This window comes from Pristiophorus japonicus, chromosome 26, assembly GCF_044704955.1.
Source record: "Pristiophorus japonicus isolate sPriJap1 chromosome 26, sPriJap1.hap1, whole genome shotgun sequence".
Classification (NCBI taxonomy): Eukaryota; Metazoa; Chordata; class Chondrichthyes; family Pristiophoridae; genus Pristiophorus; species Pristiophorus japonicus.
This window is the reverse complement of record NC_092002.1, coordinates 6,616,647-6,677,594: the sequence shown is the minus strand read 5'-3', so window position 1 is coordinate 6,677,594 and position 60,948 is coordinate 6,616,647. Positions and strand designations below refer to the sequence as shown.

Below are 60,948 nucleotides of genomic sequence, written 5' to 3'. Positions count from 1 at the left end.
AGCGCTGTTTAATTTGCATTACACGGGATATTGAATGAAGGAATGTTAGTTTTGCATTGCACGGTGCAATGAGGGAATGTTAATTTTGCACTGCACAGGACAGTGAGAGAAGGTTAGTTTTGCATTACACGGGACATTGAGGGAATGTTTAAGTTGCATTGCACGGTGCAATGAGACGGTGTTTAAGTTGCATTGCACGGGACAGTGCCCAACATTGCGGTGCCTGGGGATCCCGCGCGCGTCCCTGGGTCTCTGGCGCGTGACGTCAGCGCCTGATGACGTCCCCCCCCCCCCACACCAGCCCCAGGCCCCACCCCCTCCCGCTTGACGGCGCCTATTTTTTTTTTAATTCTTTTGCGACAGCCGGCGGCGCTGTTTGTTTTGCGACCGGTTGCTAGGGTCCGAGGCGGAGGGGCGGGGATCAGATGCGCGCCCGGTTGACGGCAGGAGGGAAACAAGATGGCGGAGGGCGCGGACGGGGCGAGCGGCGAGAAGGTGGAGGGCGAGCGGGCCGAGGGGCTGAAGGCCGAGGCCAACCAGTACTTCAAAGGTGAGGGGGGGAAGAGAGAGGGGGCGCTGGGGGGGAGAGAGAGCAAGGTGGGGGGGGAGAGGGGGAACACACTATCCCCGGCCCTCGTGTGTGAGGGGACAGTGGCCGCTGCCGGGTAATCTCCAGCGGGGCCTCTCCCCGCCACAGAGTGGGCCATTGGGGGGTCATGTGCAAAATAGTGGGGCGTTGGTAAATATTGGGGGGTTTATCTGTCACAAAGTGGGGCGTTAGTAAATATTGGGGGGTTTATCTGTCACAAAGAGGGGTATTGGTAAATATTGGGGGGTTTATCTGTCACAAAGTGGGGTATTAGTAAATATTGGGGGGTTTATCTGTCACAAAGTGGGGTGTTAGTAAATATTGGGGGGTTTATCTGTCACAAAAGGGGGTATTGGTAAATATTGGGGGGTTTATCTGTCACAAAGTGGGGTATTGGTAAATATTGGGGGGTTTATCTGTCACAAAGTGGGGCGTTGGTAAATATTGGGGGGTTTATCTGTCACAAAGTGGGCCGTTAGTAAATATTGGGGGGTTTATCTGTCACAAAGTGGGGTGTTGGTAAATATTGGGGGGTTTATCTGTCACAAAGTGGGGTGTTAGTAAATATTGGGGGGTTTATCTGTCACAAAGTGGGGCGTTAGTAAATATTGGGGGGTTTATCTGTCACAAAGTGGGGTATTGGTAAATATTGGGGGGTTTATCTGTCACAAAGTGGGGTATTGGTAAATATTGGGGGGTTTATCTGTCACAAAGTGGGGCGTTAGTAAATATTGGGGGGTTTATCTGTCACAAAGTGGGGTGTTGGTAAATATTGGGGGGTTTATCTGTCACAAAGTGGGGTGTTGGTAAATATTGGGGGGTTTATCTGTCACAAAGTGGGGTATTGGTAAATATTGGGGGGTTTATCTGTCACAAAGTGGGGTGTTGGTAAATATTGGGGGGTTTATCTGTCACAAAGTGGGGCGTTAGTAAATATTGGGGGGTTTATCTGTCACAAAGTGGGGTATTGGTAAATATTGGGGGGTTTATCTGTCACAAAGTGGGGCGTTAGTAAATATTGGGGGTTTATCTGTCACAAAGTGGGGCGTTAGTAAATATTGGGGGGTTTATCTGTCACAAAGTGGGGTATTAGTAAATATTGGGGGGTTTATCTGTCACAAAGAGGGGTATTGGTAAATATTGGGGGGTTTATCTGCCAGATAGTAGGGTATTAGTAACTATTGTGAGTTTTATTTGCCACAAAGTGGGGTATTAGTAAATATTGGCGGGTTTATCTGTCACAAAGTGGAGTATTGGTAAATATTGGGGGGTTTATTAGTCACAAAGTGGGGCGTTAGTAAATATTTGGGGGTTTATTTGTCACAAAGTGGGGTGCTAGTAAATATTGGGGGGTTTATCTGTCACAAAGTGGGGTATTAGTAAATATTGGGGGGTTTATCTGTCACAAAGTGGGGTGTTAGTAAATATTGGGGGGTTTATCTGTCACAAAGAGGGGTATTGGTAAATATTGGGGGGTTTATCTGCCAGATAGGGTATTAGTAACTATTGGGAGTTTTATTTGCCACAAAGTGGGGTATTAGTAAATATTGGCGGGTTTATCTGTCACAAAGTGGAGTATTGGTAAATATTGGGGGGTTTATTAGTCACAAAGTGGGGCATTAGTAAATATTTGGGGGTTTATTTGTCACAAAGTGGGGTGCTAGTAAATATTGGGGGGTTTATCTGTCACAAAGTGGGGTATTAGTAAATATTGGGGGGTTTATCTGTCACAAAGTGGGGTGTTAGTAAATATTGGGGGGTTTATCTGTCACAAAGAGGGGTATTGGTAAATATTGGGGGGTTTATCTGCCAGATAGGGTATTAGTAACTATTGGGAGTTTTATTTGCCACAAAGTGGGGTATTAGTAAATATTGGCGGGTTTATCTGTCACAAAGTGGAGTATTGGTAAATATTGGGGGGTTTATTAGTCACAAAGTGGGGCGTTAGTAAATATTTGGGGGTTTATTTGTCACAAAGTGGGGTGCTAGTAAATATTGGGGGGTTTATCTGTCACAAAGAGGGGTATTGGTAAATATTGGGGGGTTTATCTGCCAGATAGTAGGGTATTAGTAACTATTGGGAGTTTTATTTGCCACAAAGTGGGGTATTAGTAAATATTGGCAGGTTTATCTGTCACAAAGTGGAGTATTGGTAAATATTGGGGGGTTTATTAGTCACAAAGTGGGGCGTTAGTAAATATTTGGGGGTTTATTTGTCACAAAGTGGGGTGTTAGTAAATATTTGGGGGTTTATCTGTCTCAAAGTGGGATATTAGTAAATATTGACGGTTTATCTGCCACAAAGTGGGGTATTGGTAAATATTGGGGGTTTTATTTGCCACAAAGTGTGGTGCTGGTAACTATTGGGGACTTTATCTGCCAGATAGTGGGGTATTAATAAATATTGGGGGTTTATCTGTCACAAAGTGGGGTGTTAGTAAATATTGCGGGGGGGGTGGGGTGGTATCTGCATATTAGTGGAGTATTAGTAACTATTGGTGGCTTTATCTGCCAGATAGTGAGGCATTAGTAACTATTGGGGATCTTCTCTGCCAGATAGTGTGGTATTAGTAACTACTGGGGACTTTATCTGCCAGATAGTGGGGTATTACAATTGGGGAGGTTGGATGCCAGATAGTGAGCCAGTGGGGATGCCAGTGAGATTGATACTATATGGCAGATGGGGAAGTACCTTAAGGCACTTCAGTGATGCCATTGGTGAGAATCGGACGCACACGATCTTGTGTATCTGTAAATGCTGAGTGTACGTTCATAGCACGGTAACTTGGTTTTTCTTTAGAGGCCTGAAAGTAACAGGCAGTTACTATTTCTGTACTGATGTCAAGCATCTCCGATTTCCCGCATTTACCTGTTGCAGCCACTGTCTCTCAGGCTGTGCTTCAGCAATGATCTTAAAGGATTAGCCCAGGTGAGTTGAGACGTTAAACCGAGGCCCTGTCTGCTCTCTCTTGGACTTAAAAATCCCACGGCGCTATTTCGCAGAACAGTTTATCCCCAGTGTCCTGGCCAATATTTAAATCTGTGTCCACTGATTACTGACCCTTCTGCTACTGGAAACAGTTCCTCCTTATTTACTCCAGCAAAAATTGTTCATGATTTTGAACACTTCTATTAAATCTCCCCTTAACCTTCTCCCGTCTCTCTGCATAACCGAAGTCCCTCATCCCTGGAACCATTCTAGTAAAATCTTTTCTGGCATAAAGAATTGTCTATTCAAGATTCAAGATTAGATTCAAGCCACTGGACCAAGACCTAGCTCTGTCAAGCCTGGATGGGGGCTGGTGTGCAACGGCCACCCCATGTTTAAAAAAAAAATAATCCATGCACTGGCGCAGACCCCAAAGGCCGAATGTTCGGCCTAAAATCGTTAACGTGGCGAAGACGGTTATTTTCACGTTTCGCTTGCGTTTTGGCCCAAAATCCAGCCTAAAGAGAGATGGTGGGAAGCTTAAAAAACAGTTATATTCGTCCTAATACCAACACTCAAATCAGGAGACAAATTGGGGGGGAAAAAAACATGCGATTTGGTAAGAAATCGTGAGTTGCTATTTTCCTCCAAACATGTTTCCGTTGGCAGAGAGGTTAATAACCAGGAGGCATAGATTTAAAATAATTGGTAGAAGGATGAGAGGGGGAAGTTGAGAACTTTTCTCACCCAGAGGGGGTCTGGATCTCACTGCCTGAAAGGGTGGTAGAGGCAGAAACCCTCATCACATTCAAAAAGATAGCTGGATGTGCACTTGAAACGTTACGGACCAGGAAAGTGGGATTAGGCTGGATGGCTCTCTTTCGACCGGCGTGGGCACGATGGGCCGAATGGCCTCCTGTGCCGCAAGTATGATGTAGATTGACAGTTTGTTTATAAACCTCATTATTTAATCTTTTAACAGCTCACAGCCCTATGCAAAAAAGCTATATTACTGCAGCTGAAAATGCTTCACAGGAATCTTTAAAAATCAAATTAGCCCCACCCCTCACCCGGTGCTCGACGCGACCACCACGCAGTGGAATCCCTGCAGCTCCCAACCAGCGGGATTCCGCCTGTAAAAGCTCGTCCCTGTAGAACACTAGCCTGTCACTCCAGCTTCAATTCGAACGATGAAAACAATGAAATGATAGCAGTGATGGAGGCTATTTGCTCCACTGTGCCATATTATGGTACTAACCTTGCAAGTGAAGCTATCTTAATCCTGTCCTTTACCCATCTGATTTTGTATCCGTTCCTTTTCAAATACCTACCCAATTTCCTTCCAAGTAAAATTGCAGTGCTGACCTCGATGGCCACTTGTGGTAAAGCACTCTCTGTTCCAACAACCCTGTGTGAAAACGTTTCTAACTTTGTCTCTGATAACTAGTAATGATATTTGTTACCAATTCACTCATCATTTATTCACCGTTTACCCTCTCAAAACCGCTCTTAATTTTGAAAATACTTTATTAAATTGCTCTTTAGCCCGGAGTGAGAAAACTCTCTAAACTTATTTGAAGCTAGTCATCATCATAGGCGGTCCCTCGAACGAGGATGAATTGCTTCCAAAGAGTTCGCAGATATTTCAACAAAGGACCCGATGTTCCAGTCCTGAACTCCAATTGAGGGGATGGAAGATGCCTGTGCGTGGATTTTTTTAACGTGTGGTGACCGTTGCACATCAGCCACGGGGGTGTGGGGGGGGGTGAGGTGAGGGGGGGCTGGAGGAGATTACAGAGATAGGGAGGGGTGAGGGCCATGGAGGGATTTGAAAACAAGGATGATAATTTTGAAATCGAGGTGTTGCTTAACCGGGTCAGTGAGCACAGGGGGTGATGGGTGAGCGGGACTTGATGCGAGTCAGGACACAGGCAGCCGAGTTTTCGATCACCTCTAGTTTACTTAGGGTAACTGAGCCAATCAACACAACAGGCACCACGGCGCTGGGGGTGGGGTGCAGCTCGCTCGGTCGATTGTTCACCCTGGTTAGTCCTGGCCCTTGCCTGTGCGTGTTTATATACAATGGCGGCAGAGTGAAGGAGAACTCAATGGATGTTATGGAAAGCCCTCTGAACCTGCCAGAATCGCGGGAGTTGGAAATACTGTATTCAGAAGACTGCACTGCCGTAACAAATTGCTTACATTTGCATGCCTGCTTTCATGATCTTAGGACGGCTAATGAAGTTAGAAGTGTAGTCAGTGTTGTTATGTAAGTAAAAGTACAGCCCATTTGTGCACAGCAAGCTCCCACTAACTGCAATGCGCTGAGCGATCAGTTAATCTGTGGACAGTGGCGGTTGAGGGACAAATGTTGACCAGGACACTGAAGGAACTCCCTACAAGTAGTGCCACGGGATCTTTTGCGTCCGCCTGAACAGGCAGACAGGTCCTTGTTTTAATGTCTCGTCCAGAAACTGACCTCTTTGGCAATGCAGCACACTGAAATATTGGCCTCTATTTGGATGCTGGGTCACTTGGAATTTTCAAGATTTGAGGTCCGGAGGATTTTTGATGGATCAGGGTGTCGAGCATCGTGGAGTGAATGAAGGCGGCTAATTGGAGCAGTGGTCCGGGGGCCCAGTCGTGATCTGATTGAACAGCAGAATCGGCTCGAGGGGCTGAAATAGCCCGCTCCTGTTTGTATGATCACGTCCTCAAATCCAGGAGAGCGGCTTGCATCCACAACCTTCTGACTTCGAGCTGAGGATACTGCCACTAAGCTTAACCATGACGGTGTCCCTCTCTCGAAAGAGCTGGTGCTGAAAGAACAATACACATTTTATTTCATAAAATCACTTAAATCTCCACTCGGGAGTGCTCTTTGAACAGTCTGTGCTACATTTGTAAACCTAAATCGAGAGCAATGGGTACCCTGTCACAGTAATGGGGCGATTTCGCCCCCGTCTGCCAGCACAGCAGTGGGTACTTGGTTCCTGATTAGTGGTCTGTGATTTGAGCTTGGAAAGGGCACCGTGAATGCAGTGTTGAGCTTGGATGGTGATGCTGTCCATACAGGACCATGGACCCATGCTCAGGACCATGTACAGTAGACACCAACGATGTTTCCGCAAGATCCTACAAATCCCCTGGGAGGACAGACGCACCAACGTTGGCGTCCTTGACCAGGCCAACATCCCCAGCATTGAAACACTGACCACACTTGACCAGCTCTGTTGACCGGGCCAGGTAGTTTGCATGCCTGACACGAGACTCCCAAAGCAAGCGCTCTACTCGGATCTCCTTCACGGCAAATGAGCCAAAGGTGGGCAGAGGAAGCGTTGCAAGAACACCCTCAAAGCCTCCCTGATAAAGTGCAACATCCCCATCGACACCTGGGAGTTCCTGGCCAAAGACCGCCCTAAGTGGAGGAAGTGTGTCCGGGAGGGCGCTGAGCACTTCGAGTCTCGTCACTGAGAGCATGCAGAAACCAAGCACAGGCAGTGGAAAGAGCGTGCAGCAAACCAGACTCCCTACCCACCCTTTCCCACCTGTGATGGAGACTGTGGTTCTCGTATTGGACTGTTCAGCCACCTAAGAACTCATTTTTAGAGTGAAAGCAAGTCTTCCTCAATTCCGAGGGACTGCCTATGATGATGTCCATGGCGGAACAGCCAGTGAGTGCTCCGAAAGTCGGTGCTCGTGCAGGAAAGATGGGCAGCTGGCTGTGCGATCTAACCCAGTAAGAATGAACATCTTTAGAAAAGGATAGAAGAGCATTGAGGGGGGGGGGGGGGGCTTGTGTTTTGAAGCTTCGGGTTAGGCCGTTCTGTGTTCACCCCTGATTTCTATCTCGTTCCACTTCATGCAAAATCTGGTAGAAGTGACGGCTTTGAACTGAAAATATTTGAACAGTGACTTTAAAAAAAAAATATATTATTTGTTCACGGGATGTGGGCAGCGCTGGCAAGGCCAGCATTTATTGCCCATCCCTAACTGCCCTTGAGAAGATAGTGGTAAGCCGCTGTCTTCACTGCTGCAGTCCATGATGCCTCTTTGTAGTGGTTTGGTACAACTGCGGGGCCATTTCAGAGGGGCAGTTAAGAGTCAATCACATTGCTGTGGGTCTGGAGTCACGCATCGGCCAGACCGGGTAAGGGCGGCAGATTTCCTTCCCCCTAAAGGACACTGGTGAAGCAGTTGGGGTTATCCAACAATCCGGTACATTCACGGGGCACCATTAGCTTTTTATTCCACATTTATTTAACCGGATTTAAATTCCTCCAGTTGCCGTGTAATGCACATTTAGTCCAGTTTGTGTGTAATTTCTGTTTAACGCTGCAAACTCTTTGCCTGTGTTGCCTGTTGTCATTTTCTAACAATAGCCGCTTGCCCCCGCAGACAAGGATTACGACAATGCCATTAAGTATTACACGCTGGCCATTGAGCTGAACTCTCAGAATGCTATTTATTACGGGAATCGTAGCCTGGCTTACTTACGGACTGAGTGTTATGGCTACGCCTTGTCGGATGCTACCAAGGCGGTGGACCTGGACAAGAAATACATTAAAGGGTACTACAGGCGAGCGACTGCCAACATGGCACTGGGCAAGTTTAAGGCTGCACTCAAAGACTACGATACGGTGAGTGGAATCTCTCCTGATTTTGTTTCAGGAACCGGAGCAAGAAGAGAAGGACTTGCATTGCTGCAATGCCTTTCACGACCACCGGACACCCCAAAGTACTTTTTGAAGTGTGGTCACTGTTATAATGTGAGGAATGTGGCAGCTGATTTACGCACAGCAAGCTCCCGCAAACAGCAAGGTGATAATGACCAGTTGATCTATTTTGTTTTTTAGTGATGTTGATTGAGGGATAAATATTTTCCCCAGGACACCGGGGATACCTCCCCTGCTCTTCTTCGAAATAGCGCCATGGGATCTTTTACATCCACGACTTGTGTGGTGCAGCTAATGACCAACTTGCATTTATATAACGCCTTTAAACATAGAAAATAGGTGAAGGAGTAGGCCATTTGGCACTTCGAGCCTACACCACCATTCAATAAGATCATGGCTGATCATTCACCTCGCTACCCCTTTCCTGCTTTCTCTCCATACCCCTTGATCCCTTTAGCTGTAAGGGCCACATCTAACGAACTGGCCTCAACAACTTTCTGCGGTAGAGAATTCCACAGATTAACAACTCTCTGAGTGAAGAAGTTTCTCCTCATCTCGGTCCTAAATGGCTTACCCCGTATCCTTAGACTGTGACCCCTGGTTCTGGACTTCCCCAACATCGGGAACATTCTTTCTGCATCTAACCTGTCCAGTCCCATCAGAATTTTATGTTTTTATGAGATCCCCTCATCCGTAGTAAAGCACCCCAAGGCGGCATATCAAAAAAAAATGACACCAAGCCACTTGACATATTAGAAAGAAATAAAGACTTGCATTTATATAGCAACAGCTGGATGTCTCCAAGCGCTTTACATTCGATGCAGTACTTTTTGAAGTGTAGTCACTCTTATGATGTGGCTAGCTGAACAAAATCCAGGTCAAAGCAGTAGGTTTTAAGGAGCTTCTTAAAGGAGGAAAGCAAGATAGAGAGGCTTAGGGTGTGAATTCCAGAGCTCGGGGCCCACGCTGCCAATGGCAAAGCGATTAAAATCAGGGTGGTGCAAGAGGCCAGAATTGGAGGAGTGCAGCGATCTCCTGGGGTTGTGAGGCTGGAGGAGATTAGAGAAAAGGAGGGATTTGAAAACAAAGAAAAGAACTTTAAAATTGAGGCGTTGCCAGACCGTGAACCAATAAGCCACAGGGGACGGATGCTCTGCGGTCTAATTACTCGCACCGCAATCACTATCAGTGACATGCTTGTAATCACCGGCACTTTACACCGATCAAAGTGCTTGGGCACAGCCCTTGGTATGAAAACTTTGCACACGGTTTACTGTAATCTCCTGCAGCAAAACTGTAAAGTGAAATGCAGCATTGCACACCTGTCGGGTGACTATATTTGCAGCATATGCTAACAGAATTAGAGAGTTTCTCTCTGCCCCACATGCAGCCCCTCCGGCTAACGCAGCCTGAGAGAGTGGCAGAGTCGAATAACACCAGGACAACTCCAAGTGACCTCCACTCTGAACAGGCTAAAAATGGGTGCTCATTAGGTCGGATTGTAAATCCACAGGGACAGGAATTTATAACTTCGCAGGAGTTTTGTGGGGGTTGTTTCAACTCTTTATTTTCTAAAAGAGGAAGTTTGCTTTGTTCGTGTCAGTTTGGCTCGGTGGGCGCCTCTGAATCAGAACGTGGTGGGCTCAAACTCCACTGCAGGACTTGTTCTCCGTGTTTTGACTGCCCTTCCAGCGCAGTGCTGAGGTGCCGTCTTTCAGGCTAAATCAGATCCGTAGGCATAAAAGATCCAGTGGCATTTTGTAAAAGAAAAGGCCCAGTGCACATTAATTGGTTATTTATCTCGTTCCTGTTTGTGGGAGCTTGCTGTGTGCACAGTGACTGCTGCAGTTTCCTGTGTAAGTAATTCATTGGCTGTGAAGCGCTTTGGGGCATCCGGAGAATGCGATGGGGATCATATATGAATGCACGTTCCTTCTTCTGTTGTGTATCTCTGTTGTAACAGTGAGCCTCGGCAGCCCGTGTCCCAACTCGCACCAAGTCCTGCTCACCCATCACCCCCTGTGCTCGCTTACCGACACTGGCTTCCGGTTAAGCAACACCTTGACTATTTCAAAATTCTCATCCTTGTTTTCAAATCCCTCCTCGCCCCTCCCTAATCTTCTCCAGTCCCACAACCCCTCGAGATACCTACGCTCCTCTAATTCTGACCTCTTGAGCATCCCTGATTATAATCGCTCAACAATTGGTGGTCGTGCCTTCAGCTGCCTGGGCCCCAAGCTCTGGAACTCCCTCCCTAAACCGCTCCATCTCTCTTCCTTTTAACACGCTCCTTAAAACCTACCTGTTCGACCACGTTTTTGGTCACCTGCCCTAATGTCGCCTTGTGTGGCTCTGTGTCAAATTTTGTTTTTTTAACACTCCTGTGAAGCACCTTGAGATGTTTTGCTACGTTAAAGGCGCTCTATAAATGCAAATTGTTTTATTCTTGTGTTCTCGCTTTCACGTCTCCTGAATATGCCAAAGTGTTGGCGTGTAATTCCACAGAACCGTTCAATCATAGGCTATTCGACTGGGGGAGGCGGGGGGGCTGTGGGGATCATCACAGCTGACTTGACTCGAGGCCACCCGCACCCCCTACAAGTCCCAAAAGGAATGGCAGGACCCTCGGCTAACAATTCCCTGGCAAGTCGCGCGCCGCCGTTTAACAACTGAACGGTCACAGGAGCTGGACTGGTTAAAGAGGAGAGAAAAATGTGTGGAACTCGTAAGCACTGAACACCGAGGGCGGGGGAGCCGATTTGTAGGATGATCTGCGGTCGGTATTTAAAAGTGCCGTGACTTCACAGTATCCAGACAAGATGTCCTCCTGCATGTCCGCACACACCTCTCTGCTCTGAGGCAACGGAGGTCTAGCAGTAAGACAGTCCTGTTACCGCACTGTGAGTTCATTTAAAAAAAGGATAACTATTGGCAAACTTGGACATTTTCATTTTGACCGATCCCTGACGTCGGTCCTTTCTGTGCTGATTTGTTCAGTGTAATGCCCGCCAACAAATTGTACAAAACGCTGGCAGAGGTTTTTAACAGTTGCTGCAGCGTGTGATCAGGTGCGTGCACAGAAATGTCAGGGTATTAATAGCGGGGCTGTGAAGCTGATGAATCGCATGTAAAAGATTCATACAAAATCATTCCTCATACAGTCAGTTGTTATAAATACAAGTTGGGTGTATTCACGACTTATTTTTGCGTCCCATTTAAACTCTGAGCCAGCCGCAAAAATTGCTGCAGACACCTCAGCATCCCGACCGCTTTAGGTTTAAGGTGAGATTCTTCGATGTGTAATACTTGTTGTCTTGTACGTGTTTGTATACATATTGGCCTCAAGCGATTCGCCGAGTAGTTCAGGTGTTGAAAGCTCCTAAACGCTGCGTGCCGGCCTAGCTGGTTCATAGGCTGCTGGGCTAAGTGAGCGGGCAAAAATGTAGGCAGGTGGGAGTATAATGTGGGCAAATGTGAAGTTATCTACTTTGGCAGAAAAACAAATAGAAAAGCAAGTTGTTATTTAAATGGAGAAAAAGTGTTGCGGTACAGCGGGACCTGGGGGTCCTTGTGCATGAAACACAAAGTTAGTATGCAGGTACAGCAAGTGATCAGGAAGGCCAATGGAATGTTGGCTTTTATTGCAAGGGGAATAGAGTATAAAAGCAGAGAAGTCCTGCTACAACTGCACAGGGTATTGGTGAGGCCACCCACAGCTAGATTACTGCATACAGTTTTGGTCTCTGTATTTGAGGTAATATATACTTGCATTAAAGGCTGTTCAGAGAAGGTGCACGAGGTTGGTTCCGGAGATGAGGGGGTGGACTTGGGAAGATAGGTTAAATAGCTTGAGCCTATACTCATTGGAGTTCAGAAGAATGAGGTGATCTTTTCCAAACTTTTGATAATGAGGAGGCTCGACAAGGTGGATGCAGGGAGGATATTTCCACTCATGGGGGAAACTAAAACTAGGGGACATAGTTTAGAATAAGGGGCTGCCCATTTAAAACTGAGATGAGGAGGAATTTCTTAGAGTTGTAAATTTGTGGAATTCTCTGCCCCAGAGAACTGTGGAGGCTGGGTCATTGAATATATTTAAGAACATAAGAAATAGGAGCAGGAGTCGGCCATACGGCCCCTCGAGCCTGCTCCGCCCTTTAATACGATCATGGTTGATCTGATCATGGACTCGGCTCCACTTCCCTGCCCGCTACCCATAACCCTTTATTCCCTTATTGCTCAAAAATCTCTATCTCCGCCTTAAATATATTCAGTAAGAAGGAGGAACTGAAGGATATCCTTATTAGGTGGGAAATTGTGTTCGGGAAATTGATGAGATTGAAGGCCGATAAATCCCCGGGGCCTGATAGTCTGCATCACAGAGTACTTAAGGAAGCGGCCCTAGAAATAGTAGATGCATTGGTGATCATTTTCCAACCGTCTATGGATCAGTTTCTATGGACTGGAGGGTAGCTAATGTAACACTTTTTTTAAAAAGGAGGGAGAGAGAAAACAGGTAATTATAGACCAGTTAGCCTGACATCAGTAGTGGGGAAAATGTTGGAATCAATCATTAAGGATGTAATAGCAGCGCATTTGGAAAGCAGTGACAGGATCGGTCCAAGTCAGGATGGATTTATGAAAGGGAAATCATGCTTGACGTATCTTCTGGAATTTTTTGAGGATGTAACTAGCAGAGTGGACAAGGGAGAACCAGTGGATGTGGTGTATTTGGACTTTCAAAAGACTTTTGACAAGGTCCCGCACAAGAGATTGGTGTGCAAAATCAAAGCACATGGTATTGAGGGTAATGTACTGATGTGGATAGAGAACTGGTTGGCAGACAGGAAGCAGAGAGTTGGGATAAACGGGTCCTTTTCAGACTGGCAGGCAGTGACAAGTGGAGTGCTGCAGGGCTCAGTGCTGGGACCCCAGCTCTTTACAATAAACAGTAACGATTTAGATGAAGGAATTGAGTGTAATCTCTCCAAGTTTGCAGACCACACTAAACTAGGTGGCGGTGTGAGCTGTGAGTGGGACGCTAAGAGGCTGCAGGGTGATTTGGACAGGTTAGGTGAGTGGGCAAATGCATGGCAGATGCAGTATAATGTAGATAAATGTGAGCTTATCCCTTTTGGGGGCAAAAACACGAGGGCAGAATATTATCTGAATGGCGGCAGATTAGGAAAAGGGGAGGTGCAGTGAGTCCTGGGTGTCATGGTACATCAGTCATTGAAAGTTGGCATGCAGGTACAGCAGACGGTGAAGAAGGCAAATGGTATGTTGGCCTTCATAGCTAGGCGATTTGAGTATAGGAGCAGGGAGGTTTTACTGTAGTTGTACAGGGCCTTAGTGAGGCCTCACCTGGAATATTGTGTACAGTTTTGGTCTCTTAATCTGAGGAAGGACATTCTTGCTATTGAGGGAGTGCAGCGAAGGTTCACTCGACTGATTCCAGGGATGGCTGGACTGTCATATGAGGAGAAACTGGATCAACTGTGCCTTTATTCACTGGAGTTTAGAAGGATGAGAGGGGATCTCAGAAACGTATAAGATTCTGACGGGACTGGACAGGTTAGATGCGGGAAAAATGTTCCCGATGTTTGGGAAGTCCAGAACCAGGGGACATAGTCTTAGGATAAGGGGTAGGCCATTTAGGACTGGGATGAGGAGAAACTTCTTCACTCAGAGTTGTTGATACCAGTTCATTGGATATATTCAAGAGGGAGTTAGATATGGCCCTTAAGGCTAAGGGGATCAAGGGGTATGGAGAGAAAGCAGGAAAGGGGTACTGAGGGAATGATCAGCCATGATCTTATTGAATGGCGGTGCAGGCTCGAAGGGCCAAATGGCCTACTCCTGCACCTATTTTCTATGTTTCTATAAGTCAGCCCCCTCATCTCCGGAATCAATCGAGTGAACCTTCTCTGAACAGCCTCCAATGCAAGTATATCCTTCCTTAAATACGGAGACCAAAACTGTACGCAGTATTCCAGGTGGCCTCACCAATACCCTGTACAGTTGTAGGAGGACTTCTCTGCTTTTATACTCTATCCCCCTTGCAATAAAGGCCAACATTCCATTTGCCTTCCTGATCACTTGCTGTACCTGCATACTAACTTTTTGTGTTTCATGCACAAGGATCCCATGTTCCCTTTGTACTGCAGCACTTTGGAATTTTTCTCCATTTAAATTATAATTTGCGCTTCTATTTTTTTCTGCCAAAGTGGATAACATTGTCCCACATTATACTCCCATCTGCAAAATTTTTGCCCTCTCACTCAGCCTGGGTCTATATCCCTTTGCAGATTTTGTGTGTCCTCCTCGCAATTTGCTTTCCCACCCATCTTTGTACTATCAGCAAACCTGGCTACATTGCACTCGGTCCCTTCATCCAAGTCATTAATATAGATTGTAAATAGTTGAGGCCCCAGCACCGATCCCTGCGGCACCCCACTCGTTACTGTTTGCCAACCGGAAAATGACCCATTTACCCCGACTCTCTGTTTTCTGTTAGTTAGCCAATCCTCTATCCATGCTAATCAATTACCCCCAACCCAGTGAACTTTTATCTTGTGCAGTAACCTCTTATGTCAAATGCCTTCTGGAAATCCAAGTACACCACATCTACTGGTTCCCCCTTATCCACCCTGCTCATTACATCCTCAAAGAACTCCAGTAAATTTGTCAAACATGATTTTCCTTTCATAAAAACATGTTGACTCTGCTTGATTGAATTATGCTTTTCCAAATGTACCACTACTGCTTTCGTAATAACGGACTCCAACATTTTCCCAACGACAGATGTTAGGCTAACTGGTCAATAGTTTCCTGCATTTTGTTTGCCTCCTCTTTTAAATAGGGGCGGTACATTTGCCATTTTCCAATCTGCTGGAACCGCCCCAGAATCCAGGGAATTTTTCATTAGTTATAGTGATTGTATTAAGTTTCTCCCTCCCTATAGCCCCTTGATTATCCATTATTGGGATGTTTTTAGTATCTTCTATTGTGAAATATTTGTTCAACGACTCTGCCATTTCCCTGTTCTCCGTTATTAATTCCCCAGTCTCATCCTCTGGGGGACCAACATTTACTTTAGCCACTCTTTTCCTTTTTGTGTACCTGTAGAAACTCTTACTATCTATTTTTATATTGCGTGCTAGTTTACTTTCAAAATCTGTCTTCCCCCCCCTCTCACTTTTTTAGTCGTTTGCTGGCTTTTAAAAGTTTCTCGATCCTCTGGCCTACCACTGGTCTAAGGCGGAGATAGACAAATGTTTGAGCGATAAGGGAATAAAGGGTTATGGGGAGCGGGCAGAGAAGTGGAGCTAAGTCCATGATTAGATCAGCCGTGATCTTATTAAATGGAGCAGACTTGAGGGGCAAAATGGCCTACTCCTGCTCCTATTTCTTATGGCGGTTTCTCTAGGAGTCTTGAGTTTTCAGTCCGCCATTTAGTTGTGCTTCTGGACAGTCCCATACGCTGTCCATTTGAACCGTGTGGAAAGCTCCTACAATTAAATTCTGGATTGCCTCCTCCCAAACAGAGGTTGAGTCACGACCAATTTGAGCTCAGTAACCAGAGTAAAGTGCTGGCGCTTATAGGTTTGTTGCTGGTGGTAACGCACAAAGCAGATGACGCACCATTCACGCACACTGGGTTAAGCATGATCTCTCAGTAGTATATTACATCGGATATACGGCACAGAAACAGGCCATTCGACCCAACCAGTCCATGCCGGCATTTATGCTCCACTCGAGCCTCCTCCCATCTTTCCTCATCTAAATCTATCGGCATAACCCTCTATTCCCTTCTCCCTCATATGCTTGTCTAGCCTCCCCTTAAATGCATCGATACTATTCGCCTCAACCCCTCCCTGTGGTAGCAAGTTCCACATTCTCACCGCTCTCTGGGTAAAGAGGTTTCTCCTGAATTCCCCATTGGATTTCTTGGTGACTATCTTATATTGATAGCCTCCAGTTATGATCTTCCCCACAAGTGGAAACACTCTCTCCGTATCCACTCTGTCAAAACCTTTTTATCATTTTAAAGAACTCTATTAGGTCACCCCTCAGCCTTTTCTTTTCAAGAGAAAGAGACCCAGCCTGTTGATCCTTTCCTGATATGTATACCCTCGCATTTGTGGTATCATCCTTGACAGTCTGTTTTGTATATTGGCGCCAATGCATGGAATAAATCCATCGACAACACTTGGATGTGAGAGAGTCGGGCAGTCTCCAATCTGCAGGTCTTGTAATTGAGACCTAGTATTCATCTTCAGCTAGGTGATATACAGGGGTGTTTTTTAAACCAGCTGGTAAGTTTGTCACATCTCCCTGACCCCTGGACTTCACCTGTCTTGCCTGTAGTCAGGGAATAGTTGTTGGGATTTGGTGGGGAGGGTGACCATGACTTTGGGAAGAGCAGGCTTGATGGGCAGAATGGCCTTTTCTCCCTTCAGACTTACCTTCTTGTGAACGAGCATCTGGGTGGGTTGGAGTGAAACATAGAAAATAGGAGCAGTAGTAGGCCGTTCGGCCCCTCGAGCCTGCACCGCCATTCAATATGATTATGGCTGATCCTCTATCTCAACACCATATTCCCGCTTTTTCCCCATACCCCTTAATGTCTTTTGTTTCTAGAAATCTATCTATCTCCCTCTTAAATATATTCAGTGACTTGGCCTCCACAGCCTTCTGTGGTAGAGAATTCCACAGGTTCACCACCCTCTGAGTGAAAACATTTCTCCTCATCTTGGTCCTAAATTTCCTAGCTCGACCACGATCTCTCACCGCTCCTCAAATGTATCGGCCTAAACGTACACCATCTCACTTCCTCACATATTCTCACGAAATCAAGACACCTCGCACCTTTCTCCACTCAGCTCAAACTCACAGAAGGTTCACTCAGTTGATTCTGGAGATGAAGGGGTTGTCTTATGAAGAAAGGTTGAGCAGGCTGGGCCTGTACTCATTGGAGTTTAGAAGAATGAGAGGGGATCTCATCGAAACATCTAAGATTCTGAGGGGGTTGGACAGGGTAGATGCAGTGAGGATGTTTCCCCTCGTGGGGGAATCCAGAACTAGGGGGGCACAGCTTCAGAATAAAGGGGCCACCCATTCAAGATGGAGATGAGGAGAGGAATTTCTTCTCTCAGAGGGCCGTAAATCTTTGGAATTCTCTTCCCCAGAAAGCCACGGAGGCTGGGTTACTGAACGCATTCAAGGCAGAGATAGACAGTCTTTTGAACGATACGGGAGTCGAGAGTTATGGGGAGCGGGCGGGGAAGTGGAGTTGAGACCAAGATCAGATCAGCCATGATCTCCCTCTTAAATATATTCAGTGACTTGGCCTCCACAGCCTTCTGTGGTAGAGAATTCCACAGGTTCACCACCCTCTTGAGTGAAAACATTTCTCCTTATCTCGGTCCTAAATTTCCTACCCCGTATCCTGAGACTGTGACCACTTGTTCTAGACTTTGCCTCTCGGGGAAGGTTCAGTCTCGGCGCCTCTCTCTCTCTCTCTCTCTCTCTCTCTCTCGCCACACGGCCTGCAGTGGGGTATAACCCGTGTGTCTTTCTGTCCCGCTGTAGGTGGTGAAGGTGAAGCCGAACGACAAAGACGCTAAAATGAAATACCAAGAATGTAACAAAATTGTCAAACAGAAAGCGTTTGAGCGTGCAATAGCAAACGACGAGCTGAAGCGATCGGTGGTGGACTCGTTAGATATCGAGAGCATGAGTAAGTATCGGGGTTGGGCTGCCTTCAAAATAGAGACTTCACGTTTCACACTGGGAACGCTGGACTCGCATTTAGATCCGCCTTGCATTCCAGTTTCTCCCCAGACCTTCGAATCATAAGAACATAAGAAATAGAAGCAGGAGTTGGCCATACGGCCCCTCGAGCCTGCCCTGGCATTTAATACGATCATGGCTGATCCGATCATGGACTCAGCTCCACTTCCCTGCCCGTCCCCTTAAGAAACTGTCTATTTCTGTCTTCAATTTATTCAATGTCCCGGCTTCCACAGCTCTCTGAGGCAGCGAATTCCACAGATTTACAACCCTCTGAGAGAAGAAATTTCTCCATCAGCTTTAAATGGGCGGCCCCTTATTCTCAGATTATGCCCTCTAGTTCTAGTCTCCCCCATCAGTGGAAACATCCTCTGCATCCACCTTGTCAAGCCCCCTCATAATCTTATACGTTTCGATAAGATCACCTCTCATTCTTCTGAATTCCAATGAGTACAGGCCCAACCTCCTCAACCTTACCTCATAAGTCAACCCCCTCATCTCCGGAATCAACCGAGTGAACCTTCTCTGAACTGCCTCCAAAGCAAGTATATCCTTTTGTAAATATGGAAACCAAAACTGTACGCAGTATTCCAGATCTGGAATCAGAGAATGACAGAGCGTGGGAGAAGGCCATTCGGCCCATCGAACCTGTGCTGGCTCTTTGAAAGAGCGATCCAATTCATCCTTTTCCCCACAGCCCTGCAAATTTTTACCCTTCAAGTATTTATCGAATTCCCTTTTTTTCAAAGTTACTGTTGAATCTGCTTCCACCGCCCTTTCAGGCAGCGCCTTCCAGATCACTCGCTGCGCTTTTATTTTAAAAAAATTTCCTCACCTTGGCCTCATGTTCTTTTCCATCTCGTCCGGCAGGTGTTGAGTCTTGCTGGGGTGCACATACTGGGAGCCCTCGAGTATCTCGCCCGACTGGTTATTGTTCTCGTGTGAGTTTAGAGGACAAGTGCTGCGAGGCTTATCATCATCATAGGCAGTCTCTCGGAATCGAGGAAGACTTGCTTCCACTCACAAAATGAGTTCTTGAGTGGCTGAACAGTCCAATGCGAGAGCCACAGTCCCTGTCACAGGTGGGACAGACAGTGGTTGAGGGAAAGGGTGGGTGGGACTGGTTTGCCGCACGTTCCTTCCACTGCCTGCGCTTGATTTCTGCGCGCTCTCGGCGACAAGACTCGAGGTGCTCAGCGCCCTCCCAATGCACTTCCTCCACTTAGGGCGGTCTTTGGCCAGGGACTCCCAGGTGTCGGTGGGGATGTTGCATTTAACCAAGGAGGCTTTTGAGCATGTCCTTGAAACATTTCCTCTGCCCACCCTTTGGCTGGTTTGCCGTGAAGGAGTTCCGAGTAGAGCGCCTGCTTTGGGAGTCTCGTGTCGGGGCATGCGAACAGTGTGGCCCTGCCCAACGGAGCTGGTCGAGTGTGCTCAGTGCTTGAATACTGGGGATGTTGGCCTGGTCGAGGACGCTAACGTTGGTGCGTCTGTCCTCCCAGGGGATTTGCAGGATCTTGCGGAGACATTGTTGGTGGTATTTCTCCAGCAATTTGAATTGGGATTTGAATAGCTGCTGGGCTATTTGACCACAGGAAGCATCACCGTGCAAACTTCGAGCTCCATTTCTTTTCCCTCCTCTCCCGAGACCAGTTGCCCCAGCTAATTCCACAACTCTGATCATAAAAACATAAAAAATTAGGAGCAGGAGTAGGTTATACGTCCCCTCGAGCCTGCTCCGCCATTCAATAAGATCGCGACTGATCTTCGACCAGAACTCCACCTTCCCGCCTGATCCCCATACCCCTCGATTCCTCTAGACTCCAAAAATATATCGAGCTATTGAATATACTCGAGCAACTCGGCATCCACACCCCTCTGAGCTATTCGACCATGGGAAGGGAATACCAAAGATTCACAGCTGAGCAGGAATTCCTTCTTGCCTCCGCTTCTCCTAATCGGAATCTCTCAGCACGGCAGCAGACGGTGCCTTGTTCACTCGGCCATCCGGGAGCTGGCAAGGATCACCTTCCAAATGCAGGCAGCGGCATAATCTGATTGTAAACCCCCCCTGTGATCCTCCCAATGCTTAGAAAGTTCATAGGCTTTGATCCGCAGCCTGATTTTGAACCCTTGGATTCGGGGTGGGGAACAAGCCAGGGTTTCCTGTTCCTCAATCACTATCCAGTGGTTACTGCTGGAAGGTGCGGGTGTGTCTGGGCATCCCATGGAATGGCCCTGGAATGTGATGGTTCTTATGGTCCAACTTCCTGGTCTGATGTGAAGATTGGCTGTTGGTGTGAGACACAGGAGGGTGCTCGACATCCATAGAGCCAGCAAGTGTCAACACCTTCAGGAGAGGCCAGAATGAATTGGCAAGTGACGAGTCCACTGCTTTCGACAGGGACCCAAATTTTTATCAAGTTTGGGCGCAAGAGATGAAAGTTTCCTTCTCCTGTCTGGGGTACAGGCCATGGTCTAATTTAGCTTTAATACACTCCTGAACCAGAATCTCATTAAAGGATAGTGTGGGTCAGCAAACGAGGACTGCAATGTTTCTTGCTCTTGCTCGCTCCTTTCTCTTGCGCTCTCCCTTTCTCTCTCTCTCTCTCTCTCGCGCTCTCCCTTTCTCTCTCTCTCTCTCTCTCTCTCTCTCTCTCTCTCTTTCCCTCTCCCTTTCTCTCTCTCTCTCTCTCTCTCTCTCTCTCTCTCTCTCTCTCTCTCGCGCTCTCCCTTTCACACACTCTCGCGCTTTCCCCCCCGCTCTCGCGCCCTCTCCCTTTCCCCCCGGCTCTCGCGCCTTCTCCCTTCCCCCCCCCCCCCGCTCTCGCGCCCTCTCCCTTTCCCCCCCCGCTCTCGCGTCCTCTCCCTTCCCCCCCCCCCGCTCTCGCGCCCTCTCCCTTCCCCCCCCCCGCTCTCGCGCCCTCTCCCTTTCCCCCCCGCTCTCGCGCCCTCTCCCTTTCCCCCCCTCCCATGTGTGAAATAATGTTGTTTTCGATGCTGAGTTGAGTCTGTTGCCTCCGGTGGATGTTGGGAGTAGTTTACATTGCATCAGAATTTGCCGTGATGCCTACAGATTTAACTCATCTAAAAATACACGGGGATTGTGCACAAGGTAACCTTCAGAGTCGGAACTCTGCCCCAGCCGCGAGCCTGAATATGCATCGGTGGCTTTAAGAGCCCGGCTGGCAGGGGTCCTGCATTAATAAAAGCTACCGCTTTTCCTCACTGAATTGACAGTAGCAATGCTTCAAGATCAGAGTGTTGCCTCTCCCGGTTCATGAGCCATTCCTAAATAGATGGTGTGCTGCAGAATCTGCTGAGACAGGCAGTGACTATCCTCCAAGCGTTTTTGCCAATTATGCCGAGTTCGGAGGCAAGTCAATGTGGTGTGTAGCAACAGGCCCATGGTTTTATTTCCCTGTGATTCCTACAACGTGACGTCTGCTTGATTCATTTCCACCACGTCTATCTCGGTACTAATTCCGTTAACTCCACCCTCCTGTGTTGGTTACATAATGACTAGGAACAAGAGTCGGCCCCTCGACCCCGCTCCGCCATTCAATAAAATCATGGCTGATCATCGACCTCAACTCCACTTTCCCGCCCGATCCCTCGATTCCCCTCGAGTCCAAAAATCTATCGATCTCAGTCTTGAATATACTCAATGACTGAGCCTCCACAGCCTTCTGTTGCAGAGAATTCCAAAGATTCACCACTCTCTGAAGAAATGTCTCCTTATCTCTGTTCTAAATGGCTGACCCCTTATCCTGAGACTCTGCCCCCTGGTTCCAGACTCTCCAGCCAGGGGAAATAACCTCACAGCATTTACCTTATCAATCCCCACCCTCCCTCAGAATTTTATACGTTTCAATGCGATCACCTCATTATTCAAACCTTGAGAGAGCAAAGGTCCAATCTACTCAATCTCTCCTCGTAGGACAACCCTCTCATCCCAGGAATTAATTCCCTGCCTGTGTCAGCCTTGGCTCAGTGGGTAACGCACTCGCCTGTGAGTCCGAAGGTTGCGATCGGTCGCTCCCACTACCTGGCCTAATCGGTCACTCTTCACCCGTGATCCCAGAGGGCGAACGTTGCAGGCCAGATGACGTGCAAACGTATGTAAAGGACCGGCAATAATCAGCCAGTCCGTCCTCGACAACCTTCCCCCCCGCCCCTCACCACCCACCAGTCAGGCAGGGGGGAAAAAAAGGCAAAAGCTTAGCCCAGTTAAGAGACGCTCTTAAACATTCCTCTCCAATCCAGCCAAGCTCCAGGAGACTGCCGTCACTTGCATCAAAAATCCCCACCTCCCCATTACCCACCTTCAGTAACTCGAGATGGCCTCCGCTCTCGGGAACTTGGCTCTGCCCCTTACCGAAGGTCTGCAGGGAATTCCTGTTTGACGATCTACCACGCGTGTTGGTGATCGAGTGATCAGTAACTCTTGCGAAAACCTTCGCTTTATGCCGTCAAAACTGCTTTTGTATTTTGTACTCCAGTTGATCTTAAATAACTTTGCTGACAGGACAGAATCTTATTTCTCTCGTCATTTTAACATAACATAAGAAATAGGAGCAGGAGTGGGCCATGCAGCCCCTCGAGCCTGCTCCGCCATTTAATACGATCGTGGCTGGTCCACTTCCCTACCCGCTCCCCATAACCCCTTATTCTCTTAACGGTTAAGAAACTGTCCATCTCGGTCTTAAATTTATTCAATGTCCCAGCTTCCATAGCTCGCTGAGGCAGTGAATTCCACAGATTTACAACCCTCCGAGAGAAGAAATTCCTTCTCATCTCAGTTTTAAATGGGCGGCCCCTTATTCTAAGATCATGCCCCCTAGTTCTAGTCTCCCCCATCAGTGGAAACATCCTCTCTGCATCCACCTTGTCAAGCCCCCTCATCATCTTATACGTTTCAATAAAATCACCTCTCTAAAAAGCTCAAATTGTATTTTCTCTGTTTCAAATTTCCCAACAAGTAAAGACCCAATTCCTTGAGCCTATTCCAGTGGCTAAGAGCCCGAAAGGGGCTAACCTAAAGGGGGTAACTGAGGGGTTATCACTGGTGCTCCCGTGCAGCAGTCTGGAGGTCGTCCCGCTCAGGCCGCTCACCGGCCTTTGAATGGAGAAACTGCACATGCGCTGAAATTTGAATGGGCCGCACAGCCCGTTAAAGGGGCCACGCACCCAAAAAGAAAATCCGAGGTTGCCGTTGGTTATCACAGCCGAACATGATGCCCATGCTCGCACTCCCCAGCGGCAATTACTGGGAGTCAAAGGTTATGGGGAGCGGGCAGGGCAGTGCAGTTGAGGCCAAGATCAGATCAACCGTGATCTCATTGAAGTGGCGGAGCAGGCTCGAGGGGCCGAATGGCCGACGACTCCTAATTCATATGTTCCCCCCACCCCCCCTCAGTTGTCCAGCCCAGTGGCACTGAGGCCAATTAGAATCATAGACTGATACAATACAGAAAGAGGCCATTCGGCCCATCGTACCTGTGCCACATACCACAGCTGTACTTTAGCACCGGCCGTGTGCAGAGCCCGGGACCGATGTTCCCTTTGAGCTGTCTGCAGCTCCCCCGCAGCCGGCTCCCCGGCTTTTAAACGGGAAAAACAGCGCACGTACGGAAATTAGAATGGGCCGCGCGTCCGCCCCCTAAATAAAATGTAACGGTAACATTGCCTGGGACCCACTGTGCCATAGTATCACATCAGATGGTGTCTTTACCCACAGTATCGTCAGTGGTGCTGAAGTCTGGGTTTTTTTTCTTCTGAATGGGATAGGGTGCAGAATAAACACACCACTGCTTCTTGGTAATCTGCTTCCAGGTTTCGGTGATCTGTCGAGAACCCCCCTCCCCCCAATGTCCAATGTTAGCAACCTGCTGCTGTCTCTCTCTCTCTCTCTCTCTCTCTCTCTCTCTCTTCCGTTAGCAATGCGCTGTCTCTCCCTCCCCCCCTCCCTCCCATTTAACCTGTGCTTTGATCCTGTACGTGTTGCAGTCTCTCAGCCTTCCTGCCTTTTTCCCGTTTAGCAATCGAAGATGATTATGCTGGGCCCAAGCTGGAAGACGGCAAGGTCACTTTACGGTTCATGGTGGACCTGATGCAGTGGTTCAAAGACCAGAAGAAATTGCACAGGAAGTGTGCTTATCAGGTAAGGAGCTTGTTGGCTTTGTACCATCGGGGGAGGTAACTGCAAAACCCTGAGCACTCCTTGGAATTGTGTTGTGGGGATCAACCGAGGAGCCAGTCCGCCCCAGGAGAAGGTCCTCCTGTGTCCTGATTTAGCCCCTTTCACTTCCATGGCTCCTTGTCTCTGTAATCTCCTTCAGGCCCACAACCCCCGAGATGTCTGCGCTCCTCAAATTCTGTCCTCCTGAGCATCCCTAATTATAATCGCTCAACCATTGGCGGCCGTGCCTTCAGCTGCCGAGGAACTCCCTCCCTAAACCTCTCCGCCTCGCTACCCTCATTTAAGACGCTCTTTGACCAAGCTTTTGGTCACCTGCCGTAATTTCTTATGTGGCTCGGTGTCAAATTTATTAAATTTGTCTTACAATGCTCCTGTGACGCGCCTTGGGACGTTTTACTACATAAAATGTGCTATATAAATACATAAGAACATAAGAAATAGGAACAGGAGTAGGCCATTTGGCCCCTCGAGCCTGCTCCGCCATTTAATACGATCATGGCTGATCCGATCATGGACTCCGCTCCACTTCCCTGCCCACTCCCCATAACCCCTTATTCCCTTATCAGTTAAGAAACTGTCTATTTCTGTCTTAAATTTATTTAATGTCCCAACTTCCACAGCAGCGAATTCCACAGATTCACAACTCTCAGAAGAAATTCCTCCTCATCTCAGTTTTAAATGGGTGGCCTCTTATTCTAAGATTATGCCCTCTAGTTCTAGTCTCCCCCATCAGTGGAAACATCCTCTCTGCATCCACCTTGTCAAGCCCCCTCATAATCTTATACGTTTCGATAAGATCACCTCTCATTCTTCTGAATTCCAATGAGTAGAGGCCCTCAACCTTTCCTCATAAGTCAACTCCCTCATCTCCGGAATCAACCGAGTGAACCTTCTCTGAACTGCCTCCAAAGCAAAAGCATATCCTTTCGTAAATATGGACACCAAAACTGCACGCAGTATTCCAGGTGTGGCCTCACCAAGTTATTGTTGCTCGGTATATTGTCTCTTGGCTGTTTGTGGCTTCTCTTGTTGCTGTGCTTTGTGCTCAGTCATTCCCCGTGTCCAACCATCGTATAATCTTCTCTGCTCCCCCACCCATAACCTCCAAAAGTCTCCGACTCTGGCTGGGGTACAGTGTCTCGGACTCTGCTGCTACTTGTGGTGCCTCACTCAGAAGCCCGTTGTTCCGAGGCAGAGAGCATCATCAAACTGTGTGCTGTTGAATGCCACCATCTATGCCTGCTTTTTAGTGTGTGTGTCTGTGTGGGGAGGGGAGGGAAGGGAAGGGAGGAGAGGCGAGGCTAATGTGAGGAAGGACATTCTTGCTATTGAGGGAGTGCAGCGAAGATTCACCAGACTGATTCCCGGGATGGCTGGACTGACATATGAGGAGAGACTGGATCGACTGGGCCTTTATACACTGGAGTTTAGAAGGATGAGAGGGGATCTCATAGTAACATACAAAATGTTTATTTTCCTCAACAAAAGAGAAAGTTGAGTGTTGACCTGATTCAGGGTTTAAAATTATGAAGGGGTTTGATAGGGTCGATATCGAGAAGATGTTTCCACTTGTGGGGGACGGGACAGGTTAGATGCAGGAAGAATGTTCCCGATGTTTGGGAAGTCCAGAACTAGGGGACACGGTCTTAGGATAAGGGGTAGGCCATTTAGGACTGAGATGTGGAGAAACTTCTTCACTCAAGAGAGTTGTGAACCTGTGGAATTCCCTACTGCAGAGAGTTGTTGATGCCAGTTCATTGGATCTATTCAAGAGGGAGTTAGATGTGGCCCTTATGGCTAAAGGGATCAAGGGGTATGGAGAGAAAGCAGGAAAGGGGTACTGAGGGAATGATCAGCCATGATCTTATTGAATGGTGGTGCAGGCTCGAAGGGCCGAATGGCCTACTCCTGCACCTAGTTTCTGTGTTTCTATGAGCGACGATCTCGATGTTCTTTACAAGGATGATGCCAGAACCAAGAGCTTCTCACTATCTGTAAAGACTGAACAGACTGGGGCTCTTTTATTTTCCTCAACAAAAGAGAAAGTTGAGTGTTGACCTGATTCAGGGTTTAAAATTATGAAGGGGTTTGATAGGGTCGATATAGAGAAGATGTTTCCACTTGTGGGGGAGCCCAAGACTAATGGGCCATAAATACAAGTTAGTCACATCGGGAATTCAGGGGAAACTTCTTTGCCCCAGAGAATGGTGAGAATGTAAAACTCGCTACCACAGGGAATAGTTGAGATGAATAGCAGAGATATATTTAAGGGGACGCTAGATAAACACACGAGGGAGAAAGGAATAGGAGATGGCGGGAGTGGGGAACTGAAGTTGCATGATCAGCCATGATCATATTGAATGGTGGTGCAGGCTCGAAGGGCCGAATGGCCTGCTCCTGCACCTATTTTCTATGTTTCTAATGAGATGCTGATGGGGTGAGATGAAGTAAGGTTGGAGGAGGCTCGTGTGGAACATAAACCGTTGGCCAAATGGCCTGTATGTGCTGTAAATACTACATAATTTTAAACTCAAGGTATGATTCCCCTCCAAGTCCTTTTCAAAGACTTGCTGTACCACATTGTAACCAGGAGATGTCAGGGTGACAACTGCACAAGATTCTACAAATACCACACCTTAACCAGGGCAGGATCGGGGAAATGTCCGCCCCTCTTATGTTTTTTTTTGTCTGACTACGCTTCTGTGAGGGGGCCTTGAGATGTTTTACAACATTAGAGGCACAGTAATTAGGGCACAGCTGGAGTACTGCGTGCAGTTCTGGTCAACACATTACAGGAACTATGTGATTGCACCAGAGAGGGTACAGAGGAGATTTACGAGGGTGCTGCCTGGACTGGAGAATTTTAGCTATGAGGAAAGATTGGACAGGCTGGGATTTTCTTTGGAGCAGCGGAAGCTGACGGGAGATTTAATTGAGGTGTAGAAAATTATGAGGGTCCTCGATAAAGTGGATAGGGAGGATATGCCCCTTAGCAAAGGGGTCAACAACCAAGGGCCACAGATTTAAAGTAATTGGTAGGTTTAGAGGGGAAATGTCTTCACCCAGAGGGTGGTGGGGGTCTGGAACTCACGGCCTGAAAGGGTGGTAGAGGCAGAAACCCTCACCACATTTAAAAAGTACCTGGATGTGCACTTGAAGTGCCGTAACCTACAGGGCTACAGACCGAGAGCTGGAAAGTGGGATTAGGCTGGGTCGCTCTTTGTCGGCCAGCATAGACACAATAGGCCGAAATAGCCTCCTTCCGTGCTGTAAATTTCTATGATGAAATAAAAGTTGTCACAGGCCAACCAGTTTTATAGGATTGTTTCCAGCTCGAACATCGTGGCCCTGAAGCAGTCACTAAAATCACAGTCATAAATCTACTAGAAATATTTTTATTCCCGCTGTAAATGAGTCCTCCCCCCATCTATTTTATTTCTGGCCCATTTCTCCTCCCCTTTAAACCGCACATAATTTGAATGTATTTATGCTCCCACCTACCATTCAGAGGTGCAAACTTTTCTATTTAGGAGGCGGGTGTGGGAGGAGAAGGGGAAAGAAAGGGAGGGAGAGAGTTCACGGTTTGCAAACCTACTTTTAATTTTTCTGGCTGGTGGAACAGCTATCTTTAGAAGATCAACAGCAACGTATTATATTGCTGTGAAAGTTGCATTCACACGCGTGTAAACTTGCCAGGAATGCTGGCCATCTGACAAGTTAAGCTGGTCTGTGATGCCTGGGAGTGAAGCTAGTACTGTGAGCTGTGTGAAACCTGCAGTACAACACGCACCTCCTAGTTTGTCTGTGTCCTGGAGTCAGTATGAGAATATGCATTCCTGGCCCCCTTACCCCACCCCCCACAATTCATAGAATCTTACAGCACAGAGGGCCCAAGTTTCGGGCTGCGCCTAACACGGCGCAGCCCGGACCTGGACACCCGTTTTTCGCGCCACAAAGTGCGCCTAAAAAAAACTTACCTATTCTCCGGCTCCCTGCTGGTCCTCTGGAGGAGGCCATCTTAGACTGGGTGTTGTGTAATGAGAGAGGATTAATTAGCAATCTTGTTGTGCAAGGCCCCTTGGGGAAGAGTCACCATAATATGGTGGAATTCTGCATTAGGATGGAGAATGAAACAGTTAATTCAGAGACCATGGTCCAGAACTTAAAGAAAGGTAACTTTGAAGGCATGAGGCGTGAATTGGCTAGGATAGATTGGCAAATGATACTGAAGGGGTTGACTGTGGATGGGCAATGGCAGACATTTAGAGACCGCATGGATGAACTACAACAATTGTACATTCCTGTCTGGCGTAAAAATAAAAAAGGGAAGGTGGCTCAACCGTGGCTATCAAGGAAAATCAGGGATAGCATTAAAGCCAAGGAAGTGGCATACAAATTGGCCAGAAATAGCAGTGAACCCGGGGACTGGGAGAAATTTAGAACTCAGCAGAGGAGGACAAAGGGTTTGATTAGGGCAGGGAAAATGGAGTACGAGAAGAAGCTTGCAGGGAACATTAAGACGGATTGCAAAAGTTTCTATAGGTATGTAAAGAGAAAAAGGTTAGTAAAGACAAACGTAGGTCCCCTGCAGTCAGAATCAGGGGAAGTCATAACGGGGAACAAAGAAATGGCGGACCAATTGAACAAGTACTTTGGTTCGGTATTCACTGAGGAGGACACAAACAACCTTCCGGATATAAAAGGGGTCGGAGGGTCTAGTAAGGAGGAGGAACTGAGGGAATTCCTTATTAGTCGGGAAATTGTGTTGGGGAAATTGATGGGATTGAAGGCCGATAAATCCCCAGGGCCTGATGGACTGCATCCCAGAGTACTTAAGGAGGTGGCCTTGGAAATAGTGGATGCATTGACAGTCATTTTCCAACATTCCATTGACTGGATCAGTTCCTATGGAGTGGAGGGTAGCCATTGTAACCCCACTTTTTTAAAAAAGGAGGGAGAGAGAAAACAGGGAATTATAGACCGGTCAGCCTGACATCGGTAGTGGGTAAAATGATGGAATTAATTATTAAGGATGTCATAGCAGTGCATTTGGAAAGAGGTAATATGATAGGTCCAAGTCAGCATGGATTTGTGAAAGGGAAATCATGCTTGACAAATCTTCTGGAATTTTTTGAGGATGTTTCCAGTAGAGTGGACAAGGGAGAACCAGTTGATGTGGTATATTTGGACTTTCAGAGGGCTTTCGACAAGGTTCCACACAAGAGATTAATGTGCAAAGTTAAAGCACATGGGATTGGGGGTAGTGTGCTGACATGGATTGAGAACTGGTTGTCAGACAGGAAGCAAAGAGTAGGAGTAAATGGGGACTTTTCGGAATGGCAGGCAGTGACTAGTGGGGTACCGCAAGGTTCTGTGCTGGGGCCCCAGCTGTTTACACTGTACATTAATGATTTAGACGAGGGGATTAAATGTAGTATCTCCAAATTTGCGGATGACACTAAGTTGGGTGGCAGTGTGAGCTGCGAGGAGGATGCTATGAGGCTGCAGAGCGACTTGGATAGGTTAGGTGAGTGGGCAAATGCATGGCAGATGAAGTATAATGTGGATAAATGTGAGGTTATCCACTTTGGTGGTAAAAACAGAGAGACAGACTATTATCTGAATGGTGACAGATTAGGAAAAGGGGAGGTGCAAAGAGACCTGGGTGTCATGGTACATCAGTCATTGAAGGTTGGCATGCAGGTACAGCAGGCGGTTAAGAAAGCAAATGGCATGTTGGCCTTCATAGCGAGGGGATTTGAGTACAGGGGCAGAGAGGTGTTGCTACAATTGTACAGGGCCTTGGTGAGGCCACACCTGGAGTATTGTGTACAGTTTTGGTCTCCTAACCCGAGGAAGAACATTCTTGCTATTGAGGGAGTGCAGCGAAGGTTCACCAGACTGATTCCTGGGATGGCGGGACTGACCTATCAAGAAAGACTGGATCAACTGGGCTTGTATTCACTGGAGTTCAGAAGAATGAGAGGGAACCTCATAGAAACGTTTAAAATTCTGACGGGTTTAGACAGGTTAGATGCAGGAAGAATGTTCCCAATGTTGGGGAAGTCCAGAACCAGGGGACACAGTCTAAGGATAAGGGGGAAGCCATTTAGGACCGAGATGAGGAGGAATTTCTTCACCCAGAGAGTGGTGAACCTGTGGAATTCTCTACCACAGAAAGTTGTTGAGGCCAATTCACTAAATATATTCAAAAAGGATGTAGTCCTTACTACTAGGGGAATCAAGGGGTATGGTGAGAAAGCAGGAATGGGGTACTGAAGTTGCATGTTCAGCCATGAACTCATTGAATGGCGGTGCAGGCTAGAAGGGGTGAATGGCCTACTCCTGCACCTATTTTCTATGTTTCTATGTTTCTATGAGCCGGGCGCGGCGCAGCACGAGCTGTAGAGGGCGGAGCCAGGGCCCTGCGCCGAAAACAGTGCCGGGACCTCTGCACATGCGCGCTACAGTGGGCGCGCATGTGCAGTAGCTCCAGGCGCCTAAAACTCTGGGAGGGGCCCGAAGCACGCAGCCCCTAGCCCTGGCCGAATGGCCTCACTGGGGCTGCATGCATAAGGCTCCTCCCACCCGACCCGACCTCTTTCCCCCCCGCCCCCCCCCCCCCCCGGGACCTCAGCGACTCTCTTTCCCCCCCCCCCCAAAGACCCGACGCCACCTACCTGTAAATCCAGTTCGAAGTCTTGGGCCCGGCCGTTCAGCCTCCTTCCTCTCCCCCTCCCCCACCCCGCTCCTCCTCCGCCCCCCCATCCCACCTTCTCCCCCTCCACCCCACCCCCCTTCTCCCCCTCCCCTCACTGTCAGAAACACAGACACTGACAGACAGAGAGTGAGAGACACACACACACAGACAGACAGAGAGATAGAGACACTGACAGAGACACACTGGGGGGGGGGACACGTCCCAGCATGCTGTTGGAGGACTCCCAGTGCTGCAGTCGGTAAGTAGAAAATGTTTTATTTATTGATTTTTTTTTTAATTAATTTTTTTTTGTTTGATTTATTGGTTGATTTATTGATGTATTTATCATTTATTATTGATGATGGCTCTTTATTTGTAAAGCTGAAGTGTTTAATGTTTTTAAACTTCCCTTTAAACCCTAGCCCCCCCACCTTCCCTACGCCTAATTTGTAACCTACGCCTGATTTTCTAAAGTGTAGACAAGGTTTTTTCGAACGTACAAAAATCTTCACTTACTCCATTCTAAGTTAGTTTGGAGTAAGTTTTCGCTGCCCAAACTTTGAAAACAGGCGTAAGTGGCCGGTCACGCCCCCTTTTGAAAAAAAAATTCTGTTCCAAAGTGAAACTGTTCTAACTGACTAGAACTGGTGCAAACTAAATGCCGAGAATTCAAATTTCTAAGATACTCCATTCTAAACCAGTTGCTCCAAAAAATCAGGAGCAACTCAGGCCGAAACTTGGCCCCAGAAGGAGGCCATTTGGCCCATCGTGCCAGCTCTATGAAGGAGTGATCCAATTATCCCCACTTCCGTCTGCTCTTCCATAGAAAATAGGTGCAGGAGCAGGCCATTCGGCCCTTCGAGCCTGCACCACCATTCAATATGATCATGGCTGATCATGCAACTTCAGTACCCCATTCCTGCTTTCTCTCCATACCCCTTGATCCCTTTAGCCGTAAGGGCCACACCTAACTCTCTTTTGAATATATCTTAACGAACTGGTCTCAACAACTTTCTGTGGTAGAGAATTCCACAGGTTCACAACTCTCTGGGTGAAGAAGTTTCTCCTCATCTCGGTCCTAAATGGCTTACCCCTTATCCTTAGACTGTGACCCCTGGTTCTGGACTTCCCCAACATCGGGAACATTCTTCCTGCATCAAACCTGTCCGGTCCCGTCAGAATTTTATATGTTTCCATGCGATCCCCTCTCATTCTTCTAAATTCCAGTGAATATAAGCCTAGTCGATCCAATCTTTCTTCTTTCCCCGTAGGCATGCAAATTTCTCCTTTTCAAGTATTTAATCAATTCGCTTTTGGAAGTTGTTATTGAATCTGTTTCCGTCGCCCTTTCACGCAACGAATTCCAGATCACGTACCGCAGCTTATTTTTATATTAATTCTCACTGGAAACTCTGTCCTTTAAAGAGGCCCAGCTAGAGTGGATAGGCAGGTCCTATTTCCCTTGGCAGTGGGGCCAAGAACCCGTGGGCGTAGATTGAAAGTTATTGGTAGAAGAATTAGAGGGGAGTTTAGAACTTTTTTCACCCAGAGGGTGGTGGTGGGGGTGGGGGGGGGTGGGGGTGGGGGGGGGTCTGGGACCTTCTCTATTCTCAGGAGAACAATCCCAGCTTCTCCGGTCTCCACATAACTGAAGTCCCTCGTCGCTGGTACCATTCTAGTAAGTCTGCACCCTCTTCAAGGCCTTGACATCCCTCTTAACGCGTGGTGCCCAGAATTGGGGACACAATACTCCCAAATTCTACCTCCCTTCGCTCGCCTACCACCCTCATTAACTGACTCTGCCCCTCATAAATGTACTTTGGCTCCCATTCAATACTTAGCGTTTCTTTCTCCCCCCCCCCCCCCCCATCTCCACAATTTGAGGCTGACTTCTCTCACCTTCTCTTACAGATTCTGGTGCAGGTGAAGGAAGTGCTGTCGAAACTACCCAGTCTCGTGGAGATCACGCTGGGCAAGGTAAGGGCTCCGATGGGTAGCAATCTCTCCATGGAAACCAATGTAATGCTTCTGTCACTATAATGATGGGAAATGGGACCCATTGCCCAGCTCTTTCAAAGCACAGGCGCGATGTGCTGAATGGCCCCCCGCCCCTTCTTCCGGTGCTGCACGATTCTGTAATCCTCGAACCTTTCCTTGTTCCCTGATTATTTATAACCAGACAACGAGGATAGCTTCGAACTGCTCTTGTGTCAGAGCAACCTTGGAGTTGACAACTGGTCAAGGACTTTGAGCACTTGTGCAGGACAAGTAGGGGCATTGACACACAACGCCCTACTTTTCCAACAAGTGCTCAAGATCAAGGTTGGAAATTCGACGTGGCAAGCGAGCCCCAGGTGGGCAGAGGAAAGGAAGGTTTCAAGGACACGCGCAAAGCTTCCCGGATAAAGTGCAACATCCCCACCGACACCTGGGAGTCCCTGGCCAAAGACTGCCCTAAGTGGAGGAAATGCATCCGGGAGGGCGCTGAGCATCTCGAGTCTCATCGCCGAGAGCATGCAGAAACCAAGCGCAGGCAGCGGAAGGAACGTGCAGCAAACCAGACTCCCCACCCACCCTTTCCTCCAACGACTATCTGTCCCACCTGTAGAGACTGTAATTCCCATATTGGACTGTTCAGTCACCTGAGAACTCACTTTTGGAGTGGAAGCAAATCTTCCTTGATTTCGAGGGACTGCCTATGATGATAATCTGACACAAGTAAAAGCCCTTCAAGGTGATTTTAGGAGTTGTGTTGATGGGGTGAGATGAAGGGGGATGGGAGGAGGCTCGTGTGGCCATAAATATCGGCATGGACCTGTTGGGCCGGAAGGCCTCTTTCTGTGCTGTATATTCTACGTAATTCTATTTTTTTTTCCCCTCTTCATCCCAGAAACCATTCCTGAGCAATGACAGTCCCTCCTGTCGCTCACCCGTGTTCCCATATTCCTGAGAGCCGGGCCATTGAGTGTCGCTGGGGTACTCAACGTCTCAGCTAAGCCCGATTGTATATTAGCCACACACTTTAGCAGGGGATCACTGTGACTGATTTTAACATTAAAAAATAGGAGCAGGAATAGGCCATACGGCCCTTCGAGCCTGTTCCGCCATTCAGTAAGATCATGGCTGATCTGACCATGGACTCAGCTCCACTTCCCCGCCTGCTCTCCATAACCCCTTATTCCCTTATCGTTTAAGAAACTGTCTATATCAGTCTTAAATTTATTCAATGTCCCAGCTTCCACAGCTCTCTGAGGCAGCGAATTCCACAGATTTACAACCCACAGAGAGAAGAAATTTCTCCTCATCCCAGTTTTAAATGGGCGGCCCCTTATTCTTAAGATCATGCCCTCTAGTTCTAGTCTCCCCCATCAGTGGAAACATCCTCTCTGCAGCCACCTTGTCAAGCCCCCTCATAATCTGATATGTTTCAATAAGATCATCTCTCATTCTTCTGATTGAAGCTATCATTAAGGAAGAAATAGCGGGACATCTAGATAGGAATAGTGCAATCAAGCAGACGCAACATGGATTCATGAAGGGGAAATCATGTTTAACTAATTTACTGGAATTCTTTGAAGATATAACGAGCATGGTGGATAGAGGTGTACCGATGGATGTGGTGTATTTAGATTTCCAAAAGGCATTCGATAAGGTGCCACACAAAAGGTTACTGCAGAAGATAAAGGTACGCGGAGTCGGAGGAAATGTATTAGCATGGATCGAGAATTGGCTGGCTAACAGAAAGCAGAGAGTCGGGATAAATGGGTCCTTTTCGGGTTGGAAATCGGTGGTTAGTGGTGTGCCACAGGGATCGGTGCTGGGACCACAACTGTTTACAATATACATAGATGACCTGGAAGAGGGGACAGAGTGTAGTGTAACAAAATTTGCAGATGACACAAAGATTAGTGGGAAAGTGGGTTGTGTAGAGGACACAGAGAGGCTGCAAAGAGATTTCGATAGGTTAAGCGAATGGGCTAAGGTTTGGCAGATGGAATACAATGTTGGAAAATGTGAGGTCATCCACCTTGGAGAAAAAAAAGTAAAAGGGAATATTATTTGAATGGGGAGAAATTACAACATGCTGCGGTGCAGAGGGACCTGGGGGTCCTTGTGCATGAATCACAAAAAGTTAGTTTGCAGGTGCAGCAGGTAATCAGGAAGGCGAATGGAATGTTGGCCTTCATTGCGAGAGGGATGGAGTACAAAAGCAGGGAGGTCCTACTGCAACTGTACAGGGTATTGGTGAGGCCGCACCTGGAGTACTGCGTGCAGTTTTGGTCACCTTACTTAAGGAGGGATATACTAGCTTTGGAGGGGGTACAGAGATGATTCACTAGGCTGATTCCGGAGATGAGGGAGTGACCTTATGATGATAGATTGAGTAGACTGGGTCTTTACTCGTTGGAGTTCAGAAGGATGAGAGGACGATCTTATAGAAACATTTAAAATAATGAAAGGGATAGACAAGATAGAGGCGGCGAGGTTGTTTCCACTGGTCGGGGAGACTAGAACTAGGGGGCACAGCCTCAAAATACGGGGGAGCCAATTTAAAACCGAGTTGAGAAGGAATTTCTTCTCCCAGAGGGTTGTGAATCTGTGGAATTCACTGCCCGAGGAAGCAGTTGAGGCTAGCTCATTGAATGTATTCAAATCACAGATAGATAGATTTTTAACCAATAAGGGAATTAAGGGTTATGGGGAGCGGGCGGGTAAGTGGAGCTGAGTCCACGGCCTGATCAGCCATGATCTTGTTGAATGGCGGAGCAGGCTCGAGGGGCTAGATGGCCTACTCCTGTTCCTAATTCTTATGTTCTCATGAATTCCAATGAGTCGAGGCCCAACCTCCTCAACCTTTCCTCATAAGTCAACCCCCTCATCCCCGGAATCAACCTAGTGAACCTTCTCTGAACTGCCTCCAAAGCAAGGATATCCTTTTGTAAATATGGAAACCAAAACTGCACGCAGTATTCCAGGTGTGGCCTCACCAATACCCTGTATAGCTGTAGCAAGACTTCCCTGCTTCTATACTCCATCCCCAAAGGCCAAGATTCCATTGGCCTTCCTGATCACTTGCTGTACCTGCTTTTGTTCCCTGTCCTTAAATAAAAAGAAAGACTTGCATTTATATAGCGCTTTTCACAACCACCGGACGTCTCAAAGCGCTTTACGGCCAAATGAATTATTTTTGGAGTGTAGTCACTGTTGTAATGTGGGAAACGCTGCAGCGAATTTTGTGCACTGCAAGCTTCCACTAACAGCAACGTGATAATGATCAAATAATCATTTTTTTGTGAATTGAGGGATAAATATTGACCAGGACACCGGGGATAACTCCCCTGCTCTTCTTCGAAATAGTGGCCGTGGGATCTCTTGCGTCCACCTGAGGGGGCAGACTGGGCCTCGGTTTAACGTCCCATCCGGAAGACGGCACCTCCGACAGTGCGGCGCTCCCTCAGTACCGCGCTGGAGTGAGGGACATGTGTTGACCTTCCCAGACAACACACGCTGAAGCCAGTTAGGACCCTCCCTTCTGCCACCCTGCTCAGCACAGACTGGGAGTTGAACCACAGACCCTCCTGGTTTAGAAAGAGAGAATGCTCAGGAAGCACTCAGCAGGTCAGGCAGCATCTGTGGAGAGAGAGAGCGCGACAATTAATGTTTCAGCTCGATGACCATTGAGCTCCGATCCTCGCTGTGCAAACTCCTCGAGACATCAGAGACTCCCACATTATTTTCTTTTGTGAGGGGCAGTGTTTTGTCTGTTGGTTGCATTTGCGCGTCTGTTACCCGTTTGCACACGGCTGCCTGTTTCTCTTCCAGAAAGAGTCCATCACCATTTGCGGAGACATTCACGGACAGTACTACGACCTGCTGAATATATTTGAACTCAATGGCTTACCTTCAGAATCTAATCCTTATGTATCCTTTTCACGTTGGGGCAGCCCTGGTCCAGTGAGGGGGGGGGGGGGGGTGTGGTGGGTGGAGAGAGATGGGGAAAAAAGTGAGATAACTGACCAATTAGTCTGTATTAATGATGTCGATTTAGGAATAAATGTTGGCCAGGACACTGGGAGCCATCCCCACTCCTTCTTTTGTCAAATGCCGCAGGATCTTTTATGCCCACCCGAGCAGCCAGACGGGTCTGATTTAACCTGCGGCACTTCCTCACACTTCTATAAATCTGAACAAGCAGACGTGACCTCATTTTAACGTCTCCTCCTCCAAAGGACGGCACCTCCAACGCTGCAGCAGTCCCTCAGTACTGCACTGAAGTGTCAGTACGGGATCTGTACTCTCAAGTCCCGGAGTGGGACTTGAACCTAATACCCTCCTGCCTTACCTCTGAGTGCAGATAAACGTCAGAAGCGTGCATATTCCACGGTCGTGCGAGTTAATGGGCGACAATGTGTCGCGTGCTTGGCTTGCCGGTGATATTACTGCTGAGAAGCCAGTGTCCACTGCACGATGGCCCCCTCCTATCTCATTTTATTTGCTGCTTCTCGATAGTTTTCTCCGCCAGCGCCGATTCTTCGCTGTCCTGTTCCGTAAGTGCCAGCAATCTGGCACCTTGTCCAACTGACCACTCGTCAACAGACTATTCGGCTGTGGGTAGCATCACAGCCCGATCCTTTCGCGCCCACCGTCCACATAAGCTCCCTTTCTGCCAGGGATCAGTAAATGGAGCGGGAATCCTGATTTAAAAAAAAAAAATTATTATTCTTCATTCGCGGGATGTGGGCGTCGCTGGCAAGGCCGTTTATTGACCATCCCTAATTGCCCTCGGGAAGGTGGTGGTGAGCCGCCCCCTTGAACCGCTGCAGTCTCGCTGTACTTCGTAGCTGGAGCGCTCATTTCAGAGCGCTCATTGCTGTGTGTCTGCAGTCACGTCTCGGCCAGACCGGGTAAGGGCGGCAGATTTCCTTCCCTAAGTGAACCCAATGGGTTTTTACAACAACCTAATAGCTACACGGTCAGCGTTACTGGCGTGAGCTTTTTATTCCCGATTTATTTAATTAACTGAATTTAAATTCCCCGAGCTGCCGTGGTGAGATTTGAACTCGGGTCTCTGGAGCATTAGTCCAGGCCTCGGGATTACGAGTCCAGTAATATAACCAGTGCGCTACCGTTCCCGGTAATTTTCCTTCTTCATGCGCGAAGGTTTGAATGGGCTGCGCAGCCCGCTAAAGGGACCGCCCCTTTCCCCCCCCCCCCCCCAAAAGAATTAGGACAAACATTGCTTGTGACCCCTCAAATTCTATTTCTCCAGAGGTAGGACTGGAACAGAAATTGTGGAGGGTGGGGATGCGGCTGTGTATATCCACCAAACCAAGCGAGATATTTCAATGCTGCTCACCCACATCCCTTCGCGTAACGCGGGAGCCAAATCCCCGCTTGAGGTCTTGTTCACTGCAAACCCAGTCCACGCTCCTTAATCCACATGTTGCTCAGTTATTTAATGGCGATTTTGTAGACCGGGGGTCTTTCTCCGTGGAGGTTATACTAGTCCTGTTTGGATTCAAGCTGCTCCACCCAAACCACTTCCACGTTCTCCGAGGTAAGCTGTCTTTTCCCCTTTTGTAAGAACTTGCGTTCCTGCGAAGCCATTTGTGCTTTCAGGATGACCCAAAACCCTTTACCGCCTTTTGACGTGTAGTCACTGTTGTAATGTAGGGAAACGCGGCAGCCAATTTGTGCACAGTAAGCTCCCACAAACAGCAACAAAATAAATGACCAGATCGTCTGTTTTTGTTTAAGGTGTATCCTGTCCCTCTGAGGCAGTTCAGAGATGGTTCACTCGGTTGATTCCGGGGATGAGGGGGTTTGACTTATGAGGAAAGGTTGAGTAGGTTGGGCCTCTACTCATTGGAATTCAGAAGAATGAGAGGTGATCTTATCGAGACGTATAAGATTATGAGGGGGCTTGACAAGGTGGATGCAGAGAGGATGTTTCCACTGATGGGGGAGACTAGAACTAGGGGGCATAATCTTAGAATAAGGGGCCGCCCATTTAAAACTGAGATGAGGAGGAATTTCTTCTGAGGGTTGTAAATCTGTGAAATTCACTGCTTCAGAGAGCTGTGGAAACTGGGACATTGAATAAATTTAAGACATAGAAACATAGAAAATAGGCGCAGGAATAGGCCGTTCGGCCCTTCGAGCCTGCACCGCCATTCATAAGATCATGGCTGATCATTCCTTCAGTACCCCTTTCCTGCTTTCTCTCCGTACCCCTTGATCCCCAAGAGATCGGCAGTTTCTTAACCGATAAGGCAATAAGGGGGCGGGCAGGGAAGTGGAGCCGAGTCCAGGATCGGATCAGCCATGGTCGTATTGAATGGCGGAGCAGGCTCGCGGGGCCGTATGGCCTACTCCTGCTCCTATTTCTTATGTTCCTCAAATGGGTGTCCTTTCTGGTTCTGAGGAAGGGGTCCATATTAACCCAGTCAGTTTCCCTTTCACCCCCTGCTCCCTGAACCCCCCACCTGCCCCGGAAAAAATGTCCCATCTAGCCAGAGGTTTGGTGTAAATGAGGCACACCGTGCTGTGACTGCGTGCCGTGAAGTGCCGGAAACAAATATTCCCTCTCCCCCCTCCCCCAAGCACGTGTGATAGGGCAGGGGTTTTGATGCATAAAAATGCTTTATAAATCAGTTCCCACTTCAAAGATGGACCTTCCAGCCAGGAAAGAGGCAGGAATAAGAGTTAAATGAAAGCGGGAGAGGTTAGATTGCCAAAGTAAGTGCAAATAGAAGGGAGTAGCTCGAAATGAGAATGGGGGCAAGATGATGAGCAAAGTGAATTCAAATGTTGGCACTTCTATTTTAGTTTAAGTTAGTTTGTGTTCACCCCTCCAGACGCTGATCATTTGAGGCAGAAAGTAGACACTGAGAAGGAGGAGAGGAAACATATTTTGGGGAGTGGTGGGGAGAAAAGAGTCAAAAGGAAGGCAAAGTAGAAGACTTGCATTTCTATAGCGCCTTTCACGACCACCGAACATTTCAAAGCACTTTACAGCCAATTAAGTACTCTTTTGAAGTGTAGCCATTGCTGTAATGTGGGAAACGCGGCAGCCAATTTGTGCACAGCAAGCTCCCACGAATATCACTGTGCTAATGACCCGGTACTATGGGTTTTTTTTGTTCTGCTGATTGAGGGATAAATATTGGCCCCAGGGGATAACTCCCCTGCTCTTCAAAATAGTGCCATGAGATCTTTTACGTCCACCTGAGAGGGCAGACGGGGCCTCTGCTTCATGTCTCATCCTGTCGGAGGCGGTACATGGTTGTAGGAGAGAATTTAAGATGATGGGAGGGGAGCAGTGACTGAACAATGGCCAAGAGGAGACTAGCAATCTAAACGCCCCTTTGCAGCTTGCCATATAGCCTAGAGAGTAGGTGTTAAAGCAAATGAAACCACCTCAGCATGTCTTAGCTCATCCTTTTCATTGGGAACCAGATAAGTGGCTACATGAAGCAGTATTTGTATTTAATGTGAGCCTTTCATAACCTCCAAAAACCCCAAAGCACTTTACAGCCAATTAAATACTTTTAATTCGCATTCACTGTTGTGATGTAAAGAAACACCGCAGCCATTTTGTGTCCCACAAGCAGCAATGCTATAAATATAAATGTTAGTGATGTATGATGCGGGCTAAACGTTGGCCAGGACACCCGGGAAACTCCACTGCGCTTCTTCGAAACAGTGCCACGGGATATATTACGTCCACCCGAGAGAGGAGATGGCGCCTCGGATCAGAGTCCCATCCAGTAGATGGAACCTCTCTCAGTACCGCACGGGGAGAGTCGGCTTGCATTATGTGCTCCAAGTCTCTGGAGTGGGGCTTGAATCCACAACCTAGCTCGGGCGAGAGTGCTGAATACCGGATCAATCTTAAGGTGCACTGTGTTTGAAGTTGAAAGCATTTTGCAGCAATAAATTCATCACGGCACCGCACCTCACTGGTGACAAGTGTGATGTAACGTAACGGAATATAATTCCACTGGGCAGGCTACCGCCGGCAGAGAAAGGCAAGAATGGCACAAAAGTGAGTGAAAGTGGGAAAGAGAGCAATAAAAGGAATAGAGGGCGCAAAAGAAAGATGAAGAATAAATTGGATAGAAAGTGAGTGAGCGACAGCAAAAGAGCATCCACTGGACAGAGGAAATCTGATCTCTTTCATTTTGCGTGTCTTTTTCTCTTCCCCCCCCCCCTCCCACTCCACGGCCCAAGTTTTCTCCCGTCTCCCTTCCTCACCCCGCGGTATCGTTACCACAGGTACCCCACTCCCCTGGGTTCCTTGCCCAGGCAGCCGTTTATTGCCTGAAAGACTAGACCAAGACTTATCTGCAGGCTGATTGCCCATGGGAGAGATTGCAGCCGACCCCAAGAGGTTAGGGGTCAGCAGGGGTTACTGGGTAGCATTCCGGAGCTGCAGGATTCCTGCCTGTCTGGTTTCTCCGCGCCCCGCCCCCTCCCCAGAAGCAGCGTGGCCACTTGAAAAGGCGTTTGGAAAGTACGGTGCACGTCGGGTTTGCGGCCAAACGGTGGCGCCCCGCGGTTAACGGCGAGGTTTTTGCTCTTGGCCGTTGCAGGTAACCACGAAACGGACAACATGAACCAAATGTACGGCTTTGAGGGCGAGGTGAAGGCCAAATACACGTCGCAGATGTTTGAGCTTTTCAGTGAGGTGTTCCAGTGGTTGCCCCTGGCTCAATGCATCAACAGTAAAGTATTGGTGAGCAAGCCTTGATCTCTCTATCCTGCTACACTACCGTCTGCTGGTTTCGTGACTTTCCAGAAAGGTTCAGAGAGCCACCGAGTTAAAGAATTGCATATATATATATAGCGCTTTTCATAAGCTCAGGACGCCCCAAAGCGCTTTGCAGCCAATGAAGTGCTCTCTTTGTTTGAAAGTGTAGCCACTGTGGTAATGTAGGAAATATAGACAGCAAGCTCCCACAAGCAGCAATGAGATACATGACCAGATAATCTGTTGGTTGAGGGATAAATATTGGCACCAGGGAGAAGCTCCCCTGCTCTTCTTCAAAATAGTGCCGTGGGATCTTTTACGTCCATCTGAGCGGGCAGACGGGGCCTCGGTTTAAGATGTGATTTATATAGCGTCATTAATAGCCAATTAAGTACTTCTGCATTGTAGCCACTGCTGCAATGCAGCCAATTTGCGCACAGCAAGCTCCCACAAACAGCAATGTGATAATGACCACAATTTTTTTTTTTGTGATGTTGATTGAGGGATAATTATTGGCTCAGGACACCGGGGAGAACTCCTCTGCTCTTCAAAATAGTGCGTAGGATCTTTTCCGTTCACCCGAGAGGGCAGACGGGGCCTCGGTTTATCGTCTCATCCGAACGACGGCACCTCCGGCAGTGCGGCGCTCCCTCAGCACTGCACCGGGAGTGTCCGCTTAGATATTGCTCTGGGGCAAAAATATTATATTTCTTGCCTGGTGGGATTTTCTTTTCACGCTGTCTCACCCCGAAGGTGTTGTGGTGCAGTTCTGCAGGTATTGGCCGCCCTTTGGTACCACACCCAAGTGCCTGTTCATGTGTGAATTTGGACTGTGGGCCAGATCAGGCTTTTCAACTACAGGGAGCAAGGTGACATCACAGCTGAGCCAGACCCTGAGCATGTTTGCAGGGCTCACTGGACAGAACCCTGCTGCCCGGGCTTAATTCAGCCAACTTGGTATAGACTGCGTCTTCCTGATCTCTCTCTGTCAACAACTTGCATTTATATAGCGCCTTTAATGTAATTTTAAAAAAAAAACTCCCAAGGAATGTTATCCAACAAAATTTGCCGCAAGGAGATATTAGGACAAATGTAACACCCCTGTTTTTATTTTTTAAAAAAGGAGGCAGACAGAAAGCAGGAAACTATAGCCCAGTTAGCCTAATCTCTGTCGTTGGGAAAATGCTGGAGTCCATTATTAAGGAAGCAGTAGCAGGACATTTGGAAAAGCATAATTCAATCAAACCGAGTCAGCATGCTTTAAGAAAGGGAAATCATGTTTGATAGATTTGCTGGAGTTCTTTGAGGATTTAACAAGCAGGGTGGTTAAGGGGGGAGCCTGTGGATGTGGTGTATTTGGATTTCCAGAAAGCATTCGATAAGGTGCCACATTAAAGGCTACTGCACAAGATAAAAGTTCACGGGGTTGGGGGTAATATATGAATGGATTATCATAGAGGATTGGCGAACTAACAAAACAGAGAATTGGGATAAATGGGTAAACAATAACTAGTGGGGTGCTGCAGGGATCGGTGCTGGGGCCTCAACTATTTACTGTCTATATTAATGACTTGGATGAAGGAACCGAGTGTAATGTAGCCAAGTTTGTTGATGGTACAAAGATGGGTGGGAAAAGAAAATTGTGAGGAGGTCACAAAAAATCTGCAAAAGGATAGACAGGCTAAGTGAGTGGGCAAAAATTTGGCACATGGAGTATAATGTGGGAAAATGTGAGGTTATCCACTTGGGCAGAAAATAGAAAAGCAAATTATAATTTAAATGGAGAAAAATTGCACAGTGCTAGAGTACAAAGGGACCTGGGGGTCCTTGTGCATGAAATACAAAAAGTTAGTATGCAGGTACAGCAAGTAATCAGGAAGGCCAATGGAATGTTGGTCTTTATTGCAAAGGGGATGGAGTATAAAAGCAGAGAAGTCCTGCTGCAACTGTACAGGGTATTGGTGAGGCCACACCTAGAGTACTGCATACAGTTTTGGTCTTCGTATTTAAGGAAGGATATACTTGCTTTGGAGGCTGTTCAGAGAAGGTTCACTAGGTTGATTCCAGAGATGAAAGTTTGAGGAGGTTGGGCCTATACTTATTGGACTTCAGAAGAATGAGAGGTGATCTTATCGAAAGGTACAAGATAATGAGGGGGCTCGACTAGGTGGATGCAGAGAGGATATTTCCATTCATAGGGGAAACTAAAACTAGGGGACAGAGTCTCAGAATAAGGGGTCGTCCATTTAAAACTGAGATGAGGAGGAATTTCTTCCGAGGGTTGTAAATCTGTGGAATTTTCTGCCCCAGAGAGCTGTGGAGGCTGGGTCATTGAATATATTTATGGCGGAGATGGATAGACTTTTGATAAGGGAATAAAGAATTATGGGGAGTGGGCAGGGAAGTGGAGCTGAGTCCATGATCAGATCAGCCATGATCTTATTAAATGGCGGAGCAGGCTCGAGGGGTCAAATGGCCTACTCCTGCTCCTATTTCTTATGTGCTTATGCCCAAAAGCTTGGCCAAAGGTAGGTTTTCAGGAGTGTCGTAAAGGAAGTTTAATGAAGGAATTTCAAAGCTTAAGGCCCAGGCAGCTGAAGGCACGGCCACTAATGATGGGATGGGGGCGGGGAAAGGAAATTGGGGATGCACAAGGGGCCAGAATTGGAGGAACGCTGATATCTCAGAGGGTTGTGGAGCTGGAGGAGGTTAGAAATAGGGAGGGGGCGAGGTCATGGAGGGATTTGAACATGACGACGAGCATTTTAAAATGCAGAAGTTTCCAATCCGGGTGGCAATATAGGTCGGTGAGTGCGGGGGTGATGGGTGAGCGGGACTTGGTGTGCGTTAGGACACGGGGCAGCCGAGTTTTGATGCGCTGAAGCTTATGGAGGGTGGAAGGTGGGAGGCCGGCCAGGAGAGCGTTGGAATAGTAGAGTCTAGAGACAACAAGTGCTACTTAGTGACTCGACCAGTAAGTTGGTGGTGGTAAGGTAGGGGTTGGCATCCGGGTGATGCAGGATTTGAGCACATTCTGATCGATTTTTAAAATTAATTCACCATATAGATTATGCACGGAGGACTCTTCAGCGAAGATGGCATAACCCTCGATGACATCAAGAAGATAGAGCGGAACAGACAGCCTCCTGACTCGGGTATGGAATCCCACCCTGCTGCTCCCTGTCTAGACACTTGAGCAAGTTATCTGGCCGAGGCGTGCATGACTGACCAGTCGGGTCTAGCTGGGGTGGGAATATAACGGGAATCCCTGACACCTCATGAATTAGATCAGTGTTTTTAAAAAAAAAAAATGTTTCTTGAGGCTGACATTTTTAAAGCTATAAATATTTATCTTTACACTTCAAGAGGGATGACGTGTAGATGCATACATCTTTAACGTTACTGGTTTGAGGCAGATTTAAACCCTGCAGTACATGGTTTGGGGTGGGGTGGAGTGTATATGTTGCGATACACAAGGTATTGCAATTGTATGGGACGGGCTAGATGGATCAGCTAGTCTTTGCCTGTTCGTATGTGAACAGAACGTGCGTTTGTTTATACGCTCATGCGAAACCCATTTCACTGACTCAAGTTGAATTTATCTCTCTACCAGCCGCACGGATTTCTAGGTTCCAAATGAAGGGGCTTTCTTGTTTCTCATAACCCAGCAGAAGTTTTTTTTGGCCATACAAAGAAGCAATTAACTGACTAGTTTTTTTTCTCTCTTTCTCCCCCCCCCCCTCCCCTGTTTTTCCTCATCCCCTCCCACTTATCATCTTTCCTCTCCTCCTGTCTCACCAGTTATTATGGGAGTCAAGGGATATGGGGATAGGACAGGAAAGTGGAGTTGAGGTCGAAGATCAGCCATAATCTTATTGAATGGCAGAGCAGGCTCGAGGGGCCGAATGGCCGACTCCTGCTCCTATTTCTCGTGCTCTCGGTGTCTCGCTGTGTCCAGTATTGGGCTTCGTGATTGTCTCTCTTCCTGAGTTACTGTGTGCCTCTACATGTTTTTTTTTAAATGTTCTCCTCATTTACTTTGTTTTTGCAACAGGTCCAATGTGCGACTTGCTCTGGTCGGATCCACAGCCTCAGGTAAGAGACTAAAACCAGGACTTGCTGTGCTCTGCCCTCGGCAACCAGTAAGCCTAGACCACCATTGTCCAAACTGGAGACCGAGGGCCCCCAAAGCCTTGGTTAATCGAAGCCCATCGAACTTCATGATGCGCTTTTATCGTTTGTCTGTTTGAATCATAGAAAATTACGACACAGAAGGAGGCCATTCGGCCCATCATATCCGTGTCGGTCGAAAAAGAGCTCCCCAGCCCACACCCACCTCCCAGCTCTCGGTCCGTAGCCCTGTAGGTTACAGCTCTTCAAGTGCACATCTAAGTACTTTTTAAATGCGGTGAGGGTTTCTGCCTCTACCACCCTTTCAGGCAGTCAGTTCCAGACCCCCACCACCCTCTGGGTGAAAATATATTTCCTCATCTGCCCTCTCATCCTTCCACCAACTACTTTAAATCTGTAACTGGACTGGTCCTGGACATTTGGAAAGGATGTTGCCTCATGGATAAGTCCTAAATCAGAATGTTGGCATTCAGCCTCCTTCCTTCCCTGGTTTGCAAGTGAGCACGAGATATGTCGTGGTGTAGTGTGCAAAACAGACTTTAGTGATGCACGTTACAGGTGATCAGCCTAACTGTACAGGCCGGCTTTTCGGTCTCTATCTTTTGAGCCCTCCGAGGAAATGCTGAAAACCAAGTTCCTATTTTGCTCACATCGAAGTTACATCACCTAGCTAAGACTGCATGACGTATCTATTCCCAAATCCTTTGAAAACCGTCTATCCCATGTAAACACTTGGTTATTTGCTCCAAAGCTGCTTCCCTTAAGCAAGACTTCCTGATGTAACAGTAATAAACATGGGTATGAGGTATCCATTAACTGTAGTATAGTAAGATAACGGTTGTTAAACCCTGACCTTCAAAGATGTAGCAATTGCAAAGGGGAGGGAGTATAAAAGCAAGGAAGTCTTGCTGCAGCTATACAGGGTAAAGGTGAGGCCACAACTGGAATACTGCGTGCAGTTTTGGTTTCCATATTTACGAAAGGATATACTTCCCTTGGAGGCAGTTCAGAGAAGGTTCACTCGGTTGATTCCGGAAGGGATTGACTTATGAGGAAAGGTTGAGTAGGTTGGGCTTCTACTCATTTGAATTCAGAAGAATGAGAGGTGATCTTATCGAAACATATGAGATTATGAGGGGGCTTGACAAGGTGGATGCAGAGAGGATTTTTCCACTGATGGGGGAGACTAGAACTAGGGAGCATAATCTTAGAATAAGGGGTCGCCCATTTAAAACAGAGATGAGGAGAAATTTCTTCTCTCTGAGGGTTGTAAATCTGTGGAATTCGCTGCCTCAGAGAGCTGTGGAAGCTGGGACATTGAATAAATTTAAGACAGAAATAGACAGTTTCTTAACCGATAAGGGGTTATGGGGAGCAGGCAGGGAAGTGGACCCAAGTCCATGATTGGATCAACCATGATCGTATTAAATGGCGGAGCACGCTCGAGGGGCCGTATGGCCTACCCCTGCACCTATTTCTTGTGTTCTTGTAGTTAATGGATACCTCTTACCCATATTTATCACCCTAGCCCCTGAAGTTACAGTTTAATCATTCCTGACTGACATCATTACTGTCGTATATTTCTTTGCACAAGCACTTTTCACATCAGAAGACGAGCTATGCCGTACTTTCTCGACACTTCAAAGCCACCCCGTTTATCTTGGGAAGCCTGTTACTCCCAGATACAAAGAAGTTCGACTGTTCATCGTCAACTCCCCAGGATGCCGAATGGCCTACTCCTACACCTATTTTCTATGTTTCTATTATATTATATTCAAAAAGGAGTTAGATGAGGTCCTTACTACTAGGGGGATCAAGGGGTATGGCGAGAAAGCAGGAATGGGGTACTGAAGTTGAATGTTCAGCCATGAACTCATTGAATGGCAGTGCAGGCTAGAAGGGCCGAATGGCCTACTCCTGCACCTATTTTCTATGTAACATGCATCTCTCCAGGGTGTCCCAGATCTGTTCGTATCAGCAACCCGAGATATCTACAGGCTTAATGAGAGCATGATTTTCAAAATCGTGCTTTCCCGAGGCCCCAGGGTGCGGTCTACATCTGTCCATGAAGACAAAGGCTTTGGGCACCTGTGGTCTTGACAGTGATTGTTGGCAGGCAGGTGGGTCACAGGAGATTTGTGGCCAGGCCCAGCCGTGTCCTTGGCTTGGTGAACGTGCCTTACCTTTCCACTGGGTAGTGTTCCCCACCATTCCTCCCGAGCCCAGGAAACCCCCCCCCCCCCCCCGAGATGCATTGCGGCACCCCCCCAATCTCCAACCAATCTGAGATCGCCAACCGTGGTGTGGGGGTCACACCAGGACCTTCTGATCTGTGGGGCTCATTACCACACCAATGCGTTTGCCCAATTGGCCATCAGATCTGCTCTGTCGAAATACTCTTAAACCCTGGCACCAAGAACTTTACAAACGGATTTTCCTCCCCGCCCCATCAGAACATAAGAATTAGGAGCAGGAGTAGACCATTCGGCCCCTCGAGCCCATTCAGTGAGATCCTGGCTGATCTTCGACCTCAACTCCACTTGCCTGCACTCTCCCCATATCCCGTGATTCCCCTAATATTCAAACATCTATCGATCTCAGCCTTGAATACACTCAACGACTGAGCCTCCACAACCCTCTGGGGCAGAGAATTCCAAAGATTCACCACCCTCTGAGTGAAGAAATTCCTCCTCATCTCAGTCCTAAATGACCGACCCCTTATTCTGAGACTGTGTGACCCCTGGTTCTAGACTCCCCAGCCCGGGGGAAACATCCTCCCTGCATCTACCCTGTCAAGCCCTGTAAGAATTTTCTATGTTTCAAAGAAATCACCTCTCATTCTTTGAAACTCTAGAGAATATCAGCCTAGTCTACTCAATCTCAATCTCAACCTCGTACGACAATCCCCCCCCACCCCCCCATCCCAGGAATCAGTCTGGTGAACCTTCGCTGCACTCCCTCAATGGCAAGTACTGTACATCCTTCCTTAGGTAAGGAGACCAAAACTGTATACAATACTCCAGGTGCGGTCTCAGTCATCAAAGGCGGTCCCTGAAACGAGGATGACTTGCTTCCACAAGAGTTCACAGATGTTTCAATGAAGGACCCGATGTTCCAGGTCCTGAACTCCAATTGAGGGGGTGGAAGGTGCCTGTGGGTGGATTTTTTTTAACGTGGGGTGGCCGTTGCACATCAGCCACCACACGGAGCTTGACAGAGCGAGGTCTTGGTCCAGTGGCAAGGGTTAACCAGGACGATGGGAGACCTGCTCTGCTGCACGGGCCCAGTGCGCACATATCGCACAGTGTGGGCTGGGCCCGTGCTGCCCCTGGGCCCTTGGCTCTTCCGGGCCCCGTACCCTCATACGCCGCCCCTCCGCCCACGGTGTTCCAGGGCCCGGCGCTCCAGCTCCATTTATAGCCCAGACCCGCGGTGCGGTCTCGGTCGCCTGTCATTGGTGGCGGTTGTTTCCTGGTGAGTCTTGCCCAGTGCTCCTGAGTGACCATGTCCCGTCTCCGTTGCCTTTTCCAGAACGGGAGATCGGTCAGCAAGCGCGGCGTCAGCTGCCAATTCGGGCCGGATGTCACCAGCCGCTTCCTAGAAGAGAACCAACTGGACTATATAATCCGGAGTCACGAGGTGAAGCCAGAAGGCTATGAGACGACGCACAACGGCAAGTGCATCACTGTGTTCTCGGCACCAAACTACTGGTGAGTATTCTGTGCTGTTCCAGCCACTCTTTACTTACAGCAGACAGGCAGACTTGCATTTATATAGCGTCTTCCACGACCACACTGGATGTCTCGAAGCGCTTTACAGCCAATGAAGTACCTTTTTATAAAGTGTAGTCGCTGTTGTATTGTGGGAAACGCGGCAGCCAACTTGCACACAGCAAGCTCCCATAAACAACGGTGTGATAATGACCCGGATCATCTGTTGATTGAGGGATAAATATTGGCCCCAGGACACCGGGGAGAATTCCCCTGCTCTTCGAAATAGTGCCGCGGGATCTTTTGCGTTCACCTGAGAGCAGACGGGGCCTCGGATTAACGTCTCGACCAACAGACGGCACCTCCGACAGTGCGGCGCTCCCTCAGCATTGCCTCTCCGACAGTGCGGCGCTCCCTCAGCATTGCCTCTCCGACAGTGCGGCGCTCCCTCAGCACTGCCTCTCCGACAGTGCGGCGCTCCCTCAGCATTGCCTCTCCGACAGTGCGGCGCTCCCTCAGCATTGCCTCTCCGACAGTGCGGCGCTCCCTCAGCATTGCCTCTCCGACAGTGCGGCGCTCCCTCAGCATTGCCTCTCCGACAGTGCGGCGCTCCCTCAGCATTGCCTCTCCGACAGTGCGGCGCTCCCTCAGCATTGCCTCTCCGACAGTGCGGCGCTCCCTCAGCATTGCCTCTCCGGCAGTGCAGCGCTCCCTCAGCACTGCACTGGGAGTGTCAGTCTAGATTTTTGTGCTCAAGTCCCTGGTGTGGGACTTGGACCCACAATCTTCTGACTCAGGCGAGAGAGAGTGCTGCCCACTGAGCCACGGCTCATCAAGGGTCGATGCAAACATACGGGGCAGGGAAAGAGCAGTCAGCCCATCAAGCCTGCCCCACACTCAGGATGGGCGGAACAGTGTGACTAAACTCTTCCTCCTTCCCTCCGTGTCATGTATTTAGGAGTACGGTGTCATATTGATTATGTTACCGGACCAGTAATCCAGAGGCCGGGACTAATGATCCCGAGGCCAGAGTTCAAATCCCACCACGGCAGCTGAGGAATTTAAATTCAGTTAATTGAATAAATCTGGAATAAAAAGCTCGTGTCAGTAATGGTGACCATGTAACGACCAGATTGTCCTTTTAGAGTAGGAAATCTGCCGCCCTTACCCGGTCTGACCGATATGTGACTCCAGACCCACATCATCATCATAGGCAGTCATTCGGAATCGAGGAAGACTTGCTTCCACTGTAAAAATGAGTCCTTGGGTGGCTGAACAGTCCAATACAAGAACCCCAGTCCCTGTCACAGACGGGACAGACAGTGGTTGAGGGAAAGGGAGGGTGGGACTGGTTTGCCGCTCTTTCCGCTGCCTGCGCTTGGTTTCTGCATGCTCTCGGCGACGAGACTCGAGGTGCTCAGCGCCCTCCCGGATGCACTTCCTCCACTTAGGGCGGACTGGTCTTTGGCCAGGGACTCCCAGGTGTCGGTGGAGATGTCGCACTTTATCAGGGAGGCTTTGAGGGTGTCCCTGTAACGTTTCCTCTGCCCACCTTTGGCTCGTTTGCCGTGAAGGAGTTCCGAGTGGAGCGCTTGCTTTGGGAGTCTCGTGTCGGGCATGCGAACAATGTGGTTGACTCTCAATTGGGCTCTGAAATGGCCCAGCAAACCACCCATTCAAGAAGGTGGCTCACCACCACCTTCTCGAGGGCAAATAGGGACGGGCAATAAATGGCGACACCCACAATCCCGTGAATGAATAATTGTTAATGTTTTAATCCCCTGACAGACAACAAAAAAACCCTGTGTGATTTAGTATCGTGCTAAGCCATTGGCACGAATGGTGCCACTCCCCGTGCATCATAATTGCCTGTGTCTGACGTCGTCTATTTACTTAATGAACGCTCTTTCTGTTGCAGTGATCAGATGGGAAACCAAGGGGCTTACATTCACCTCAAGGGTTCTGACCTGAAGCCCATCTTTCATCAGTTTAAAACTGTGGTGAGTTCGGTTTGGAAATGGTGTCTAAAATGAGCTGGGGTGGGTGGGGGGGGGGAGGCTTGGGAGATTCTAACGTGAGGTGGGGAAAAGGAGTCTTGTTTTACAGCGGGGCTTTTGCAGATGTCCTCGTAGAAGAAAGACAAAGTTAGCATGCGGGTACAGCAAGCAGTTAGGAAGGCAAATGGCATGTTGCCGTTTATTGCAAGGGGGTTGGAGCACAAGAGTAAGGAAGTCTTGCTACAATTATACAAGGCTTTGGTGAGACCACACCTGGAGTACTGTGCACAGTTTTGGTCATCTCATCTATTCTTGCTATTGAGGGAGTGCAGCGAAGGTTCACCAGACTGATTCCCGGGATGGCAGGACTGACATATGAGGAGAGACTGGATCGACTGGGCCTGTATTCACTGGAGTTTAGAAGGATGAGAGGGGATCTCATAGAAACATATAAAATTCTGACGGGACTGGACAGGTTAGATGCAGGAAGAATGTTCCCGATGTTGGGGAAGTCCAGAACCAGGGGACATAGTCTAAGGATAAGGGGTAAGCCATTTAGGACTGAGATGAGGAGAAACTTCTTCACTCAGAGAGTTATTAACCTGTGGCACTCCCTACTGCAGAGAGTTGTTGATGCCAGTTCATTGGATATATTCAAGAGGGAGTTCGATATGGCCCTTACGGCTAAAGGGATCAAGAGATATGGAGAGAAAGCAGGAAAGGGGTACTGAGGTGAATGATCAGCCATGATCTTATTGAATGGCGGTGCAGGCTCAAAGGGCGGAATGGCCGACTCCTGCACCTATTTTCTATGTTTCTATGATATATTTGCCTTCGAGGCAGTTAACGGAGGTTCACTAGATTGATTCCTGGGATGAGAGGGTTGTCCTATGAGGAGAGATTGTGTAGAATGGGGCCCATACTCTCTGGAATTTAGAAGCATGAGATGTGCTGTCATCGAAACATAAGATTCTGAGGGGGATTGACTGGTTAGATGCTCAGGTTGTTTCTCCCCCGGGCTGGAGAGTCTCGAACCAGGGGTCACAGTCTTGGGATAATGGGTCGGCCATTTAAGACTGGGACGAGGAGGAATTTCTTCACTCGAAGGGTTGTGAATCTTTGGAATTTTCTGCCCAGAGTGCTGTGGAGGCTCAGTTGCTGAATATATTCAAGGCTGAGATCAATAGGTTTTTGGAGTCTCGGTGAATCAAGTGATATGGAGATCGGGCAGGAAAGTGGAGTTGAGGTCGATGATCAGCCAAGATCTTATTGAATGGCGGAGCAGGTTCGAGGGGCCGTATGGCCTACTCCTGCTCCTATTTCTTATATTATGGGGCAGGGGGGAAAATCCCTTTATAATGTGGGGGTGACCGGGAGTGAGGTTGAGACCTGGCGGGGAGGGGAGTGGGAGGATGGGCGCGGGTTTTGTTGGAGAGGATGAGGTGGTGGGCCAAGGACATAGTACAGAACCAAGAGGCAGGAGAGGCGGTCGATTGCGAAGCAGTGATTAAGCGACACCGATCTTGGGTTTTAAGAGCATGTCTGAGGATGGGAACACTGACGGAGATGACAAGTTGCACAATTTCAACTACTGGGAAAAGATGAGTTACATAAGAAATAGGAGCAGGAGTCGGCCATTTGGTCCCTGGAGCCTGCTCTGCCATTCAATAAGATCATTGGCTGATCTGATCTTGACCTCAACTCCACCTCCCTGCCCGCTCCCCATATCCCTTGACTCCCTTATCGTTCAAAAATCTGTCGATCTCCACCTTAAATATATTCAATGACCCAGCCCCCACAGCTCTCTGGGGCAGAGAATTCCACAGATTCACCCCCCTCTGAGAGAAGAAATTCCTCCTCATCTCCGTCTTAAATGGGTAACCACTTATTCTGAAACTATGCCCCCTAGTTCTAGATTCCCCCACGAGGGGAAACCTCCTCTCTGCATCTACCCTGTCAAGCCCCCTCAGAATCTTATGTATTTCGATAAGATTGCCTCTCATTCTTCTAAACTCCAATGAGTACTGGCCCAGTCTGCTCAACCTTTCTTCATAAGACAACCCCTTCATCTCTGGAATCAACCGAGTGAACCTTCTGTGAGCTTGAGTTAAGTGGAGGAAGGTGCGAGGGGGTCTTGATTTCAACAGCGAGAGTACGTGAGAAAGAGAGATGGTGTTCGTTTAGGCCGGTACATTTGAGGAGTGGTGAGAGATCGTGGCAGAGGTGCGGCAAATGAAGGTACGGGGCCCAGAAGAGCCCAGGGGCAGCACGGGCCCAGCCCACACTACGATATGTGCGCGCACTGGGTCCGTGCAGCAGAGCTGGTCTCCAGTCGTCCTGGTTAACCCTTGCCACTGGATAAAGGCCGAGCTCGGTCAAGCCCATGTGGTGGCTGGGTGGATTATTTTAATCTTCCACCCCCTGGAGTTCAGGACTGGAACATCGGGCCCTCCATTGAAACATCAGTGAACCCATCCCTTTTGGTGTGGAAGCAAGTCATCCTCATTCGAGGGACCGCCGATGACATTTGCGGGGGGGGGGGGGAGGGGGGTACGGACGATGTTGGGAAGGTTTTTTTTTTAACCCGTGTAACTCCTGCGTTTTTCTCTTCCAGCCTCACCCGAATGTTAAACCGATGGCGTACGCGAACTCACTACTGCAGATGGGGATGATGTAACATCGAGCATCTGGTCTGGACAGTAACCCTCTCCCACAACAGTGGGGGGGGGGGGGGGTGGCGTCAGGGTTTAATTTAATCTTCCTCACTAGCTCCGCCATCTCTGAACCAAGTCTCCCGCCTTCCCAGTACCACGTCCCTCGCTGAGTGGTGCTCCGTGAAGTGCAGGGTTCCCTCCCCACCGAGTGCGTAGAGTGTAAATCTCTCTGTTGCTCAAGCGTGCGCGCTGTCTCGCGTGCGCGCCACGATGTACACGCGTGCCCTCGCGAGCACGGTTAGAGATCATATTCTGTGATATCCACCTCCGTTATAGACACTGCAGAATAAATTAATTTAATTTCCCTACCTGCTGCAGTCTCTCTCTTGTCTACCGCCCCTTCCACTCTTAACCAGCGCAGTGATTGTTCTCTGCCCCAAGCAGGAGCAAAGTTGGTCCACCGATTGTCTGGTTGATCAAGCATGTGAGATTGTTTAACTCCCCTGCCCCCTTGATTGTCCTCTTCCATTTCCCCCCCCCCACTAAAACCTGACCCCCAGCGTTCCATGAACAAATGACAACGGAAATATAATAGAACGTACGGTTAATCGTGACGCACCCTCGTTTTACACAAGCAAAGACACTTGTCGGCACAAAGTAAGTTCTGACCCCAGACTCTGGTTCTAACTCCCTTTCAGCCCCGGGGCCATCCAAACTATCTTTCCCCCGCCCCCTCCGAACCCCGTCAGTGCAACCCTCGGCCGATCGCTTTCCCGCCTGCTTCCTTTGTTTCCACGCTCGCCGGTTTGTGCTGTCGCGAAATTCGTGGGTCCCGGGCGGGGCGGCAGCGTTGGGCTTATTTCTTTGGCGCTGCTGCCCGCTCGGTGGGCGACTCCCGCGGATCCGAATCCGTCGGCGCCGGCAGCTTGCCACGTGCCGCAAATGAACGGCAACCGCGGCTTTTGGATCCCGAGCTCTCCACGCACGACCAGCCGGCAAAACTTAAAACAAAAAAATCCTGGGCACGTCCGTTCCAGTCAAGTCAAGTGTGTGTGCGTGCGTGTGTCTGTGCGTGTGTGCAAAGCCCAAGAGCTGGATTAATGAACGGTGACAGCTGGAATGTTTTATCTAGTGACAAACTGCAGTCAACTGCTGGGTTTTTTTTGTTGGGAGGTGGGGGGAAATAGAAGAGACTCTTTGAGAGAAAGCGTGCATTACTGCGCCCTCATCGGTGCAGCTCCAGAGCTGTGCAGCTGAAAGTTGCATTGTTTATTTGACGCTCGTGAGCCTGGCCATCTGAGAAAGACTTCGATTTACTATAGCGCCATTCACCACCTCGGGACCTCGAAGCGCTTCACGGCCAATGCAGTACTTTTTTTTTTTAAGGTGTTGTTCACTGCTGTAATGCAGAGCCGCTGATTTACGCACAGCAAACTTCCCCAAACAGCGATGCGATAAATGATCAGTTAAAAACTGTTTGGAGGAATGCTGGTTGGGAAAAATGCCCCGGGCAGCGGGGGGGTGGGAACGCCACTGCTTGTGCTACAGGATCTTTCGCATCCACCCAAGAGGGTAGATGGGGGGGCATGTAAAGGGTGCAGTGCTGTTTTTCCATCATCTGCGGTGATGGATTCTCACTGGTTCTTCCTCGGCCCACAGTGATGGATCCTCCCTCCACAATTTGCTTCAGTCCGTCGCGCGTGCCGATCTCGTGACATTTCCTCTGAATCTCCAGTTCAGCACGAATTAGATTTTTTTTTTTTAGCTCCCAGCATCCGTGGGAGCCAAGCGCACGCACTCGGGGATGTAACGTGACAAAATCAGTGGGTTTAAAGTGGAGCGTGAGCCCTGGCAGAAGGTGCAGGCCGCAGGGTTCCACTGGTACCCGGTGTCACGCCGCACCGCGCCCCTACGGGACCCTCTCCGGTGAGGGCCTCCGTTCAGGTCCCACTTCCCCCGGCGACCATCAGCTGCCACAGCACAGGCCAGGGGTCCGACCTGGAGCCGTGCTGGTCCTGTAAAGGCCCAGCACCTTACTGGCCGACGCACTTACAGCCGGCCGTCACACGGCACCCTCCCTCCCTCCCCTACCAAATATCGCATCCGAAACGCTGCTGTACTTCCCCGCGTTGAGGTGGGGTTAATGTTTCGGGTTCGCGGGTCGCAAGATCCACACTGGGGAGTAAGGCGGCCATTGGGCCTGCCCGGGCTCACCCATGCAGAAAGGAGTCACGATTTCCCCGCCCCCAACATCCAGCTGTTTCTCCAACCGCTGGCCTCCGCCCCCGTCTCCATTCCAGGTGCTGGCCACTGTGCATGAACAACTTACCAATACCAGTCCTACATTTGCCCTCTGTTCATTTGGCCGTGCCCCCTTAACTTCTTTATGCACTTTAGTTTGAAGTTCATCAGAAATAGGAGCAGGAGTCGGCCCCTCGAGCCTGCTCCGCCATTCAATGAGATCACGGCTGATCTTCGACCTCAACTCCACTTTCCCGCCCGATCCCCATATCCCTCGATTCCTTTAGTGCCCAAAAATCTATCGATCTGTCTTGGAATATCCCCACTGGAGTAGAGAATTCCAAAGGTTCACCACCCTCTGAGTGAAGAAATTTCTCCTCATCTCAGTCCTAAATGGCCGACCCCTTATCCTAAGACTGTCTGACCCCTGGTTCTAGACTCCCCAGCCCAGGGGGGGGGGGAAACATCCTTCATCTACCCTGTTCAGTTTGATTTATCGTTTCTATCCCGTCGCCGCCCTTAGAGACCCAAGTTTCTCAGAGGAGGCAATTGGGGGTGGAGGGGGGGGGGAGCGGGGGGAGGGTGTAGGGGAGTCTCTGATTCTGGTTGGGGTCCATCCATTATTATCTTGGGAATGCTTTCTATCTTCTCTTTTTTCCCCCCCCCCCACCTTCTCCACTGCAGTAGGCGGCCTCACACCCCTGTAAAGGCAGGGGAAATCAGCCTGCCCCTCTGATGCTACAAACCTGCCTCTTGGCTTCTCTGCGATTAAAATCTGCAGGCCGTTCTTTCAGCGACAGGGCACCCCTGCGCGTAATGGCTTCTCTCAATCTGCGACAGAACGCCCCCCCCCCGGTTAAAGTTTTGAGGTGGCTGAAGTAAATGCAACTAGAATTTCCCCCCCCCCCCACTGGAACAGAGAGGCTAGCTTTACATTCCAGCTTTTCTTGCGTGTTGCAATCGTTTCCCGTGACATCCAGCTTTCCGGATGAGATGTTAAAACCCAAGTCCCTGCCTGTTCAGGTGAACACGCAAGACACCATGGAACTGTCCAGAGAGCTTGCGAGTTTTTTGCGGTGTTCTGCCCAACGTTCATTCCCCAAACTATCGGCACTTTTTATATTTTAAAAAAAACACACTCGTTAACTGGTCATTCGCCCCGTTGTTATTTTTGGGATCTTGCTTTGCGCAAATTAGCTTGCACGCCCAACGGGGTGACCGCGCTGCGAAGTAATTCACCGCCCGAGAAGCACTTTTGGGACGCCCCAAGGCTGTGAAAGGCGCTATGCAAAAAGGCAGGTTTACTTGATTTTACGTACGCCTGCAGGTCCTCGCAGCTTTGCATTCAGAGCAGGCACTGCCTTACCCCATCGCGCGATTGTGAAGCGCCGACTGACACTCGTTGCGTAACTCAGTCCCATTCGCCCCCCTGCTGCTAGTGCTGCTGTCAATGCCTTCCTCGGAAGGGAGTGGCGAATATTGAGAGGGCGAGAAGGGAGGAGACTGCCGATCGTAGAGTGGTTGGTGCAGGCCGTATGTTCCTGTGCAACCTGGGGGGGGCGGTTCCCCACCTGCGATCGGCCTCCGCCAGGGACTGAGGGATGTGTTGCTGACTTTACGATTACCCCTGAAACTTGGCAGAGACAAATAATAGGAGTCGGCCATTCAGCCCCTCGCGCCTGCTCCACCATTCAGTAAGATCATGGCTGATCGCCATTCAATGAGACCATGGTTGATCTAATGAATGCTTTATTATTAAAACTAATGGAGACGGAGACAATGCGGTAAGGAATCACATTTCCTTCCTCCCCAGTCTATAAGGCACTGGGAGCACACTCGGGCTACAACTAGCATGTGGGGTACATACTGATCTTGGATAGAGTAAGGATGTATGCTTGTTCATAGAGAGGAGGAAAGATCATGGATACTGATCAACCAGGTGAAAATGTCTTCAGTTAACGCTCATAATTTCATTCATCCACCCCCCCCCCCCCCCGTAACTTTACCGAAATGCTCCCGTTAATCCCACCTAGTGTTAATATTCCCTCTGGACACAGCTGATCTGTCAGTGAAGGCCTGAGTTCCATTGACTTCAACACAAGAGGGGGCCGACTACACTTGGAGGGGGGGGGGGAGGGAGAAACGTGACAATTATTCACGGCCTCGAGAAAGTCCTGCGCGGTTTAAAAATTGTCGCGGCAATTTGCCTCCTGGAATTTTCCACGTCTCCGGGGCTGCACTTTGTGTTTTTTTTCCCCAATCGCAGCTTCTCCTGTTCCCAACGGTGATGAAGCAGTGGCCTGATGCAGTGAGTGGTGGATTTCTCCTTGTGTTTCTCTGCTCCCCCCCCCCCCCCCCAAAACCTTCCCCCTCCTCGATGGCTTGGTATTTCCGCGACGTCGGCACTCCCTAGTTCGAAGGCCAGGTCTGATCTGCGGGCAAGAGCCCCGTGTGTCCCGTAGAATTCAAACCTCCAAACCTGCCCGCAGTTTGGTTTGAAGCAACAAAAAAAAGTGGGTGGAGGGGAGGGGGGGGGGAAAAGACAGGGAGACTGGCCGACCTGGTGCTCCGTTTAGGCACAAGAGTTTTATAATTGTATGTGTTTGCCATCATAATGTCACCGACAAATAAAATTTTATTCCAATGTTAGAATTCTGAATTATATTTAATGACACTGCGTTGTGGTGTTTGAAGGCTTGCAACTTCCTAGAGACTGTATTTGCCCGGAGGCAGCAATATGTTGAATAAAATAAAAGATTGCAAGGAACTTGTGTTTGGTTCGACCTTGGGCAATGGGTAGGTTCAGTGGGTCAGAGCGCAAACCCCCTTTTGCCTGCTTGTGGGCACTACAGGGCAAAGATCGAAATTCGGGCCCTGCCGTTTTTGAGGAGGTACAAAATTCTGACGGGACTGGACAGGTTAGATGCAGGTAGAATGTTCCCGATGTTGGGAAAGTCCAGAACCAGGGGTCACAGTCTTAAGGATAAGGGGTAAGCCATATAGGACCGAGATGAGGAGAAACTTTTTCACTCAGAGAATTGTGAACCTGTGGAATTCTCTACCACAGAAAGTTGTTGAGGCCAGTTCGTTGGACATATTCAAAAGGGAGTTAGATGTGGCCCTTATGGCTAAAGGGATCAAGGGGTACGGAGAGAAGGCAGGAGTGAGGCACTGAAGATGCATGATCAGCCATGATCTTATTGAATGCTGGTGCAGGCTCGAAGGGCCTGCTCTTGCACCTATTTTCGATGCGATACCGGCTGATTTTAAGGCCGGGCGGTAAGTGCCGCCTCAAACTGTGCAAAATTCGTTTTTGCCGCCCAAAGATGAGAGCGCAGCACTAAACGTGGCATTGCATACTCATCCCCGGGGCGGCAACAGAACGGGGGCTTAGGAGGCCCACCGAATTTCCCCACGGCAGGTGAGGTTAAAAAAAAAAATGAAGAAAAACAAAAGTTTGCCACACCCACACTTCCCTGCTGGTCCTATTAATACCTAAATACAAAAATAAAACCATAACTTGATCCCTGCACACTCCCACCTCGCGATCCCCAACGTCCCACCACCTTCCCCAGGCTGTACAGAGACCTACCGTACACGGCGAGCCGAGGGGGCGTGGCATGCTCGATGACATCACCACGCGGGTGGCAGCCGAGTGTGCCTTGTCGCGCCCCCCAACGCCCAACGCGAGCCGAGGAACCTGGTCGCCACCGACGGTAAGGACTTAGCCGCCCCTCTCCGATGATGTTACAAAGCGAATTTCGAACCCGTACTCTTCCCTGGTACAAGCTCTCTCTGCCTGATCTCCCCCCAAAATGGCTCTTCTGCGAAGCGAGCCGACTTGTTGATGGGAAACATAGAAAGTAGGTGCAGGAGTAGGCCATTCGCCCCTTCGAGCCTGCACCCACCATTCAATATGATCATGCCACTTCACTACCCCATTCCTGCTTTCTCTCCATACCCCTTGATCCCTTTAGCCGTAAGGGCCACATCTAACTCCCTTTTGACTATATCTAACGAACTGGCCTCAACAACGTTCCATGGCAGAGAATGGAACCAAAGGTTTTGCGGGGTGGAGTAGGAGGAGAACAGTGTTGGATGTAAGGGTGGGGAACGGTAGCTCAGTGGGTAAGTTATGGGACCAGTAATCCAGAGGGCTGGTCTAATGATCCAGAGACACGAGTTCAAATCCCACCACGGCAGCTGGGGAATTTAAATTCAGTTAATTAAATAAATCTGGAATAAAAAGCTGCTGACTATGAAACTATCAGATTGTCCTAAAGACCTATCTGGTTCACTAATGTGGTTCAGCAGAAGGAAATCTGCCGCCCTTACCCGGTCTGGCCGTTATGTGACTCCAGACCCACAGCAATGTGGTTGACTCTTAACTGCCCCTCTGAAATGGCCCAGTGAGCCACTCGATTGATCATCCCGGATCATAGGCAGTCCACTCGAAATCGAGGAAGACTTGCTTCCACTCCAAAAGTGAGTTCTTCGGTGGCGGTACAGTCCAATACGGAAATTACAGTCCCGTCACAGGTGGAACAGACTGGTTGAAGGAAAGGGTAGGT

At 48.7% G+C, this 60,948-nt stretch overlaps 1 protein-coding gene across 1 annotated transcript; it reads left to right on the top strand.

Moving 5' to 3' along the window:
- The first annotated feature begins 404 nt into the window (after positions 1–404).
- ppp5c (protein phosphatase 5, catalytic subunit) lies at positions 405–59,021 on the top strand. Its single transcript, XM_070867724.1, has 13 exons — positions 405–550; positions 7,917–8,158; positions 17,789–17,936; positions 24,031–24,152; positions 32,803–32,868; positions 36,715–36,813; positions 38,344–38,449; positions 41,487–41,629; positions 44,712–44,799; positions 45,699–45,739; positions 49,307–49,485; positions 51,404–51,485; positions 54,097–59,021. Exons 1-13 carry the CDS (start codon positions 460–462, stop codon positions 54,157–54,159), a joined length of 1,470 nt encoding a protein of 489 aa, XP_070723825.1. The 5' UTR covers positions 405–459; the 3' UTR covers positions 54,160–59,021.
- Positions 59,022–60,948: the final 1,927 nt, after the last annotated feature.

What these genes read in the sequence shown, in the direction of transcription:
- ppp5c (XM_070867724.1), top strand. Translation starts at nt 460, where the DNA reads ATGGCGGAGGGCGCGGACGGGGCGAGCGGCGAGAAGGTGGAGGGCGAG. An exon ending in GGCCAACCAGTACTTCAAAG is followed by an intron (nt 551 to 7,916) that starts GTGAGGGGGGGA and finishes TTGCCCCCGCAG; the next exon opens with ACAAGGATTACGACAATGCC. An exon ending in CAGACAGCCTCCTGACTCGG is followed by an intron (nt 44,800 to 45,698) that starts GTATGGAATCCC and finishes TTTTTGCAACAG; the next exon opens with GTCCAATGTGCGACTTGCTC.